At 44.4% G+C, this 71,614-nt stretch overlaps 3 protein-coding genes and 1 pseudogene across 5 annotated transcripts in view; 2 read left to right on the top strand and 2 right to left on the bottom strand.

Annotated features, from left to right (window-relative positions):
- Window positions 1-7,729, top strand: part of cdc42ep2 (CDC42 effector protein (Rho GTPase binding) 2) — a 14,341-nt gene extending 6,612 nt beyond the window's left edge. For both annotated transcript variants that reach the window (XM_029769785.1, XM_029769784.1), the window contains exon 2: window positions 5,459-7,729. In XM_029769785.1, the coding sequence (XP_029625645.1) occupies window positions 5,805-6,551 (747 nt within the window). In that variant the 5' untranslated portion in view covers window positions 5,459-5,804 and the 3' untranslated portion in view covers window positions 6,552-7,729. The remainder of the gene's footprint in view (window positions 1-5,458) is intronic.
- A 9,424-nt stretch (window positions 7,730-17,153) lies between these two features.
- LOC115204316 (zinc finger protein ubi-d4) lies at window positions 17,154-28,664 on the top strand. 2 transcript variants are annotated; one of them, XM_029769782.1, is made up of 12 exons: window positions 17,154-17,217; window positions 18,879-19,039; window positions 19,871-19,978; window positions 20,119-20,300; window positions 20,416-20,508; window positions 20,727-20,811; window positions 25,190-25,231; window positions 26,497-26,634; window positions 26,716-26,847; window positions 27,083-27,195; window positions 27,318-27,399; window positions 27,830-28,664. In XM_029769782.1, the coding sequence occupies exons 1-12, from the start codon at window positions 17,186-17,188 to the stop codon at window positions 27,910-27,912; spliced, it is 1,251 nt and encodes a 416-aa protein (XP_029625642.1). In that variant the 5' UTR covers window positions 17,154-17,185; the 3' UTR covers window positions 27,913-28,664. The 2 variants fall into 2 exon arrangements, with proteins under 2 accessions (XP_029625642.1, XP_029625643.1); XM_029769783.1 differs by lacking the exon at window positions 25,190-25,231.
- A 3,458-nt stretch (window positions 28,665-32,122) lies between these two features.
- Window positions 32,123-32,785, bottom strand: LOC115202624 (muscarinic acetylcholine receptor M1-like; annotated as a pseudogene).
- Window positions 32,786-45,005: 12,220 nt separating this feature from the next.
- On the bottom strand, window positions 45,006-62,767 carry LOC115204315 (sodium/potassium/calcium exchanger 3). Its single transcript, XM_029769781.1, has 17 exons — window positions 62,205-62,767; window positions 58,400-58,516; window positions 51,781-51,857; window positions 51,460-51,534; window positions 51,140-51,224; window positions 50,708-50,811; window positions 50,426-50,500; window positions 50,215-50,240; window positions 49,756-49,809; window positions 49,507-49,649; window positions 49,160-49,326; window positions 48,821-49,064; window positions 47,737-47,903; window positions 47,488-47,602; window positions 46,773-46,885; window positions 46,626-46,691; window positions 45,006-45,255 (listed from the first exon to the last, which is right to left on the bottom strand). The coding sequence occupies exons 1-17, from the start codon at window positions 62,311-62,313 to the stop codon at window positions 45,145-45,147; spliced, it is 1,848 nt and encodes a 615-aa protein (XP_029625641.1). The 5' UTR covers window positions 62,314-62,767; the 3' UTR covers window positions 45,006-45,144.
- Window positions 62,768-71,614: the final 8,847 nt, after the last annotated feature.

The raw sequence follows: 71,614 nt of genomic DNA, 5'->3' as shown, positions 1-71,614 counted from the left end.
CATCATCATTGAGAATGACCTGTTCCCTTCTGCTCATCTGAATGTACTCTTCATTTGTCCTGTATTTGTTGACGAAGTATGTGTTGATAGAAACTTGTCCTCTTCTTGGGACAGAGGTGGATTTGGGGTAGTGCGCTACAATCCTCAAATTCATTAGTTGATATGTTTATGCAAATTATACTGTTCTATTATTGTTGCCCAAACATCCCACATTCACAACCCTTTCCTACCCTAGCTGAGCATTCCCAAATGATCCTTAATAGGTAAGGATTTTTGAAAGAATTGTCTGTCTGGTTCTGTTTGTATCATGAGAAAGGAATCTATAATACCATCCAAAAAACGTTCAGCTCCAGATTCCTAATCACTTTCAGGTGTGGCTTGTGAGAGATGTTTTTTTTCTACCACCTGACTTCTTTCAAGCAGACCATAATTCTCCAGCCCTGCAGCAGTGAAATTCTTTCAAACTCTGAATGACATGATCATCCCTTCAGCCGTTGAGGCCTGTTGTCTCTCACTGGCCTCCTGTGACAGAGTCATTTGAATGGTGACACTGCGAGCATTGTTCAAAAAAGCACTCGGTTGCAGTCAACAGTATGTTCTGGGTGAACAATGTCCTCCTTAGACCTCTGAGAGTTCTCTTTGTGTGAGTTCTGTCAATGGCAGCCTGGGACAAACATGATGTGACAGTATGTCCCATACAATATCTAACAAATGAACAAGCTTTTCAAGGGCTTCACCAAGCATTGTTCTATCTCAGCTGTGGCAGTTAAGAGCTGGTTTACAAAGCCTGGTCATTTCATGGATTCAGCTCTCGTCTTGCTTGTTGGAAACGTTGACACACAAGAAGCTGTACAAATATAAAAAGGGCATGTCAAAACAGACCCTTCAAAATCCTATCTTTATTTTTCCAGTGTATTCTTTTTTTTTACCTCCTTGAAATTGTGTTGAAAGTGCTTCAGTGAGGTTCTCAGTTCAATCTTATTCTGCCTGTGTTTTCCCCACTTTTTGTGAGAACTGGAACTGAATGACTAAAAATAGGAAAATACCATGCATGATAAAATGTCTGGAAACAAAGAGCTATGTGGCGGCTGGTGAGGAAGAGTTATAGGAGGACGCACTCATTGTAATGTCTGGAATGGAAACCCCGCGTTTGTCTGCATTGTATTTATTCCACTGTGGCTCTTTGCTGTGGCTCTTTGCTGTGGCTCTTTGCTGTGGCTCTTTGCTGTGGCTCCTTGCTGTGGCTCTTTGCTGTGGCTCCTTGATGTGGCACCTCTATGGTCAAGCTCTGGTTGCTTTCGGAGAAAAGCAGGGCATGTCACAAGACTGTCTCCACAACATTGGCTCCTTCATCACCTTGGATAAGGGGAGCAGTGGTTTCACACACAACTCAGATGGCCAATGTGTCTGAAGTAACGGCTCAGGTAAGATGTCCCTCAGCTTTGGCTCTTGGCTGGGCTGTGCCAGTGGCTGTATCTGCGGCTGGGGTTTATAATGTCAACCCTGGTGGTCACCTTGGCCTCCGAGACGGTTGCACTTGAGTAGTCGTCTGTCTTTGTTTCTGAACCGGTGCAAAAAAAAAGCCTAATTAATATCATGTGACCACAACCAGTCTTTAATCCCACAGGTCTGCCAATATCTTGGCTGCTTTATGTTGACAAAGCACTGAAGCATTCTTTCAAATGTGCCTGACAGGCCTTGGAAACTGCTTACTACAGTATGTGCAAGAGAAGTGCTCACTCTGAGTGTTTGAGTGAGCAGGCCTATGTGAAAGGGAGTGTGTTTTATTGTATTAAACATACATGATATTTAAACACAGTATGTGTATAAGTCTTTTCGAACCCATTGTTACCAGGATTGAATACTATTGACCTTTGATTAGAGTGATCATTAACTCTGACAAATACATTTTATGGAGGCAAAGGAATTTCATTAGTCTGGTCAGCAGATGTATAGCTTTTCCATACGAACAAGACAAGGGATCTGCGACAAGGCTAGAATCTCATTACAATGTTGTTTTGTCCAAACCTTTTCAGTGAAGTATCCTAATGCATTATTAAATTCTAATCATCCTGATGGGTCTCCTACCCTGCTCGTTTGAATGAAACAGATAGATTGTGTGCTTTAGACCATTGCAAAGTATTCACGTACACAGTCTGGGTCCCCAATGGCATGTCTGAGAGAGACTCCTTCACTGTGGCCAAACAGAATGCAGCTAGAGATGAGGCACTTCTCTCTCTGTCTGTCATTATCTCCACAGACCAGTGATTCAGTTGGCACTGCTACCTTCTGTCTATCGCAAAGTAATAAAGGCTTTTTAAATGTTATATTATTAGCTACAGTTGAAGTCGGAAGTTTACATACACCTTAGCCAAATACATTTAAACTCAGTTTTTCACAATTCCTGACATTTAATCCTAGTAAAAATTCCCTGTCTTAGGTCAGTTAGGATCACTACTTTATTTTAAGAATGTGAAATGTGAGAATAATAGTAGAGAGAATGATTTATTTCAGCTTTTAATTCTTTCATCACATTCCCAGTGGGTCAGAAGTTTACATACACTCAATTAGTATTTGGTAGCATTGCCTTTAAATTGTTTAACTTGGGTCAAACGTTTCGGGTAGCCTTCCACAAGCTTCCCACAATAAGTTGGGTGAATTTTGGCCCATTCCTCCTGACGGAGCTGGTGTAACTGAGGCAGGTTTGTAGGCCTCCTTGATCGCACACACTTTTTCAGTTCTGCCCACACATTTTCTATAGGATTGAGGTTAGGGATTTGTGATGGCCACTCCAATACCTTGACTTTGTTGTCCTTAAGCCATTTTGGCACAACTTTGGAAGTATGCTTGGGGTCATTGTCCATTTGGAAGACCCATTTGCGACCAAGCTTTAACTTCCTGACTGATGTCTTGAGATGTTGCTTCAATATGTCCACATAATTGTCCTTCCTCATGATGCCATCTACTTTGTGAAGTGCACCAGTCCCTCCTGCAGAAAAGCACCCCCACAACATGATGCTGCCACGGTTGGGATGGTGTTCTTCGGCTTGCAAGTCTCCCCATTTTTCCTCCAAACATAACAATGGTCATTATGGTCAAACAGTTCTATTTTTGTTTCATCAGACCAGAGGACATTTCTCCAAAAAGTACAATCTTTGTCCCCATGTGCAGTTGCAAACCATAGTCTGACTTTTTTCTGGCAGTTTTGGAGCAGTGGCTTCTTCCTTGCTGAGCTGCCTTTCAGGTTATGTCGATATAGGACTCGTTTTACTGTGGATATAGATACTTTTGTACCTGTTTCCTCCAGCATCTTCACAAGGTACTTTGTTGTTGTTCTGGGATTGATTTGCACTTTACACATCAAAGTCCGTTCATCTCTAGGAGACAGAACGCGCCTCCTTCCTGAGTGGTATGACGGCTGCGTGGTCCCATGGTGTTTATACTTGCGTACTATTGTTTGTACAGATGAACGTGGTACCTTCAGGCGTTCGGAAATTGCTCCCATGTCACGGCTGTCGAAAGGAGTAGATCAAAGTGCAGCGTGGTTGTAGTTCCACATTTTATTTAATCCGTGCAATTTTGCAATACACATAACTGAATAGACAAAACAACAAACCGTGACGCAGAGAGAAACAAACACTACACAAAATATAATAACCCACAAAACCCAGGAAGAAAAACCCCTACATAAATATGATCTCCAATTAGAGACAACGAGGACCAGCTGCCTCCAATTGGAGATCAACCCCAAAAAACATAGAAATAGAAAAACTAGAACTTAAACATAGAAATACAAAACATTGAAAAACACAAAACACCCCCTGTCACGCCCTGACCTACTCTACCATTGAAAATAACCTCTTACTATGGTCAGGATGTGACATCCCAAGGATGAACCAGACTTTTGGAGGTCTATAATATTTCTTCTGAGGTCTTGGCTGATTTCTTTTGATTTTCCCATGATGTCAAGCAAAGAGGCACTGAGTTTGAAGGTAGGCCTTGAAATACATTTACAGGTACACCTCCAATTGACTCAAATTGTGTCAATTAGCCTATCAGAAGCTTCTAAAGCCATGACATAATTTTCTGGAATTTTCCAAGCTGTTTAAAGGAACAGTCAACTTAGTGTATGTAAACTTCTGACCCACTGGAATTGTGATACAGTGAATTATAAGTGAAATAATCTGTCTGTAAACAATTGTTGGACAAATTACTTGTGTCATGCACAAAGTAGATGTCCTAACCGACTTACCCAAAACTATAGTTTGTTAATAATACATTTGTGGAGTGGTTGAAAAACTAGTGTTAATGACTCCAACATAAGTGTATGTAAACTTCCGACTTCAACTGTATGTACTGTGTTTTAACAATGTGCAAATGGTTTAAGTACAAAGGGAAAATAAACTCACTCTCGTTCTCTCTGTTAGTTAACAATGTGTGTCTGTGCTATCTGTCACCACCCAGAATGCACTATGTTCTGGTTCAGCAGAGCTTCAATCAAATGGGTTCGACCAGTTTCTCTCGCTCTACAGCCCTGACATCATGTGACATCATATTGTTACTTCTGGTACCCTTTGGGGGCTTTTATTCAGTAGTACCATTGTTTACTTGACATACACGTTGAGGTCAGGTATTGTGTTTCGTATGCTGGTCGAAGGGAGATGCTGTTTTGTTTTTGTTATTGAGTGATCTATGTGCACAGTAGCTGATTTAAAGTAAATATTCTGTGAGTGCCTGAGTCTCAAGCTCCTCCTGTGCACTCAGTGGTGCTACTGTAAAGCTATCCCTATCTCATAGCTGTAACCTAAGAAGCATGAGTTAATGTCAAGTCATGCCCTCTCTCTCATACCCAGGTTTTCCTGCTCTGCTTGGCCAAGGCCCTCACTGAGCAGCAGCAGCATTTTACTCTATCTCCTTCAGAACTACTGTCTGTCTGCCAGCCTGACACACACACCTGCCTCACTAAAGCTCCCTAAATAGGTTTAAACCAGGCTAACCTCTCTCTCGTCCACAAGGCATGCTACTGAAAGTGTCCTCTCTTATTTACACCTTCACACTCACATATCGCCCTATCACTCCTCAGCAGTGGATCCTGATTCATTCATTCTGGCATTCACCATATAAGAACCTTTTCCCATGCTGCATTGCCAACAACAATAGACTGAGTGATTATTTCATGTCCTGTTGTTGATATGATATGATGGAAATATTTATTGAATTACTTTCTTTCATCTCAACTCTATCAAACTAGACCTAAGGGGTCTCTGGGTTCTTATGTGTCACGGTTGTTTTTTTACACTTGAGTGTTTATTTTCCTTACAAATGAAGTTTCTGAACATCAGAAGTCATGTAATATCATGAGAGTATTGCTCCTCCATGTTTATATAGCATGAATTTTAGAGCAACATTTCTATGGTAGTTTTATATTCTAATGGCTTTCTTCTGCTTGTTTCCGCAGTGGGAGGTGATTGACACCGTAGACACAGTGAGCGGACCTCTCTAAAAAACCTCTCCAACAGTCGTCGTGCCAACCTCACTTCTTACTCACTGTGAAGCGCTGTTACAAGAGAGTGATGTGGACTTTATTTGGGACTATTCATCAGTAAAGCTGGCTGCAGAAGTAGCAGTCCTCCCTGAGCACCAGGCCTGACTGTTAATAGCTCAGCTCAGCCAGCCAGCCTGGTTCCCTCTCCTTCTTCCTGTGTCTGATTCAGAGAGAAGCTCTGCCCAGCCTCCTCTCCCCCCCACCACCCCCCACGTTGTTGCAGGAGTTGAGTCTCTGCTGCCCAGGGAGGGCTCCAGACATGTCCACCAAGGCGCCCATATACCTGAAGCGGCGGAGCAGGAAGGGTAAGAAAGAAAAGCTGCGGGACATCCTCTCCTCGGACATGATCAGTCCTCCACTTGGGGACTTCCGCCACACCATCCACATCGGCAGCGGCGGGGGGGAGGACGACCTATTTGGGGACCTGTCCTTCCTGGAGGGGAAGTTCCACCTGCTCCCTGGGCAGCAGGGCGATAGCCTATCCCAGCGCTCTTCCATGTACGCAGAGCCCTTCCAGTTCAGCCGTACTGCCAGCATCAGCGGACACACAGCCTCCTCAGAGAGCTCCCCCCTTCTGAAGAACGCCCTCTCTCTGCCTGTCATTGGAGGGTTGCAGGCCATCACTCTGCCCGTCACCTCTGCACCCCCCACTGTTCCCCACCCACCTCAGAATGCAGCCCCCCCACCCAAACCTCCCCGACTGCACCTGGATGACAAGATCCTGATGTCCCATCACCCAGGCCTGGACTCCCCCAGCAGGACTTCCCAGTTCTGCCCACCCTCTCCCAGGTTTTCATCAGACGAGGATGTGTGTATCCAGGACCCCTATCTGGATGACCGGGTTCAGGAGCGTCCCTACTTGTCCAACGCAGGCTCCCTGCTCTCCCTGCACCTGGACCTGGGCCCCTCCATCCTGGATGACGTGCTGCAGATCATGGACCGTCAGCGCCTCAACGGCCTCAACGGAACCTGTCTGCAGGGAGGACGGCAAGAGCTCTACACCTGACCATGAGAAGTCCTCCTCCCTCGGTCCTCTGTCCCTTTACTGTCTTTCGTAGTGTAACACAGGAGGTTCTGACCTCAACCAGGCCTCGCTTGATCACAAGGCTGGGTTTGTACAGTAGTTTGCTCATATTAAGTGCTTTTTTTCTGGAACATAACATCAGTTTCTGTTAGTGTTTTAATTGATATTGAATATCTTTCTACACTTTTCCATATTTGAATTACTTAATGTAGGAAGTGTTGTCTAATGAGGTGACATGAGCCAAAAGCTGACTGTTAAATCTCCTCTGCCCTTCCTCCAAAGAGGACATGAAGAGACTGGGGAAAGAATACACTGCTGATCAGGAACTGAGGTCAGCATATATCTATCTGTTTGGGCTAATATGTCAGTGGGAAGGGTATGGTAAAACCTGAAGGTCGGTGTTAGATCATTTTTTTACTGCACCTGAGCTGTAGACTACTGTACGTACTCCGAAGATCACAGTTTGCTGCGTGTGTCATACAGATTTATCCAGCTTATGAAGCTATTCTGGAACAGACATTCTATTCAGACTCTACTTGGTTGGGGATATTGTTCTCAAAGACACACACTTACGGAAAGATGAACTGTACGACAGGGATGACGTAATCTCTGCAAGGACAGAGAGCCAGAGTGGGAGAGGAGGTCACCTCCCTGAGTCTCTGTCTCAGTTTTCAGATTGTGTTCATTTTTACTGCAAGATTGTGAAAGCTGTAACTTTGTATCAGGAGAGACACTGAGTGTTGGAGAGTGCAGTTCCATATCTGTCGTCCTTTCAGCAGATCTACAGAGCAAAGCTCTCTGTTTTTACTGGCTCTCAGGCTCTGGTCATTGAGATGTTGGACACGCTTGGAGTACTGTTACGTTTTGATTCACAACCTGAGACTGCTCATAAAGAGATTTATCTCACCGCTGTAGCCATCCAAGTTCTTGTGTTGCTCCAACTATCTCTGTACCAACACAGAAAAGTTCACAATCAGACTATTACCAATGTTATTTGGAATTGTAGTTACAAGATACTTCAGTGTTTGCAGTACAATACAGCGTAGAGTTGCTGGAACACCAATTGCTGCATGGGGTATATATTTTTCTATTTCAGTATTTCATCAATAACAATGTAGCAATCAACTGGATAATGATAAAGGTTAATGATTCTTCACAAACCCAATAAGAAATGCTTTATGATTTACACCCAGAGGTGCACTGATTCACTTCAACATTGTACAAATGATTTCAAAAGTGAAATGATAGATAATATACTTTAGAACATATGTTGGTTCTTTGATAACGGTGGACCAATGATGTGCAGGTCTGCCTTAAGAATGCCACAAAACGCTGGATACCCGTTAACCCATTTCTAATGTACCCAACAGGGGTTCTATACATTACATGTCCTACTGTAGGCTAACATACACTACATTTATGCATAACGCTAAACAATATCATTATAGTATTATATTTGATTAATCTCATATTAGATCAAATGTCTTGATACTTTCACACACATACTAAAGCACTTAAACCTGTCGGCATTGTAACTGCATATAACTACATTAATTACAGCTTTTAAACTGCTCTGTAATTTCTGTTTACTTTTGGATATCAACTCATCAGATCAAAATATAATATTCTCACTCATACATATCCACCCTGTCACAGGCGGCCAGTGGCACCTTAATTGAGGAGGATGGGCTCATTTAAAAAAAAAATGTTTACCTTTGTTTAACTAGGCAAGTCAGTTAAGAACAAATTGTTATTTACAATCATGGCCAAACCCTCCCCTAACCCAGACAATGCTGGGCCAATTGTGTGCCACCCTATGGGACTCCCGATCATGGCCTGTTGTGATACAGCCTGGGATCAAACCAGGGTCTGTAGTGACGCCTCTAGCACTGAGATGCAGTGCCTTAGACCGCTGCGCCACTCAGGAGTAAATCATAGTAATGGCTGGAACGGAATAAATGGAATGGTATCGAACACATCAAATAAATGGTTTCCACGTGTTTGATACAATTCTATTCATTCCGTTCCAGCCATTATTATGAGCCATCCTCCACTCAGCAGCCTCCTGTGCACCCTGTGCATGCTCAAGTGATTACTAAATTAGATGGAAAAGAACTTGGGCTCAATAACTGACATGTTGAGAAGAGGACTGTATTAATAGACATGTTGCAGAGAGAGAGAGAGAGAGAGAGAGAGAGAGAGAGGGTGTGATTAGATGTACTGCTGTGCAGTCTGTTAGGACTCTGAGAGAGAGAGAGAAAGGATATGGTAAGATGTGCTGCAGTGCAGTCTGTCCGAACTCAGAGAGAGAGAGGATGTGCTGCAGTGCAGTCTGGTCTGCTGACCGTGGCCAGGCCAGAATGGTGTTACGTAAGCCTGTGTCTGTTTACTCTGGAGCTCTGCTGACAGTCAGATCTGCAGCCAGCCCCTCAGTGAGAGGGGAGCTGTACGGTACAGTACGTCAGGCTCCCCTGCAGCGTTTGGGACAGCACCTGTTGACAGACTGACATCAACACTACTAACCTTCACTGGCTCCTCCAACTGCTATAAATTCCGATTTTTACAATCTAGCCAGTCATATGCTGCACCTAATGACTATGGTAACATACTTTGGTGTTACTTTTTAAGTTGTGATATGCATGGTATGCCTCCTACAACAACTGGACTCAAGTTATTTCGGCATGTTTCCTATTGTATCTAGCTACTAGTTTAGACCTCCAAGTAAGTGCTGGTTGTTTCAGAAAGTGGTTGCAGCATACGGAGCCAAAACCCTTTGTCGTCCTGACTCCGTTTATCATAGTCGCTATGGCACTGGCTTCTGATAATACCTGAATCGCCAGATATGAGGCTCCACTCCCCTACATATTTATTTGGACAGTGAAGCTAAAACTTTTAATTTGGTTCTATACTCCACCATTTTGCATTTAAGATCAAATGTTTTATATGAGGCGATGGAACAAAATGCCACCTTTTTTATTTTAGTTTTTTTTTTCATATACCAATTGCTATGTTTTTTACCGTTTAGAAATGAAAGAACTTTATGTATGTAGTCCCCCCATTTTGAAGATATCATACGTATTTGGACAAATTCACTAAGTGTATTAAAGTAGTCAAAAGTACAACTCTACTCTGTAACTTTCTCACTCATCATTATTCACGATTCATTCATGATTATCCGTAATCATGGTAGCTTCCAAATTAATGTGCAAGTGCTCAGAAACATATTCTATTTTATTTACAATAAAAGTGACTCCAAAAATACATTATTTACAATTCATTTCAATTGGGCACAACATAATCTAAAACAAACTGCAAATGCATACAACAAGTTTGCAGAGTCACAAGCTTGATGTAGTCATTGCGTGCTAGAAATATGGGACCAAATACTAAAATTCCCACTGGGCACAGACGTCAGTTCAACATCTAGTTTTGAGTTATATTTGGTTGAAATGTCAACCAATGTGAAATCAACAAGACATTTCACCATGTCATTTGATTCAATGTTATCACATTGAATTTTTGGGGTTGAAATGACATGGAAACAAAATTGATTTAGCCAGCTTTTGCCCAGTGGGTTTTGACTAAGTTAATTTGTCAAAATATGCTGAACAAAAATATAAATGCAACATGCAACAATTTCAAAGATTTTACTGAGTTACAGTTTATATAAGGAAATTAGTCAATTTAAATGCATTAATTAGGCCCTAATCTATGGATTTCACATAACTGGGCAGGGGGCAGCCATGGGTGGGCCTGGGAAGGCATAGAATTATTTTTTCCCCTACAAAAGGGCTTTATTACAGACATAAATACTCCTCAGTTTCATCAGGTGTCCGGGTGCCTGGTCTCAGACGATCCCACAGATGAAGAAGGCGGATGTGGAGGTCCTGGGCTGGCGTGGTTACACGTGGTCTGCGGTTGTGAGGCCGGTTGGACGTACTGCCAAATCCTCTAAAATGACATTGGAGGCGGCTTATGGTAGAGAAATGAACATGAATTTCTCTGGCAGCAGCTCTGGTGGATATTCCTGCAGTAATCTGTGGCATTGTTTTGTGTGAGAAAACTGCACATTTTAGTGGCCTTTTATTCAAATCAATTGTTATTTGTCACATGCGCCGAATACAACCTTACAGTGAAACGCTTACTTACAAGCCCTTAACCAACAATGCTTTTAAGAAAAAATAAGTGTTAAGAAATTATTTACAACAAAAAAACTGAAGGAAACAATAAATATATACAAAAAAGAAAAGAAAAATTATTAAATTAATTAAAGAGCAACAATAAAATAAAAGTAACAAGGCTATATACAGGGGGTACCGGTACAGAGTCAATGTGCGGGGGCATAGGTTAGTCAAGGTAATTTAGTTAATATGTACATATATGTAGAGGTAAAGTGACTATGCATAGATAATAAACAGAGAGTAGCAGAAATGTAAAAATGTGTATGGCCTTTTTAAGACCTTCCTCTGACACCGCCTGGTAAAGAGGTCCTGGATGGCAGGAAGCTTGGGCCCAGTGATTGTCGGTGATCAGTACATCTAATCACACTGTTGTGTCGTCAGCCAACTTAATGATGGTGTTGGAGTCATGCTTGGCCATGCAGTCATGGGTGAACTGAGAGTTCTGGAGGGGACTGAGCACACACCCCTGAGGGGGCCCCGTTTTGAGGATCAGCGTGGCAGATGTGTTGTTACCTACCCTTACCACCTGTGGGTGGCCCGTCAGGAAGTCCAGGATTCAGTTTCAGAGGGAGGTCCCAGGGTCTTTAGCTTAGTGGTGAGCTTTGAGGGCACTATGGTGTTGAATGCTAAGCTGTAGTCAGTGAATAGCATTCTCACCTAGGTGTTCCTTTTGTCCAGGTGGGAAAGGACAGTGTGGAGTGCAATAGAGATTGTGTCATCTGTGGATCTGTTGGGGTGGTATGCAAATTGCAGTGGGTCCAGTGATAATGGACCCACTGCAATTTGTGATAATGGTGTTAATGTGACCTATGACCAGCCTTTCAAAGCACTTCATGACTACAGAAGTGAGTGCTATGGGTCTGTAGTAATTTAGGCAGGTTACCTTGGTGTTTTTGGGCACTCGGACTATGGTGGTCTGCTTGAAACATATTGGTATTACAGACTCGGTCAGGGACAGGTTGAAAATGTCAGTGAAAACACTTGCCAGTTGGTCTGCGCAGGCTTGGCGTACACATCCTGGTAATCCATCTGGCCCTGTGGCCTTGTGAATGTTGACCTGTTTAAAGGTCTTCCTCACATCAGCTACGGAGAGGGTGATCACACAACCGTCCGGAACACCTGGTGCTCTCATGCATGATTCAGTGTTGCTTGCCTCAAAGCGCACATAGAAGTAATTTAGCTGGTCTTGTAGGCTCGTGTCACTGGGTAACTAACGGCTGTGCTTCCCTTTGTAGTCCGTAATAGATTGCAACCCCTGCCACATCCGACGAGTGTCGGAGAACGTGTAGTATTTGTATTTATTATGGATCCCCATTAGCTGCTGCCAAAGCAGCAGCTACTCTTCCTGGGGTCCAGCAGAATTAAGGCAGTTTATACAATATTAAAACATTACAATACATTCACAGATTTCACAACACACTGTGTGCCCTCAGGCCCCTACTCCATCACTACCATATATCTACAGTACTAAATCCATGTGTATGTATAGTGCGTATGTTATCGTGTGTGTGTGCATGTGCGTGTGAGTGTGTGTCTGTGCGAATGTTTGTGTTGCTTCACAGTCCCCGCTGTTCCATAAGGTGTTTATTAATCTGTTTTTTTAAATCTAATTTTACTGCTTGCGTCAGTTACTTGATGTGGAATAGAGTTCCATGTAGTCATGGCTCTATGTAGTACTGTGTGCCTCCCATAGTCTGTTCTGTACTTGGGGACTGTGAAGAGAAGCTTGGGCCTCTTGTGGCATGTCTTGTTGGGTATGCATGGGTGTCTGAGCTGTGTGCCAGTAGTTTAGACAGACAGCTCGGTGCATTCAACATGTCAATGCCTCTCATAAATAAAGTAGTGATGAAGTCAATCTCTCCTCCCCTTTTAGCCAGGAGAGATTGACATGCATATTATTAATATTAGCTCTCTGTGTACCGTCCTTTTTTGTGGCACCTGACCACACAACTGTAGGACCTGCTTTGTTGATAGTGTTGTTAAGAAGGCAGAGCATCGCTTTATTATAGACAGACTTCTCCCCATCTTAGCTACTACTGCATCAATATGTTTTGATCATGACAGTTTAGAATCTCGTGTTACTCCAAGCAATTTAGTCATCTCAACGTGCTCAATTTCCACATTATTTATTACAAGATTTAGTTGAGGTTTAGAGTTTAGTGAGTGTTTTGTTCCAAATACAATGCTTTAAGTTTTAAGAAATATTTAGGGCTAACTTATTCCTTGCCACCCACTCTGAAACTAACTGCAGCTCTTTGTTGAGAGTTGCAGTCATTTCAGTCGCTGTAGTAGCTGACGTGTATAGTGTTGAGTTATCCGCATACATAGAAACTCTGGCTTTATTCAAAGTCAGTGGCATGTCGTCAGTAAAAATTTAAAAAAGCAAGGGGCCTAAACAGCTACCCTGGGGAATTCTTGATTATAACTGGATTATATTTGATAGGCTTCCATTAAAGAACACCCTCGGTGTTCTGTTAAACAAGTAACTCTTTATCCACATTATAGCAGGGGGTGTAATGCCATAACACATACATTTTTCCAGCAGCATACTATGCTCAGTAATGTCAAAAGCTGCACTGAAGTCTAACAAGACAGCCCCCACAATCATTTTATCATCAATTTCTCTCAGCCAATCATCAGTCATTTGTGTAAGTGCTGTGCTTGTTGAGTGTCCTTCCTTATAAGCATGCTGAAATTCTGTTGTAAATTTGTTTACTGTAAAATAGCATTGTATCTGGTCAAACACAATTTTTTCCAGAAGTTTACTAAGGGTTGGTAACAGGCTGATTGGTCGGCTATTTGAACCAGTAAAGGGGGCTTTACTATTCTTGGGTAGCGGAATGACTTTAGCTTCCCTCCAGGCCTGAGGGCACACTCTCTAGTAGGCTTAAATTAAAGACGTGGCAAATAGGAGTGGCAATATCGTCTGCTATTATCCCACAGTAATTTTCCATCTAGATTGTTAGACCCTGGTGGCTTGTCATTGTTGATAGACAACTCATTTTTTCACCTCTTCCACACTGACTTTACGGAATTCAAAAGTACAATTCTTGTCTTTCATAATTTGGTCCGATATACTTGGATGTGTAGTGTCAGCGTTTGTTGCTGGAATGTCATCCCTATCTTGCCAGAAGGATTCAATCTGTCCTGTATTGACGCTTTGCCTGTTTGATGGTTCTTCGGATGGCATAGCGGGATTTCTTATAAGGGTTAGAGTCCCACTCCTTGAAAGTGGCAGCTCTACCCTTTAGCTTAGTCCAAATGTTACCTGTAATCCATGGCTTCTGGTTGGGGTATGTATGTACGTTCACTGTGGGGACAACGTCATCGATGTACTTATTGATGAAGCCAGTGACTGATGTACTCCTCAATGCCATCGGAAGAATCCCGGAACATATTCCAGTCTGTGATACAGTAGCAAAACAGTCCTGTAGCTTAGCATCTGCATCATCTGACCACTTCCGTATTGAGAAAGTCATTGGTACTTCCTGCTTTAGTTTTTACTTGTAAGCAGGAATCAGGAGGATAGAGTTATGGTCAGATTTGCCAAATGGAGAGCTTTGTACGCATCTCTGTGTGTGGAGTAAAGGTGGCCTAGAGTTTTTTCCCCCTCTGGTTGCACATGTAACATGCTGGTAGAAATGAGGTAAAACAGATTTAAGTTTTCCTGCATTAAAGTCCCCGGGCAAAAGGAGCGCTGCCTCTGGATGAGCATTTTCTTGTTTGCTTAATGCCTTATACAGCTCGTAGAGTGCGGTCTTAGTGCCAGCATCGGCTTGTGGTGATAAATAGATAGCTTCGAAAAATATAAATGAAAACTCTCTTTGTAAATAGTGTGGTCTACAGCTTATCATGAGATACTCTACCTCAGGCGAGCAAAACCTCGAGACTTCCTTAATATTAGATTTCATGCACCAGGTGTTATTGACAAATAGACACAGACCGCCACCCCTTATCTCACAGGAGGCAGCTGTTCTATCTTGTCGATGCACGGAAAACCCAGCCAGCTGTATATTATCCATGTCGTCGTTCAGCCACGACTCGGTGAAACATAAGATATTAGAGTTTTTAATGTCCCGTTGGTAGGATAGTCTTTATCGGAGCTCATTCAGTTTATTATCCAGTGATTGCATGTTGGCTAATAGGACTGATGGTAGAGGCGTGTTACTCACTCACCGTCGGATTCTCCAGACCTACAACCGCTATATCTCCGTCTCTTCTTCATGCGAATGACAAGGATTTGGGCCTTGTCCGGTGTCTGAAGTAAATCCTTTGCGTCCGACTCGTTAAAGAAAAAAAATCTTCATCCAGTACGAGGTGAGTAATCACTGTTCTGATAACCAGATGCTATTTTCTGTCGTACTAGACGGTGCCAGAAACATTATGTACAAAATAAGTTACAAATAATGCAAAAAAACACACACAATAGCACAATTGGTTAGGAGCCCGTAAAACGGAAGCCATCTCCCCCAGCTCTATTATTATCTTCCCAGCACAAGGTGCACTTGTGTAATGATCATGCTGTTTAATCAGCTTCTTCAAATGCCACACCTGTCAGGTGGATGGATTATCTTGGTAAAGGAGAAATGTTCACTAACAGGGATGTAAACAAATTTCTGCACAAAATCTGAATGAAATAAGCTTTTTGTGCATATGGAACATTTCTGGGATCTTTTATTTCAGCTCATGAAACATGGGACCAACACTTTACATGTTGCGTTAATATTTTTGTTCAGTGTACTAATGACACCTTCAAATGAGGGGACTAGATGCATAAAGTGCTTTCATTTCTAAACGGTAACACCGATATGTATGAAAATACCTTCAAATTAAAAGGTGCAATTCTGTTCTGTCGCCTCATTTGAAACATTTGCTCTCAAATCCAAAATGCTTGAGTATAGAGCCAAATTAAAGATTTGAGCTTCACTGTCCAAATAAATAGGCAGTTTAATATTTACCAAACTTCAAGGTTTTCTAGATATCTCTATTACATCATAACCTTTGCTGATCTTTATGTATGATTATGACTCTTATCGTGCTGCTATCAATTGGCATATTTTACATGTTTGGACAAATTGTTTACTTGCATCACACAATTACAAGCTGTAAATGATTATGAATAAATGCAATGTTATGGATAGAAGAAGAAAGACATCCTTGTTTAGTTTTTCTCTGTGTGTGTGCGCGCGCTCACATTCTCTTGTTTGCCATGGTCCCTCCAGTTTTTGAATAGCCCTGGGAATGGCTCCAACTTGCTTTGTTAACACAGGGCCCTTGACACACACAGCCCTGAGAGCAGGGGTGGTCTGGAAACACCACTGAGAGGGGCCCTGCAGGGGAAGGCTCTCAGAGGGGATGTCGACAGGCGGGTGAAAAAGCCGGGCGGATGAGGAGAGGGAGAGACCAAATATATTTTTTATCCTTTTTTCTCTTAATTATTGTATCTCTGATCAGAGCAAATAGTTGAAGCAAACAAGTTAAAAACATCACTTCTTTCGGTTTCAACTGTGTTTTCAATTTGATTTGCTGTTGAGATTTTGTTCTGCCTCTTTGAGCTTTAGAGTCTTCAAGGAACTTCAGAGATAGCAAGATCCCACTGGGCACACACTGGTTGAAGATTTCCTAGGTGACCTCCAGAATTTATTTATGTTGATTATGGGACCACCCAGTCTATTCCTCTCTTATTTAATCATACTCAAAACCTCACGCTGTAAGTGGAACGTGTCCCCGCTGGCCTGGATAAATTATGTAACTCCTAATCTAAAACACTAATGACATTCGAAGGAGACCCCTTGTGAGTTTCACAATCAAATAAGTGTGTTGTGCTTCACTGTCTCCCTCATTGGCTGGGAACACCAGCTGTGTGTCTAGGTCTAAAAGCATGGCATGCACAGATGTAAGAGGGCATAGTCGGAATGGAAAGGCCTGCCTAGAGCAGAGTGACCAATGCCAGCCTCTTTCTCCCTGGTCTGAGTTTGGACCTCTGCTTGGGTGTAATAAGTAATATTGGGCCACTGACAGGGGATAGCATTCAGTGAGTTTGACAGTTTACATGTCAGAAAAGCTCCTTGAAATCCATGCCCAGAATGATTCCTTCCTTCCATGTGTTTACATCTCCATCTGCTGGACATTTTTGTATATCACTAAAAGTAGTACATTTAATCAGTTTTAATAGCAACACTGAAGTCTAAATGACATGTCATACATGTATCATATTTTCCAATAAAATAATGAAAACATGATTTAATCATATTTACTGAAATTGCATAGCTGGCTAATGTACTCTGCCCTAAACTATGAGTGATTGTTAGCTTTTTTTGTGAACTCAATTTGATACATGATTGCAACACTATAACATTGGCCTTCTAAAAAATCCTCAGTGGTTTCCTCCTGATGTCTTGCGCAGGCGCAACTTTCACGGAAAAGCAAACCAAGATGGCGGCTGTTGTTGAAAATGTTGTAAAACTGTAAGTAGCTATGTTCTTACCCCATAGCTAGTTAAAGTATGCACATGTGTTTTACGTTTAAATGTAAAGGTCGGTGGTAACAAACATTTAAATGGTATAGCAAATTGTCTAAGATGTTTGGTAAAGGAACCGAATAACTCAGTTTCAAACTGTGTCAGTACACATAGCTTAACTGACCTGATATGTCAAGTGTTTTTGTATGAAGACTAGTTAATGAACACATTGAAAATAACCAAGTGTCATCATTATATAACCAAACGTTGTGCACTAGTTAGCAAATGTACACGAGGAACTGCATATCTGCAACTCCATCCATAATCCTAATTCCACGCGAGTTTGAAAACACCCACGGTGAGAGAGATGGGATGGTGACATGTTAGTTTACAATCATTAACGTTAGCTGGCAACTTGGTTATTAAGTTTAGTTAGCTGTTTTTTTTTTTTTAGCTTTCCAACAGAAAATCCATGTCACCACAATGCATTCGTCACTATAACGAACGTCCTTGAGGCATTGTTAAAACTAGCTTTTGCCAAAAGATGAGTAATATGAATCAGATGTTCTTCAAGACAAATTCTACCAAAAAAGAAATAAATAAATTACTGTCATGCAATGCAACAAATGTTTCAAACTCGTGAACTGCGGTGTGTTAATCACGGAAACCATTTACCGTTTAAGAACCAAATGGAAGCAAACAGCGGGGAGGGACCTACCAGAATTTGTCCAATAGAAATCTCGTTTTCGTTGTAAAATATTTTAGTTCTGAGTAAACCGTTTCGCAACAACACCTGTAATTTTTTATTTAACCATTATTTAACTAGGCAAGTCAGTTAACAAATTCTTATTTACAATGACGGTCTAGTGGGTTAACTGCCTTGTTCAGGGGCAGAACAACAGATTTTTATCTTGTCAGCTCTGGGATTTGATCAAGCAACCTTTCGGTTACTGGCCCAATGTTCTAACCACTAGGCTACCTGCTTCCCCAAATAATACAAGTAATACACCCCTGTTGTCTCTATCATAGACCTCTTTCCATACCCACTTTCCTGAAATCTTTTGTATCCATTTGCCTAAAATGGATTTAAGATTGTCTTAGTGCTACGACGCTTTGAAGACAGATTTATGTAAGTAAAAATAGGTTTCACTCAAGCTGATTCGTGTTGAAAAGCTGAGCCAGCAGAGGCTGCTACTCCCAACCAGGCAGACAGCGGTTGCCAAGCCAACAAAAGAGCAACTGCTGACATTCTCAGCAGTGACTGAGTTCAGGGACACGATGATGTAGTCTGCTTGCCTGCCTCTCCGAGGTGCCAGCTTAAACAGGACCAAAAGGTTTTTAGCTGTGGCTGTGATAGATAAAGGCTTTGAAGTTTGAACAATTTTAAGCCTCTTTTACAGCACGCTAGAGCAGTAGAATTCAAACAACATGATTTGTCTTAGAGGTGGTAGGACACATACCATACCAACCTCTTATGGTAGAGATACATTCCAGGTACTGTCAGTTGTTGAACTGATGCATGAAGGTTTATTTATTTAGATCCTTTTGCAGAACCAGCAGTTACTCTTCCTGGGGTCCACAAAAATGTATCATTCTTATAACAGTATACACAGGCAGTGTGCTTCCTGGTGCTAACATGTCCCTGTTCCTCTCGGTGTGTGGGTGAAGGCTGGGAGAGCAGTGCTACAGAGATGCCATGGAGCAGTGCCATAACTACAACGCCCGGCTATGTGCCGAGAGGAGTGTCCGAATGCCCTTCCTGGACTCTCAGACTGGAGTGGCGCAGAGCAACTGTTACATTTGGATGGAGAAGAGACACAGGGCACCAGGTAAATACATTACACATCTACACAAATTGAAGTCACATACAGTATTTCAACTACTGAGTTCACACCCTGGAGTAGTAGGCTATATGAGTGTTTCCCAACTCCGGTCCTCCAGTACCCCCAACAGTACACGTAATCGTTACTGGAGGATTGGAGTTGTTAAACACTTGGCAGTATCATTCATCAACTTCTCATGATCTGGAGATGAAAACAAAAGAGATCACTGTAGTTCAAGCACTCGGGAGAAATTGTGTTCACCTATTTAAGCTGAAACTTTAAACAAAGTATTTTTTATATAAAGTCACTTTTTCTAATTTCTAATTTTCCTATTTTTTGTAACATTTTATATTTTTATTAAAATTAAATTAAATTTCAAATTGGTAATTACAGTCCCATTGCAGCAACTATCGTACGGACTCAGGTGAGGTAAAGGTTGAGAGCAATGCGTCCTCTGAAACACGACCCCGCCAAGCCACACTGGTCAAACTGTAAACCAACGGCACCAATGTGTTGGAGGAAACACCATACAGCTCTAGCCACAAGGAGTCGCTAGAGCACGATGGGACAAGAACATCCCAGCCAGCCAAACCCTCCCCTAACCCGGACGACGCTGGGCCAATTGTGCGCCGGCTCATGGGTCTCCCGGTCGCGGCCGGCTGCAACACAGCCCGGGATCGAACCCGGATCTGTAGTGACGCCTCAAGCACTGAGATGCAGTGCCTTAGACCGCTTTGCCACTCGAGAGGCCATAAAGTAGAAGTTAATAATGTCTGTTTTATAGGTCCACATAAATGTCTAGGTACGTTAGTGTGCATCTTATCTGTCCTCTCTCAGGAGTGGCCCCAGGACAGCTGTACACCTACCCATCCCGCAGGTGGAGGAAGAAACGACGAGCCCTCCCCCCAGAGGATCCCCGGCTGGTCTTCCCCCCTCTAAAGTCAGGTACGTCCTAATCATGGGCTACTGGTCAACTCAATAACACTATAACTGTGTTGACATGTTTGTGTGCCCCTCTGTGCCAGAGTTTTCTGTTGGTTCTTCACTCCTTTGTAAAGGTTGTTTGTGGTTCTCCCTGTCTGTAGAACTGGACTTGGGTTTTAAGAAGGATGCCCTGTCATCATCTGATGGCAGCAGTCTGGAAGCCCTGCTGAAGGGGGAACCCCTGGACAAACGGGGTCCTCCGGAGCTCCAAGGGCCAGAAGAGGAGTCCAGTCTGGCAGACAACACTTGTGGGGGAGTCACCCCTGCAGCACGCGTCAGAAAGGTAACTTAGCCTGCTGTGGTTGGAGGGATCGTGTGATACCTAGCATGGTTTACAGTTTATTACTCCTCCAATGACATTAGATACTACAGCAACATGCATTATTCTGTCTATACAGAGAGTCCTGGAGCCAGATGACTTCCTGGATGACTTGGAGGATGAGGACTATGAGGAGGACACCCCCAAAAGAAGAGGCAAAGGAAAGGGAAAGGTGAGTGAAGCTATTCTAAACCAATAATTGTTGTTAATGTTACATTTTGCATTACATTTAGCATAGTCATTTAGCAGACGCTCTTATCCAGAGCCACTTACAGTTAGAGACTCACTTTACTCAATGTTACAGGCATGTGATCTGAAATGGTGGATGTGTCCAGTGTGACACCATGTCTGTACCTATGATATTGAGTATGATGGTGTGTTTGTCCTTAGGGTCGTGGAGTGAGCAGTGCCAAGAAGAAGCTGGATGCTGCGGCGGCTGCAATGGAGGACAAGGACAAGCCTTACTCCTGTGACAGTGAGTCCCAGCAGGGCCTTGGAGGAGAACAGTGGGAGTGCAGATGGCTTTGGAGAACAGTGGGAGTGCAGATTAGAGGTCGACCAATTATGATTTTTCAACGCCGATACCGATAATTGGAGGACCAAAAAAAAACAATACCGATTAATTGGCCGATTTTATTATTTTTTAATAATGACAATTACAACAACACTGAACGAACACTTATTTTAACTTAATATAATACATCAATAAAATCAATTTAGCCTCAAATAAAATGAAACATGTTCAATTTGGTTTAAATGATGGAAAAACAAAGTGTTGGAGAAAAAAGTAAAAGTGCAATATGTGCCATGTAAGAAAGCTAACGTTTAAGTTCCTTGCTCAGAACATGAGAACATATACTGCTCAAAAAAATAAAGGGAACACTTAAACAACGCAATAACTCCAAGTCAATCACACTTCTGTGAAATCAAACTGTCCACTTAGGAAGCAACACTGATTGACAATAAATTTCACATGCTGTTGTGCAAATGGAATAGACAACAGGTGGAAATTATAGGCAATTAGCAAGACACCCCCAATAAAGGAGTGGTTCTGCAGGTGGGGACCACAGACCACTTCTCAGTTCCTATGCTTCCTGGCTGATGTTTTGGTCACTTTTGAATGCTGGCGGTGCTTTCACTCTAGTGGTAGCATGAGACGGAGTCTACAACCCACACAAGTGGCTCAGGTAGTGCAGCTCATCCAGGATGGCACATCAATGCGAGCTGTGGCAAGAAGGTTTGCTGTGTCTGTCAGCGTATTGTCCAGAGCATGGAGGCACTACCAGGAGACAGGCCAGTACATCAGGAGACGTGGAGGAGGCCGTAGGAGGGCAACAACCCAGCAGCAGGACCGCTACCTCTGCCTTTGTGCAAGGAGGAGCACTGCCAGAGCCCTGCAAAATGACCTCCAGCAGGCCACAAATGTGCATGTGTCTGCTCAAATGGTCAGAAACAGACTCCATGAGGGTGGTATGAGGGCCCGACGTCCACAGGTGGGGGTTGTGCTTACAGCCCAACACCGTGCAGGACGTTTGGCATTTGCCAGAGAACACCAAGATTGGCAAATTCGCCACTGGCACCCTGTGCTCTTCACAGATGAAAGCAGGTTCACACTGAGCACATGTGACAGTCTGGAGACGCCGTGGAGAACGTTCTGCTGCCTGCAACATCCTCCAGCATGACCGGTTTGGCGGTGTGTCAGTCATGGTGTGGGGTGGCATTTCTTTGGGGGGCCGCACAGCCCTCCATGTGCTCGCCAGAGGTAGCCTGGCTGCCATTAGGTACCGAGATGAGATCCTCAGACCCCTTGTGAGACCATATGCTGGTGCGGTTGGCCCTGGGTTCCTCCTAATGCAAGACAATGCTAGACCTCATGTGGCTGGAGTGTGTCAGCAGTTCCTGCAAGAGGAAGGCATTGATGCTATGGACTGGCCCGCCCGTTCCCCAGACCTGAATCCAATTGAGCACATCTGGGACATCATGTCTCGCTCCATCCACCAACGCCACGTTGCACCACAGACTGTCCAGGAGTTGGCGGATGCTTTAGTCCAGGTCTGGGAGGAGATCCCTCAGGAGACCATCCGCCACCTCATCAGGAGCATGCCCAGGCGTTGTAGGGAGGTCATACAGGCACGTGAAGGCCACACACACTACTGAGCCTCATTTTGACTTGTTTTAAGGACATTACATCAAAGTTGGATCAGCCTGTAGTGTGGTTTTCCACTTTAATTTTGAGTGTGACTCCAAATCCAGACCTCCATGGGTTGATAAATTGGATTTCCATTGATTATTTTTGTGTGATTTTGTTGTCAGCACATTCAACTATGAAAAGATAAAAGTATTTAATAAGATTATTTCATTCAGATCTAGGATGTGTTATTTTAGTGTTCCCTTTATTTTTTTGAGCAGTGTATGAAAGCTGGTGGTTCCTTTTAACATGAGTCTTCAATATTCCCAGGTAAGAAGTTTTAGGTTGTAGTTATTATAGGACTATTTCTCTCTATACGATTTGTATTTCATATACCTTTGACTATTGGATGTTCTTATAGGCACTTTAGTATTGCCAGTGTAACAGTATAGCTTCCGTCCCTCTCCTCGCTCCTACCTGGGCTCGAACCAGGAACACATCGACAACAGCCACCCTCGAAGCAGCGTTACCCATGCAGAGCAAGGGCAACAACTACTCCAAGTCTCAGAGCGAGTGACGTTTGAAGCGCTATTAGCGCGCACCCGGCTAACTAGCTAGCCATTTCACATCGGTTACACCAGCCTAATCTTGGGAGTTGATAGGCTTGAAGTCATAAACAGCGCAATGCTTGAAGCATAGCGAAGAGCTGCTGGCAAAACGCACGAAAGTGCTGTTTGAATGAATGCTTACGAGCCTGCTGCTGCCTACCACCGCTCAGTCAGACTGCTCTATCAAATCATAGACTTAATTAGAACATAATAACACACAGAAATACGAGCCTTTGGTCATTAATATGGTCGAATCCGGAAACTATCATATCGAAAACAAAAATGTTTTCCTTTCAGTGAAATACGGAACCGTTCCGTATTTTATCTAACGGGTGGCATCCCTAAGTCTAAATATTCCTGTTACATTGCACAACCTTCAATGTTATGTCATAATTACGTAAAATTCTGGCAAATTAGTTCGCAACGAGCCAGGCGGCCCAAACTGTTGCATATACCCTGACTCTGCGTCCAATGAACGCAAAATGACACAATTTCACCTGATTAATATTGCCTGCTAACCTGGATTTCTTTTAGCTAAATATGCATATTTGAAAAATATATACTTCGGTGTATTGATTTTAAGAAAAGCATTGATGTTTATGGTTAGGTACAGTCGTGCAACGATTGTGCTTTTTTGCAAATTAGCTTTTGTTTAATCATCCCCGTTTGGCGAAGTCGGCTGTCTTTGTTAGGAAGAAATAGTCTTCACAGTTCGCAACGAGCCAGGCGGCCCAAACTGCTGCATATACCCTGACTCTGTTTGCAAGAGAAGTGACACATTTTCCCTAGTTAAAAGAAATTCATGTTAGCAGGCAATATTAATTAAATATGCAGGTTTAAAAATATATACTTGTGTATTGATTTTAAGAAAGGCATTGATGTTTATGTTTGGAGCAACGTGTACCTAAGCGGTTATATGCAATGCAGGACAGGCTAGATAAACTAGTAATATCATCAACCATGTGTAGTTAACTAGTGATTATGATTGATTGTTTTTTATAAGATAAGTTTAATGCTAGCTAGCAACTTACCTTGGCTTCTTACTGCATTCGCGTAACAGGCAGGCTCCTCGTGGAGTGCAATGTAAAGCAGGTGGTTAGAGCGTTGGACTAGTTAACCGTAAGTTTGCAAGATTGAATCCCTGAGCTGACAAGGTAAAAATCTGTCGTTCTGCCTCTGAACAAGGCAGTTAACCCACCGTTCCTAGGCCGTCATTGAAAATAAGAATGTGTTCTTAACTGACTTGCCTAGTTAAATAAAGGCAACAACAACAAAAAATCGGCGTCCAAAAATACAGATTTCCGATTGTTATGACAACTTGAAATCGGCCCTAATTAATCGGCCATTCCGATTAATCGGCCGACCTCTAGTGCAGATGGCTTTGGAGGTGATCAGTGGGAGTGCAGATGGCTTTGGCGGAGATCAGTGGGAGTGCAGGTGGGCTTTGGAGGAGATCAGTGGGAGTGGAGATGGGCTTTGGAGGAGATCAGTGGGAGTGCAGGTGGGCTTTGGAGGAGATCAGTGGGAGTGCAGGTGGGCTTTGGAGGAGATCAGTGGGAGTGCAGGTGGGCTTTGGAGGAGATCAGTGGGAGTGCAGGTGGGCTTTGGAGGAGATCAGTGGGAGTGCAGGTGGGCTTTGGAGATCAGTGGGAGTGCAGGTGGGCTTTGGAGGAGATCAGTGGGAGTGCAGGTGGGCTTTGGAGGAGATCAGTGGGAGTGCAGGTGGGCTTTGGAGGAGATCAGTGGGAGTGCAGGTGGGCTTTGGAGGAGATCAGTGGGAGTGCAGGTGGGCTTTGGAGGAGATCAGTGGGAGTGCAGGTGGGCTTTGGAGGAGGGCCTACTCTCTTTACTCCCTAGGAACTCTCTTGTTGGGAAGCGGACAGTCGGTTGTTTTTCACTCCTGAAATTGTCTTCCCTTGCAGATGAAACTCGGGGTGTTGTTGATGTCTTTCTGATTGTCAGTTTGTGAGCGTACTTCTCTGAGTCTCTTTCTCTCTATGCTGTCAGTCTTTGAGCGAACTTCTCTGAGTCTCTCTCTCTCTATGCTGTCAGTCTTTGAGCGTACTTCTCTGAGCCTCTCTCTCCTTTTTCTCTCTTTTCTCTCTTCTCTCTTTCAGACACTTTCAAACAAAAGCATATTTCACAACCTTCTGGACGAGGTATATTTCTCTCATTCTTTTTCCTCTGCGTCTAGTCTGCTTACTGCCTGTTTGTCTTTCTCTCGGTGTGTGTTAGCTAACATGTAGAATGCTTTGAGGTTAGTGTTGCTGCCTCCCCCTCGTCCACTGAATAAGGTCTCATTTTCAAGGTATAATTCAATTGACTCAGAGTATAAGTAACTTGATATGCTTGAGGGTGGATTGTGAATGTGTAGTGTGGAGATGCCTTCTCTGTGCATGAGTTCCACCTCACGGTTTAAGAAGCAGTGTACTTTTGTATTATTTTATCCTAAATGACATTTAGGCTACTCAAAGGTAGTTGTATTCAGGAACATCTTGGCTTAGTTGGGAGAGCATGTCACTTGCAACGCCAGGGTTGTGGGTTCGATTCCCGGGAACACCCATATGTAAAATGAATGAACTCATGACTGTGTTGCTTTGGTTAAAGCATCTGCTAAATGGCATATATCACATATTGCACACACTACAGCCAATCAACTGTAGTCTGTGTTTTCTTTCATGTTATCTGTCTCTTAACTGAATGTCTCATTTGCATTTCTTTGCTCCATTTCTTTTTTTCTTAACTCGTCTTGTCCTCCTCACCTGTTTCTTTAGAGTGAAATAGTGCCTCTGCTTTTGTGTTGAACCAGCTTGATGTCTGGGCTGGCTGTGTGGATCCTGATGTGAGTGGTCATAGGGGGAGAGATTGTTGAGGAATGCCTAACCTGGGTTCTGCACCATGGACCATGCTGCACAATGGCCTGGAACTGGCGGTCTGACTCACATAGAGACAGGCGGCCTGAGGTTCAAATCAAATGTTATTTGTCACATGCTTTGTAAACAACCAGTGTAGACTGACAGTGAAATGCTTACTTACGGGTGCTTCCCAACAATGCAGAGGGGGAAAAAAGAGAACTGGGGTTGGAGATTGTGTTGCAACTGGGGCTAGGGTTGGAACTGGAGGGGGTGTAATGGGGGCTGGGAGCTGACCCAGTCAGTAATCTTGTCCCTCTAGGTATCAGATGAAGAAATAAGAGAGGGTGATTGAGTGGATGGATGGATGTCTGGGTGAGCATGTCATTGCTCTAGACCAGGCACGTGGACACTAATGCATCAATATGATTTTCCTCATCAGTAAATAATGATCAGATCGAGGCGATATTTTTCAGTGGAGAAAAATGTACTTCGTTCTAGTATGAATGCTACTTAATGGTTTACGTATGTTTCGTTTTAACAAGTGTTGTGTTTGGGGGTTTCTCTGGCAGTCTGTGGGAAGCGTTACAAGAACCGTCCGGGCCTGAGCTACCACTACGCCCACTCCCACCTGGCTGAGGAGGAGGGCGGGGACAAGGAGGAGCCTGAGGTCCACACCCCCACCCCGCCCCAGCCTGAGGAGCCCAAGAGTAAGTGACCATTTGAATGCATTTGAAACCTTTGAATGCAGACCCATACTTATCATTTAATTCTGTGTTTCTCCCTTACAGCACCCAAGAAAGGTCCAGATGGTTTAGCGATACCCAATAACTACTGTGACTTCTGCCTGGGAGACTCAGCCCTCAACCAGAAGACGGGCCAGTCAGAGGAGCTGCAGTCCTGCTCAGACTGTGGACGTTCAGGTAACCCTTCCAACCCAGGCCTTTACCCTGAGAGACATGGCTAACCTAGGCCTTTGAGACCATTTGTGTATATTTGTATGAGCATGCAAATTAATGCATGTGTGAGTGGTAGACTTTACTTTAGGATGGTGTTGAGTGTGTTCAGAGTCAGATGCATGATGGTGTAGTTACAAAGACCAGTAGTAGTATGATGGCGGCAGACAGTTTGTTCACCCATTCTCTGTGTCCAACCCAGGCCACCCGTCCTGCCTGCAGTTCACCCCTGTGATGATGGCTGCAGTGAAGACCTACCGCTGGCAGTGCATCGAGTGCAAGTGCTGCAACATCTGTGGCACCTCAGAGAACGACGTGAGTTCACCTGCAGGCTTCATACTTATTACTGTGGGACAAATGAAGTATACTGTATATTTAAAATGAAGTGGTGCGCTGAAAAATGGTGTTGAATAATGAGCCTGTTGTCTTTTGTCCAGGACCAGCTTCTCTTCTGTGATGACTGTGATAGAGGCTATCACATGTACTGTCTCAGTCCTGCTATGGCTGAACCTCCAGAAGGTGAGAGCAGGATAATGGATCTATCTGTTCATGATATACCACTGGGGACCATTTGCCTGTCTAATAGGGGATATTTGAGTCAAAGTTTTTGATGATGACTGTTGTGGTTTTATCTCCGTAGGGAGAGAGATTTATCTGAGTACATTTGGCAGAGTAGAATGTCCAAGTCGAGCTCTCAGGTGGCGTAGCCAGACAACGATAGCATGGCCGGGTGTTTTACTGATGAATCACCGCTTTCAGCAGTTAACTAGCCTTGAAATCTTGAAATGCTTAGTCAATGCAAGGTATTACAGCACAAAATAGCCTGTACCTTTAAACCCAGTGACTTCAACTGGGCTAATGACCAGATGTGGATCCATGGAAGACAGGATATTTATAGCAAGTCTGTGTGAGTCACTCACCACTCTGTTTCCTTGTGTCCTCTTAACAGGGAGCTGGAGCTGCCATCTGTGTCTGGACCTGTTGAAAGACAAGGCATCAATATACCAGACACCTAATGCCCCTCCATCGTGATGGACCCCCACCCTCTCACAGGTTCTCCATCACTGGTCAGCAGAGAGGAGTGGGTGGGACAGATGAATTGTGAAAAGGGAAGCATACCTCACCAACCCCCCTTCTGAAACAGGCCCTCGGGGAAGCATACCGTACCAACCCCCCTTCTGAAATAGGCCTCGGGGAAGCATACCTTACCAGCCCCTTGCTGAAAAAGGCCTCGGTTTGGAAGGGAAACACCTTACCAAGCCCGTGTTGAAACAGGTCTTGGTTTGGTTCTTATATGGCTGTTACACAGTTCCAAGCTCAAGTGACCCATAGGCTTTTGTTTTCAACTATTTGTCAATATATCAAACTCAATGTATCAATATCCTGAACTTGACAATACATGAAGTTTGTTTGAGTGGCTTAAACCACAAACAGCTTTTGCCAGCCAAAATACCTGAACACACAGTCTCACATACAGTTCATGCACACGACTGCTCAGATCCTACTTTTATTCGGCAAAATATCAGTTTTGCATGTAAAGGAGAGAAATAGTTTGAGTCAATTAGCATGCCAATGCTTGTTCATAATAAGAACATGTTCAAAGGTTTTGTATATTTATATATTTGTATAGAATATAAAGGTGGGAATTATTTAAAAGCTGCCCTCTGTTCAGCCATTACATTCCACTCCTTGACGTTCATGTCATTTGCAAAAGACTGTAGTGGAATGCTAGCTAAAAAGAGTGACAAGGAGTGGAATGCTAGCTAAAAAGACTGGAGTGACAAGGAGTGGAATGCTAGCTAAAAAGACTGGAGTGACAAGGAGTGGAATGCTAGCTAAAAAGACTGGAGTGACAAGGAGTGGAATGCTAGCTAAAAAGACTGGAGTGACAAGGAGTGGAATGCTAGCTAAAAAGACTGGAGTGACAAGGAGTGGAATGCTAGCTAAAAAGACTGGAGTGACAAGGAGTGGAATGCTAGCTAAAAAGACTGGAGTGACAAGGAGTGGAATGCTAGCTAAAAATACTGGTAGTCAGACTACCTGATGTGGAGACAACATTGAGAGTTAGGAAGCATTGGGTGTTAAGAGGGCCTTACTATTACATCAATCTCTCTATATCTCAAAGCAAGAAAGAGGACTATGGCGTAATTTTTCTTTTTAAGGAATTCAAGATTGGGTGTTTGATGCTGTTGAGGAAAGGGAGTCAGAATGGATGCTGGTTGGTGTGGTGGGTGATTGAGTGAATTTTAGTGTATCCTATGTCCACAACCAGCCTTTTACCAAAAATAGTTACCTAATCCATTGGTAGACAACACTGGTCCTGGAGAGCAGTTTGACATTTTACTGCTAGCAACGTAAGCATTTTGCTGCACCTGCTATAACATCTGCCAAACTGTGTATGCAACCAATAAACGTTGATTTGCAGCAGTCCTAATCTGGACCTCTTTTTGACTCCTTGTTGTTATGTGTTGGGAGATCATTTAAAAACAGACAACTACCAAGCACAGGACTTTGTGTTTACCTGCCCATATCAGCTCTGAAGTCTCATCCCACCCTGCTCCACTGTCTCATGTCTCAGACTGTCATGGTCTATGATTCCCTTCATTTATAGCCAGAGGAGGGCAGTAAGGAGCCATTGAAGAGCTACTGGGACTGTGGGGAGATGGGATGATGTGGAGCCATCAGAGGGTCTAGTCAGAAAGTGGTGTGTTACACCAGTCTGCAGTTTGTGGTATCTGCACTTCCTATACTGTAGTGTTGTCCTTGGAGGCAACATTATTTTACTTTTTCATGTATAGGTCTATACAGTGCATTCAGAAGTATTCAGATACATTTGTCATTATGGGGTATTGTGTGTGTAGATTGATGAGGGGGGTAAAAACAATTTAATCCGTTTTAGAATAAGGCTGTAACGTAACAAAATGTGGAAAAAGTCAAGGCGTCTGAATACTTTCTGAATGCACTGTAAATACACTGAGTGTACAAAACATTAAGAACACCATCTTAATATTGAGTTACACCCCCACCCCCCTCTTTGCCCTCAGAACAGCCTCGATTCGTCGGGGCATGGGCTCTACAAGGTGTCAAGCATTCCACAGGGATGCTGGCCCATGTTGACTCCATTGCTTCCCACAGTTGTGTCAAGTTGGCTGGATATTTTTTGGGTGGAGGACTATTCTTGATACACGTGGGAAACTGTTGAGCGTGAAAAACGCAGCAGCGTTGCAGTTGTTGACACACTCGAACCGTTGATCCTGGTACCTACTACCATACCCTGTTCAAAGGCACTTCAATCTTTTCTCTCACCGATTTACCCTCTGAATGGCGCACACACCATCCATGTCTCAAGGCTTAAAAATCCTTCTTTAATCTGTCCTCCCCTTCATCCAAATTATTCTCGTCTCATGAAAAGGGAACACCTGTTTTTTTCCTTGGATTTACTCTGCTTTTCCCCCAAAGCCAGGTGCAATGCTCTCCACCGGTTTGGCTATGGTTACAATTAGCTACAATTACTTTACCTCAAACTAGTGAAAGTATTTTTTCAAAACCATTGGATTCATTCTCAGACATGGTCAAAAGGAGAAACAGTAGACATTGCGTTCTCTACAGACAGTTAACCAAGTGCATGATAATGTGTGCCCTAAACACGGGTGCTCGTGGTCTACTGAGATTTGGATTGATCAAGGTGTAAGGAAGTTGTGTAATATCATTTAGCTATACTATCATGTTATATTAATAGCCAACTAACAAATACTAAAGCATTAAACAAGTATTTCTCATTTCATTTGTTTAGCTGTTTGTTTAGAGGCAGTTGCCATTTGGAATATTACGGTTTTGGTTCATTTATAAAAAAAAAAGTAAAATATTCATCAATGATATTTACTTAGTTGATGTAAAACAGTTTTGGGACTTTATTTGGATTGTAATTGAACGTTTCCTTTAGGGTACAAGGTTTTGTCTTTTTTTCAGGAAAATAAAAGATTTGCCGCTGACTATATTTGGAGCCATGTCCTATTTTCTCTATTACAGCAGTTGCCATTCAGGATTGCTGAAGCACTGTTGTATCAGTGATGGAGCTTTGTGTCTGTGAAACCAAAACATTGGAAATGAATTCTCTGCCTTATATTGCAAAGTACAAGGCCTGGTCTTGGTGATCATATGTAACATTAAGGCACATGGACCAATTCATAACCCTGCTGTTTCAATAAACACCATGTCATAAACACAAGCCATTTCCTCAGGCCGTGGATGGACCAATTTACCCATAGAGAGGAACTGAGGGGGAGGGTAGGAGGGATTGAAGATAGTCCAGGGCAAAAACAGACTACATGATTACCATATATGTAGGCAATGTAATGTTCTTAAGATAGATACTACTTTTAGGCAGTACCCTATGTAGGTTTTCTGCCATTGCCTGTTCTAGATGTCAATGCACATCACATTTACCAAGTCGGTTTATTTAGGGTTTTTTAACAGTCAAAAAAGCGATTCTACAAAAGCATCGCCTTGCTTGCATGGTGTCTTTTACTAGGGCAGATCTGACTCTTCCTAAGCCAGCAGGTAAAGTCTAGATTTGAAAAAGTTCAGGCAGTGCTGCTGATCTTGTGTGTCCCGAAGGAGGCATGATTGCTGTGATAAGCCCTTCGCCAGTTCTTCTGTCCGGGGCCGCACAGCAGCAGTGTCTTGAAGGTGACAGAAGTGCTCGTTGCAAAGGGCGTAGCAGACTGGGTTGATGGTGCTGTTGATGTATCAGAACCAATAGCCCAGCTGACACAGCTTCTCAGGCACACAGTAGGAGATGGACACCAGCACCATAGTGTTGTAGGGTGTCCAGGTCAGGATGAAGGCCAGAAGGACAGCACTCAGGGTCCTAGCTGCCGCCTTCTTCCAGATGGTCATGTTCCTCTTGGCTTTGGTCTGCTTGCGGTGTCTGGAGTCTGAAGATATGGAGCCTCTCAGGGAGGACTGCCTGCCCTGTGGTCCAGCTGCACTGTCCCTTGCCCTAGACGTTAGGGGTTTGTGGGTCCCTCCAGTGTCCCTGCTCTGGACGTCTCTTAGTGAGATCATGGTTTTAGGGCTTGTATTAGTGCTTGCCCCTTGCTGCTTTTGAACTGGTTCTTCCTCTGAGGAAGAGACAGTAGGTTCTTCCTCATCTACATTACAGGTGCTGTCTCTGCAGCCCTCCCTCTAGCTACCCCTGGTGTTGCTATTCTCCTCTCCCTGCTCTGCTTAGGCTCCTCTCTCACAGGGAAGCAGCCCTGAGACCCCTCACTGCTCTGTTCCCTGCTAGCAGACACCTCTCTGGACCTGCTCGCACTGCTCTTGGTGCTGCTGGAGTAAACAGCCCTTCAGATCCATGGGAGGCCCCTCCACTGCTCCCAGACCCCAGCAGCCCCTCCAGATCCTGGGCTTGCTTCTCAATCTCACAGTAGGTCTTCCAGTACAGGATGCCCATGATGGTGACAGGAAGCTAGAAGGCAGCGATGGCCATACCGAATGTGAGAGCAAGCTCGGTCAGGAACGGGATAGAGCAGTCACCCTTGTCCTGCGAGGACCTGCCCACCACTTGGGGCCAGAACAGGATGGCTGGCCCTCACAGGATGAAGGACGCTGCCCAGGCCGGCTGCCCGGCCATGTAGCTGAGAGGTCTGATGACGGAGTAGAAGCGGTCGAAGCTGATGACCAGCAGGTTCATGACAGAGCCACATAGTCCACAGCCAGCCAGACGTAACTGGCCCAGGCCCCAGTGTCCCATGATGATGTACACAGCATAGAGTTTCATAGAAACCATCCCCAGGATCAGCAGGAAATAGTTGCTGACGGTGCGTAGTTTACTGTTGACCTGGAAGGAGATCATAATAGTGACCAAAGAGAGAGGTCCTGTGATGAGTACAATCACTACCATCTCTCATATCTCATGGCCCCCCGATAGATCTGCTGTCACATTGGTGATCTCACTAGTCTGGGAGAGACAGGAGTGGTTCATCCTTCACAAAGCGATGCTGAGTGAAGTGATGGAGCAAAAGTCATTTTTCTTCATGACAGGGAATCGCTGATGAGGACAACTGGCCTGAAGCTATCATCTCAGGGCCAACTGCAGAACAAGAGAATAGGTGTGAGCTGGAACACGTTTCCAACAACCATGACTTTTATACACGTTTTCTCATGAATTTAGATAATTTGTTTTAAAACTGGCTGGTTGGTATAATTACAGAAATGTCATTGTAGTAAATCCCATGATCATTTCTCAAGCAAGGACAGTTCTGTGAAACTCATTAAATATACTGCTCAAAAAAATAAAGGGAACACTTAAACAACACAATGTAACTCCAAGTCAATCACACTTCTGTGAAATCAAACTGTCCACTTAGGAAGCAACACTGATTGACAATAAATTTCACATGGTGTTGTGCAAATGGAATAGACAACAGGTGGAAATTATAGGCAATAAGCAAGACACCCCCAATAAAGGAGTGGTTCTGCAGGTGGAGACCACAGACCACTTCTCAGTTCCTATGCTTCCTGGCTGATGTTTTGGTCACTTTTGAATGCTGGCGGTGCTTTCACTCTAGTGGTAGCATGAGACGGAGTCTACAACCCACACAAGTGGCTCAGGTAGTGCAGCTCATCCAGGATGGCACATCAATGCGAGCTGTGGCAAGAAGGTTTGCTGTGTCTGTCAGCGTAGTGTCCAGAGCATGGAGGCGCTACCAGGAGACAGGCCAGTACATCAGGAGACGTGGAGGAGGCCGTAGGAGGGCAACAACCCAGCAGCAGGACCGCTACCTCCGCCTTTGTGCAAGGAGGAGCACTGCCAGAGCCCTGCAAAATGACCTCCAGCAGGCCACAAATGTGCATGTGTCTGCTCAAACGGTCAGAAACAGACTCCATGAGGGTGGTATGAGGGCCCGAAGTTCACAGGTGGGGGTTGTGCTTACAGCCCAACACCGTGCAGGACGTTTGGCATTTGCCAGAGAACACCAAGATTGGCAAATTCGCCACTGGCGCCCTGTGCTCTTCACAGATGAAAGCAGGTTCACACTGAGCATGTGACAGACGTGACAGAGTCTGGAGACGCCGTGGAGAACGTTCTGCTGCCTGCAACATCCTCCAGCATGACCGGTTTGGCGGTGGCTCAGTCATGGTGTGGGGTGGCATTTCTTTGGGGGGCCGCACAGCCCTCCATGTGCTCGCCAGAGGTAGCCTGACTGCCATTAGGTACCGAGATGAGATCCTCAGACCCCTTGTGAGACCATATGCTGGTGCGGTTGGCCCTGGGTTCCTTCTAATGTAAGACAATGCTAGACCTCATGTGGCTGGAGTGTGTCAGCAGTTCCTGCAAGAGGAAGGCATTGATGCTATGGACTGGCCCGCCCGTTCCCCAGACCTGAATCCAATTGAGCACATCTGGGACATCATGTCTCGCTCCATCCACCAACGCCACGTTGCACCACAGACTGTTCAGGAGTTGGCGGATGCTTTAGTCCAGGTCTGGGAGGAGATCCCTCAGGAGACCATCCGCCACCTCATCAGGAGCATGCCCAGGCGTTGTAGGGAGGTCATACAGGCACGTGGAGGCCACACACTACTGAGCCTCATTTTGACTTGTTTTAAGGACATTACATCAAAGTTGGATCAGCCTGTAGTGTGGTTTTCCACTTTAATTTTGAGTGTGACTCCAAATCCAGACCTCCATGGGTTGATAAATTGGATTTCCATTGATAATTTTTTGTGTGATTTTGTTGTCAGCACATTCAACTATGTAAAGAAAAAAGTATTTAATAAGATTATTTCATTCATTCAGATCTAGGATGTGTTGTTTAAGTGTTCCCTTTATTTTTTTGAGCAGTGTATATAAACCCTTCAGTTTACACACCATGTTTGAAGTCCTGCCTTTCTGTTGACTCTGACTAGGTAACATGTTGTTACTAAGATACATTTTATTTTTCATAACTGTTAGTGTTTGATGAGTTTACTGCTGTATGCTAACAAGAGCATATGATTTAAAGGGAGAGAAATGTGTGTCAATAATGTTCGAGAATTAGTTTACATGCAGAATTTAAATAAGCAGTACTGGTATATGGTGGTAAATGGCAATTGTGATAATTGTGAATACTTTGGGATATGAACTTAGTTGTAGTTCTTGTAGGACTACTGATACTGAACGGTAAACTCCATAGTGAGAAATCTACCGCTCAATTACACGCTCTAATAATGTATCCCTTTATGCAAAAATAAACCTTGAAAATAAACTATTTATGGTCACTATTACTGCCACAATTACATTTACATTTACATTTAAGTCATTTAGCAGACGCTCTTATCCAGAGCGACTTACAAATTGGTGCATTCACCTTATCATATCCAGTGGAACAACCACTTTACAATAGTGCATCTAAATCTTTTAGGGGGGGGGGGTTAGAAGGATTACTTTATCCTATCCCAGGTATTCCTTAAAGAGGTGGGGTTTCAGGTGTCTCCAGAAGGTGGTGATTGACTCCGCTGTCCTGGCGTCGTGAGGGAGCTTGTTCCACCATTGGGGTGCCAGAGCAGCGAACAGTTTTGACTGGGCTGAGCGGGAACTGTGCTTCCTCAGAGGTATGGAGGCGAGCAGGCCAGAGGTGGATGAACGCAGTGCCCTTGTTTGGGTGTAGGGCCTGATCAGAGCCTGAAGGTACGGAGGTGCCGTTCCCCTCACAGCTCCGTAGGCAAGCACCATGGACTTGTAGCGGATGCGAGCTTCAACTGGAAGCCAGTGGAGAGAGCGGAGGAGCGGGGTGACGTGAGAGAACTTGGGAAGGTTGAACACCAGACGGGCTGCGGCGTTCTGGATGAGTTGTAGGGGTTTAATGGCACAGGCAGGGAGCCCAGCCAACAGCGAGTTGCAGTAATCCAGACGGGAGATGACAAGTGCCAGGACTAGGACCTGCGCCGCTTCCTGTGTGAGGCAGGGTCGTACTCTGCGAATGTTGTAGAGCATGAACCTACAGGATCGGGTCACCGCCTTGATGTTAGTGGAGAACGACAGGGTGTTGTCCAGGGTCACGCCAAGGTTCTTAGCACTCTGGGAGGAGGACACAAGGGAGTTGTCAACCGTGATGGTGAGATCATGGAACGGGCAGTCCTTCCCCGGGAGGAAGAGCGGCTCCGTCTTGCCGAGGTTCAGCTTGAGGTGGTGATCCGTCATCCACACTGATATGTCTGCCAGACATGCAGAGATGCGATTCGCCACCTGGTTATCAGAAGGGGGAAAGGAGAAGATTAATTGTGTGTCGTCTGCGTAGCAATGATAGGAGAGACCATGTGAGGATATGACAGAGCCAAGTGACTTGGTGTATAGTGAGAATAGGAGAGGGCCTAGAACAGAGCCCTGGGGGACACCAGTGGTGAGAGCACGTGGTGCGGAGACAGATTCTCGCCACGCCACCTGGTAGGAGCGACCTGTCAGGTAGGACGCAATCCAAGCGTGGGCCGCGCCGGAGATGCCCAGCTCGGAGAGGGTGGAGAGGAGGATCTGATGGTTCACAGTATCAAAGGCAGCAGATAGGTCTAGAAGGATGAGAGCAGAGGAGAGAGAGTTAGCTTTAGCAGTGCAGAGAGCCTCCGTGACACAGAGAAGAGCAGTCTGAGTTGAATGCCCAGTCTTGAAACCTGACTGATTAGGATCAAGAAGGTCATTCTGAGAGAGATAGCAGGAGAGCTGGCCAAGGATGGCACGTTCAAGAGTTTTGGAGAGAAAAGAAAGAAGGGATACTGGTCTGTAGTTGTTGACATCGGAGGGATCGAGTGTAGGTTTTTTCAGAAGGGGTGCAACTCTCGCTCTCTTGAAGACGGAAGGGACGTAGCCAGCGGTCAAGGATGAGTTGATGAGCGAGGTGAGGTAGGGGAGGTAGGGGAGAAGGTCTCCGGAAATGGTCTGGAGAAGAGAGGAGGGGATAGGGTCAAGTGGGCAGGTTGTTGGGCGGCCGGCCGTCACGAGACGCGAGATTTCATCTGGAGAGAGAGGGGAGAAAGAGGTCAAAGCACAGGGTAGGGCAGTGTGAGCAGGACCAGCGGTGTCGTTTGACTTAGCAAACGAGGATCGGATGTCATCAACCTTCTTTTCAAAATGGTTGACGAAGTCATCCGCAGAGAGGGAGGAGGGGGGGAGGGTGAGGAGGATTCAGGAGGGAGGAGAAGGTAGCAAAGAGCTTCCTAGGGTTAGAGGCAGATGCTTGGAATTTAGAGTGGTAGAAAGTGGCTTTAGCAGCAGAGACAGAAGAGCAAAATGTAGAGAGGAGGACGTGAAAGGATGCCAGGTCCGCAGGGAGGCGAGTTTTCCTCCATTTCCGCTCGGCTGCCTGGAGCCCTGTTCTGTGAGCTCGCAGTGAGTCGTCGAGCCACGGCGCAGGAGGGGAGGACCGAGCCGGCCTGGAGGATAGGGGACAGAGAAAATCAAAGGATGCAGAAAGGGAGGAGAGGAGGGTTGAGGAGGCAGAATCAGGAGATAGGTTGGAGAAGGTTTGAGCAGAGGGAAGAGATGATTGGATGGAAGAGGAGAGAGTAGTGGGAGAGAAAGAGCGAAGGTTGGGACGGCGCAATACCATCCGAGTAGGGGCAGAGTGAGAAGTGTTGGATGAGAGCGAGAGGGAAAAGGATACAAGGTAGTGGTCGGAGACTTGGAGGGGAGTTGCAATGAGATTAGTGGAAGAACAGCATCTAGAGATGAGGTCAAGATGAGGTCAAGCGTATTGCCTGCCTTGTGAGTAGGGGGGAAGGTGAGAGGGTGAGGTCAAAAGAGGAGAGGAGTGGAAAGAAGGAGGCAGAGAGGAATGAGTCAAAGGTAGACGTGGGGAGGTTAAAGTCACCCAGAACTGTGAGAGGTGAGCCATCCTCAGGAAAGGAACTTATCGAGGCGTCAAGCTCATTGATGAACTCTCCAAGGGAACCTGGAGGGCGATAAATGATAAGGATGTTAAGCTTGAAAGGGCTGGTAACTGTGACAGCATGGAATTCAAATGAGGAGATAGACAGATGGGTCAGGGGAGAAAGAGAGAATGTCCACTTGGGAGAGATGAGGATTCCAGTGCCACCACCCCGCTGGCTCGATGCTCTAGGGGTATGCGAGAACATTTGGGCAGACGAGGAGAGAGCAGTAGGAGTAGCAGTGTTATCTGTGGTAATCCATGTTTCCGTCAGCGCCAGGAAGTCTAGGGACTGGAGGGTAGCATAGGCTGAGATGAACTCAGCCTTGTTGGCCGCAGACCGGCAGTTTCAGAGGCTGCCGGAGACCTGGAACTCCACGTGGGTCGTGCGCGCTGGGACCACCAGGTTAGAGTGGCAGCGGCCACGCGGTGTGAGGCGTTTGTATGGCCTGTGCAGAGGGGAGAGAACAGGGATAGACAGACACATAGTTGACAAGCTACAGAAGAGGCTACGCTAATGCAAAGGAGATTGGAATGACAAGTGGACTACACGTCTCGAATGTTCAGAAAGTTAAGCTTACGTTGCGAAAATCTTATTGACTAAAATGACGAAAATGCTAGCTAACTAACACGACACTACACTAATCAAGTCGTTCCGTTGTAATGTAATAGTTTCTACAGTGCTGCTAGTCGGTAGAGGTTGGCTATTATACAAAAGCAACTTTGTAGCTAGCTAACATAACATAACACTAATCAAGACGTTCCTTTGTAATGTATTTAGTTTCTACAATGCTGCTCGTCGGTAATAGTTGGCTGGGTATGGAACAATGGCGTCGCGGGGGACGGAAATAGCTGGCTAGCTAACCTAGCTAACCTCGATAATTACTAAACTACACAATTATCAAGCTATGACAAAGACAACTATATAGCTAGCTAGCTAACACTGCACTAGTCAAATCGTTCCGTTGTAATGTATTAGTATCTACAGCGCTGCTAGTCGGTAACGGTTGGCTAGCTAGCAAACCCACTAGCTAGCAGTGGGTTTGATGACTAGGTGTGTTGACTAAGTCTGGAGTCTGGACAAGGCGTCGCGGCTGGCTAGCTAACCTCGATAATTACTCTAAACTACACAATTATCTTAGATACAAAGACAGCAAAGACAACTATGTAGCTAGCTAACTAACACTACACTAATCAAGTCGTTCCGTTGTAATGTAATAGTTTCTACAGTGCTGCTAGTCGGTAGAGGTTGGCTAGCTAGCAGTGTTGACTAGCTAGCAGCTAGCAGCTAGCAGTGTTGACTACGTTAGGAGGACGAAAAAATAGCTAGCCTCGATAATTACTCTAATTACTCTAAACTACACAATTATCTTTGATAGCTAAGAAAAATTGCTCAGATCAAACAAACCAAACCGTTGTAATGTAAAGAAGTGTAATATTACCTGTGGAGCGAAGCGAAGTGCGACTGCTCGCTCCGGACCGGACAATAATTAATTCAATTTACGACTGCTTTAAACAAGTGTTTATATTATGCATCAACCAGTGGAGGCTGCTGAGGGGAGGACGGCTCATAATAATGGCTGGAACAGAGCAAATGGAATGGCATCAAACACATGGAAACCATGTGTTTAATGTATTTCATACCCTTCCACTTATTTCGCTCCAGGCATTACAATGAGTCCATCCTCCCCAATTAAGGTGCCACCAACCTCCTGTGGCATCAACACTTACACTTGTATTGGATGGTGTCCATATACCCATATTAAGACAAAAGTTTAATGCGATGGTCGATCCCTTGTGGTTGAAGTCGTAAAGGTACAGTATTAAAAAGGAGTTACTAGTCATGGGCCATCCATTGACAGAAACTTTACCGCCGGTGTCTATTTTGGTCAACCTTGCTGTTTGTGTGTGTAGATTTTATTATGCATATGAATTATTGCTCCTCAAATGGCTTGGTCCTAAGGTGAGGCATGGTGTGTTCTTAGAAGATAAAGTGAGGCATGGTGTGTTCTTAGAAGATAAAGTGAGGCATGGTGTGTTCTTAGAAGGTAAGGTGAGGCATGGTGTGTTCTTGGAAGATAAGGTGAGGCATGATGTGTTCTTAGAAGATAAGGTGAACCATGGTGTGTTCTTAGAAGATAAGGTGAGGCATGGTGTGTTCTTGGAAGATAAGGTGAGGCATGATGCGTTCTTAGAAGATAAAGTGAGGCATGGTGTGTTCTTAGAAGATAAGGTGAAGCATGGTGTGTTCTTGGAAGATAAGGTGAGGCATGATGTTTTCTTACAAGTTAAGGTGAAGCATGGTGTGTTCTTAGAAGATAAAGTGAGTCATGGTGTGTTCTTAGAAGATAAGGTGAAGCATGGTGTGTTCTTAGAAGATAAGGTGAGGCATGGTGTGTTCTTGGAAGATAAGGTGAGGCATGATGTGTTCTTAGAAGATAAAGTGAGGCATGGTGTGTTCTTGGAAGATAAGGTGAGGCATGGTGTGTTCTTAGAAGATAAGGTGAGGCATGGTGTGTTCTTAGAAGATAAAGTGAGGCATGGTGTGTTCTTAGAAGATAAGGTGAGGCATGGTGTGTTAGAAGATAAGCTGAGGCATGGTGTGTTCTTAGAAGATAAGGTGAGGCATGATGTGTTCTTAGAAGATAAGGTTAAGCATGGTGTGTTCTTAGAAGATAAGGTTAAGCATGGTGTGTTCTTAGAAGATAAAGTGAGGCATGTTGTGTTCTTAGAAGATAAGGTGAGGCATGGTGTGTTCTTAGAAGATAAGGTGAGGCATGGTGTGTTAGAAGATAAAACATGAAGAGTACAGAAGAAACAGATGTATCGAGAGGTTCCTGACACAACATGTGTAGCCTACATAATGTGTTAGGCAGGCTACTATGCAAACTCAAGCAGCTGACATCCAGCTACCACCTCACAAATAATTTCCTTCAACTTACTTCCTGTACTCCAGTAAATGAGCACATTTAGATAAACACTTCTCAATGTTTACAGATGTCAATAAAGCGTTTATTAAAGTGCATGGCAAAGTAATCACCCTGGAAATCTTGATTGGGCTCATACACATGATGATAAATAAGAGCACGATATCTAGAATATATTATTATATTTAATATGGTTGGGTTAAACTGTAGGTCTACATAGTTCTGTTCTCACTAATTCACACGCACGCACACACGCACGCACACACACACACACACACACACACACACACACACACACACACACACACACACACACACACACACACACACACAGTCTTTCCACCAGTCTGCATGTCTGTATTTCAGAATTTCAAATCTGAACCCTAGATCATCTTTCAATTAATATTTTATCTGTACTTGTTTTCTGCCGTGTGATTTGCAACACAATATTCATACAGTTGTATATTGTTGTGAGCTCAGAGTGCTGGCGCAGTGGGAAAGGATTGGCTGTTATATTTAACATCCCCAACTAGGGCTGGTCCAATGACAAGGATGAAATGACTTTTACAACCCTTTCATCTGCTGTGTTTGGTGCCTGACAGCACCAGGAACAATGTATCACATTGGATGATGCCATATCACACTGGATATGTTGTGAAAATGATCTGTTGTTATATCTGGGAAAACTTAATTACCTTGTTATTTTCAATTTACCAGCCTCTCATCTGTGGATCTAAATGATGATAAGGAAATGGGGGTTTCAGTCCCCAATATGTTTGTTCATCATTAGGACTGCGATGGGAAACGTGTGTGCGTACGTACTTGCAGCATGTGTGCATGTACTGTATATGAGTGGATGGCAGTGTGTGCAGCATATGGTAAGCAGAGATGGGTTTCTGTCTGCATGGCTCCCTCTGGACTCTTATCAGAAGGATGTATTTGCTTTGAGAGACTAACAGGCTAGTAACAGCTTACTGCAGCTCCTCAGGGGTTAATGAGTAAACGACAGGTCTGGAATCAGTGAAAGGTAGAGCTAAACACTGGGACTGTTTCCCCTGTTGTCTTCCCACTGGGCACACCCTGGTTGAATCAACGTTCCTTCCACGTCATTTCAATGAAATTATGTCGAACCAACGTGGAATAGACATTGAATTGCCGTCTGTGCCCAGTGGGCCCCACAAATCACTTCTCAGAGCTTAACAGTTGTATGTACAGTAACTTAAGGACTTAAGGAAAGAGACATGGATTGTTATTGCACAGATTTTATTTATTGCACTCAACAACATACAAAAGTTCTCAATGATCAGAGATCATGTCTAAAGTAACGAATCTCAGTGCTGGAATATCTGGCGGCTCCGACCTAACAGAATAAAACACTGAGGAACAACACACTTCAAACACAGATCTTCCATGTGAGAACTAAATCAGGGTTTTATTTGGTGCTCTGACCTGAACTGCTAACAGAGGCAGGATTTATGACTGGTTGGTTGGTAGTGGGGACTCCTTGGTGGTCTTCCTATCTCAGTAGGTACTTAATAAAGGACTACACTGGACATACGACAGGTGACTAAACCTGGGATACTTAGCAGCACCAGCAACCAGCCTGTACAACTCAACAGTCTCTACTCCTCTACTCCTTATTTGAAATGTAAAAAATGTTGAGTGGCTGAAATCAAAGAGCAGAACTATACCGAACAAAAATATAAACGCAACATGTTAAGTGTTGGTCTCATGTTTCATGAGCTAAAATAAAAGATCCCAGAAATGTTCCATACACACAAAAAGCGTATTTCTCTCAAATTTTGTAAACAAATTTGATGACATCCCTATTAGTGAGCATTTCTGCTTTGCGAAGATAATCCATCCACCTAACAGGTGTGGCATATCAAGAAGCTGATTAAACAGCACGATCATTACACATGTGCACCTTGTGCTGGCGACAATAAAAGGCCACTCTAAAATGTGCAGTTTTGTCACACAACACAATGCCACAGATGTCTCAAGTTTTGAGGGAGCGTGCAATTGGCATGCTGACTGCAGGAATGTCCACCAGAGCTGTTGCCAGAGAATTGAATGTTCATTTCTCTACCATAAGCCACCTCTAACGTCGCTTTAGAGAATTTGGCAGTACATCCAACCGGCCTCACAACCGCAGAGCACGTGTAACCCTGCCAACCCAGGATCTCCACATCCGGCTTCTTCACCTGTAGGATCGTCTGAGACCAGCCACCCAGACAACTGATGAAACTGAGGAGTACTCCTGTCTGTAATAAATCCCTTTTGTGGGGAAAAGCATATACTGATTGGCTGGGTCTGGCTCCCCAGTAGGTGGGCCAGACTGCCAAGTGGTTGGGCCTATGCCCCCCAGGACCACACATGGCTGTGCCCCTGCCCAGTCATGTGAAATCCATTGATTAAGGCCTAATGAATTTATTTCCATTTCCTTATATAAACTGTAACTCAGTACATTCTTTGAAATTGTTGCATGTTGCATTTATGTTTTCGTTCAGTGCAATAGTTCGATCACATAAAGAATGTATTCTGCAGTCCTTTCATTTGGCAAAAAGTTTGAGTCATTTGATCTGATCTGAAATCTAAATGATTTCAGGAAATCATATCCACCCTGTAAATAAATACCTATACGTTTTTGAGAATACACTATTTTGCAGAGCAAACCATTAAGTATTGTAATCACAAGCAGTTGACAAAAGAAATATATAAAATCTCTTGGAAATAATAAATAAAGATTCTAAATCAAGGCGGTTCAGTGCTAAAAAGGATCTTAGCTGGCTTAAATAGAATAGTGGCTTAGAAAGTGATACAATTCAATATAACCTTATTCTCCTTTCATCAGATATAGGTGGACTGTGCTGATCTGAAGTGTCAGTCTTATTTAGTATCACTTTCCAAAGTGACAAAAATATACTTCATTTTTCAGTTACAGTATATGATATTCTCACAAATATCATGGGAAGAATATGTTATTTAGTGCTTATATCAAAAACACCACAAATCTAGTCTGTCTGACATTAATTTTTTGTAAAACTATGTAAAATATTTAGTAAACATTTAGAAACAGTAAAAAGTATGGTCTTGTAGACCTAATAATCATTGTACAGTAATACAAACAATGATCGTCCCTAAACGTAGTGAACTATTACCACAGACCCGTACGCATGATATCAAAGGTTGTGACACTCATAGAAACATGTCGTCAATAGTAATAACACTTCCGAAAATGCTAAAATCGTAGATTTCACGTTAGCCTATTATCTACTTAGTTTGTAACAGTACATGTTCAAAAGCTGTGAGGCAAAAAATGATTAATGAATCCTCTTTGGAGGAACTCGGTCAGTCACTTTACAAATTCTAGTCACATAATCTGCATCTCTTACGAATACTTCTTCTATGATAAGTCTATGACACGTTAACAACGTTAATTTTTCTTATTGCTTCGTTCATAGTACCTTACTGACAGTTCTATGCTCCACTGTACCCCAGCACTGCTACACATTTGCACAAATGTACACACTGTATCACCACACAACAAGGTCATGTCAGCTAGGGCATACATTGAAAACAAACACGGGCGTTCCAAACGTAAGGTCAAGAAACGAGGATTAGTCTACTGTATTATTTTTCCATTGGTCACTGCTGAACATTAGGTGTTGCTAAGTATGAAAACAACAAACTTCAGAAGAAAAAGGTTTGTGCTATAGAAAAGACTGCTGTGTGTGTGTGCGTGTGTGTGCGCGTGTGTGTGTATGTGAGTAGGTTCTTCTATCCTTGAGGGGACCTTAAAATCCCCAAGAGTCACCACAAGTGAAACAAGGAAAGTTGTCCCTCATGGGGACATTTCCCACCTCCCCACGAGGACAAAGGTTATTTTAAGTTTAGGATTTAGGTTTAGGGTTACCATTAAGGTTAGAATTAGGGTAAGGGGTTAGTGGTTTATGGTTAGGAGTTAGGGAAAATAGTGTTTTGAATGGAAATGCATTTTAGGTCCCCACAAGGATAGAAGAACACAACGTGTGTGTGTGTGTGTGTGTGTGTGTGTGTGTGTGTGTGTGTGTGTGTGTGTGTGTGTGTGTGTGTGTGTGTGTGTGTGTGTGTGTGTGTGAGACTATCCGGAAGTCCTCACAAGGATAGTTAAACAAGGAAAATTCTCCCTTGTGGACAAAGGCTATTTAGGGTTAGGGCAAGGGTTAGGGAAAATTTTAGGTCCCCACAAGGATAGTAAAACGTGTATTTGTGTACAATGTCACCCAAGGATATCCTGTTTGTGGTACATCACATGTTAACTGTAGCACGATGTAGCTGAGGCTGTTTTTTTTTGGCTTTAGGACAGAGTATCTCAGGGAGACAGAGGACTCCAGGACGTGGCAGCTGACAGGAAGGCAAATCAGGGTTGACCTTCGACCCCAGCGTCAGCCTCACATCTGCCCAAAGAAGATGGAGCAGAGCAGGAAGATGGCATAGAGTAATATCAGCCCCAGGCCCAGACGGCGGTCCAGCTTCCAGTGGTTCAGATGGACACTCATGACCTGGGAGGTAAGAAGGGAAGAGGGGGAGGTGAAGAGAGAACAGGGGATGGGCAGATGGAGAGGGGTTTAATGGAAATGGGAAAGAAAAGTTGCATGAGGTAAAGAAAGGAATAGCTTGGCTATGACTGGGTGATTGCGTAATAGATGGAGCCACACAATGAACTTGTCTAGCACCGGTATGGTGATACTGATGGTTTGTTTCAATAGCAGGTTAGGAGAACTAATGTGGCAGGTTAGGATAACTAACATGGCAGGTTAGAACTAACGTGGCAGGTTAGGAGAACAAACGTGGCAGGTTAGGATAACTAACATGGCAGGTTAGAACTAACGTGGCAGGTTAGGAGAACAAACGTGGCAGGTTAGGATAACTAACATGGCAGGTTAGAACTAACATGGCAGGTTAGGAGAACAAACGTGGCAGGTTAGGATAACTAATGTGACAGGTTAGGAGAACTAACTTGGGAGGTTAGGAGAACAAACGTGGCAGGTTAGGATAACTAACATGGCAGGTTAGAACTAACGTGCCAGGTTAGGAAAACAAACGTGGCAGGTTAGGATAACAAATGTGACAGGTTAGGAGAACTAACTTGGGAGGTTAGGAGAACAAGCGTGGCAGGTTAGGAGAACTAATGTGACAGGTTAGGAGAACTAACTTGGGAGGTTAGGAGAACAAGCGTGGCAGGTTAGGAGAACTAATGTGACAGGTTAGGAGAACTAACTTGGGAGGTTAGGAGAACAAGCGTGGCAGGTTAGGAGAACTAATGTGACAGGTTAGGAGAACTAACTTGGGAGGTTAGGAGAACAAACGTGGCAGGTTAGGAGAACTAACGTGACAGGTTAGGAGAACTAACTTGGGAGGTTAGGAGAACTAACGTGACAGGTTAGGAGAACTAACTTGGGAGGTTAGGAGAACAAACGTGGCAGGTTAGGAGAACTAACGTGGCAGGTTAGGAGATGGAGGTATAGGTAAGGAAAAGGGTTTTAGTTAGGTTTAGCTAAAATGCTACAGTTGTCAACAACTTTAATCCCCGACAACTAGTTGGAGCTGTGGTAGCCACAATGGTACAAACCATCAGTATCATAAGACCGGAACCACAACCTGCTCCAGAAAGACTGTACTATACTCTGTCTTGTCTGCCGCCATCCTGCTTGTGGTCCATAACAAATATCTTGTAAAAACCTTAAATACCAGTAAAACTATGATCGTACTGTGTTTGTGGTGTGTAAGAAAAGACTTGTAAAAAGTGAAACACCAATAGAAGTGTGATACGTGTGTGGCATGGCCTGGTATGTGGTTAAATGATGCTCAGAACCAGATGTCTAGTGAAACAGTAACTGATGGTGGCACAAACGCATGCACACACACTTACTGTGAGGAAGACAGAGGCCAGCAGCAGGACGACAGAATACACCAGGCCCTTGTTATTGATGTAGACCTGTGAGGAAGAGGAGGATGAGAGGTTTCTGATGTCGATGATTGTTAAATGTCCATAGAGAGAGAGTTTTAATGAACCCACCAATGATCCGTTGTCCACCACCAGAGTGCGCAGAGCCCAGGGGAAACCCAGCCCCAACAGGATGTCAAAGATATTACTGCCAATGGAGTTAGACACCGCCATGTCCCCCATGCCTGAGGAGAGAGGGAATAAAGTCAAACTAAAGTAGTTAGACACCGCCATGTCCCCCATACCTGAGGAGAGAGGGAGAGTAAAGTCAAACTAAAGGAGTTAGACACCGCCATGTCCCCCATGCCTGAGGAGAGAGGGAGTAAAGTCAAACTAAAGGAGTTAGACACCGCCATGTCCCCCATGCCTGAGGAGAGAGGGAGTAAAGTCAAACTAAAGGAGTTAGACACCGCCATATCCCCCATGCCTGAGGAGAGAGGGAGTAAAGTCAAACTAAAGGAGTTAGACACCGCCATGTCCCCCATACCTGAGGAGAGAGGGAGTAAAGTCAAACTAAAGGAGTTAGACACCGCCATGTCCCCCATGCCTGAGGAGAGAGGGAGTAAAGTCAAACTAAAGGAGTTAGACACCGCCATGTCCCCCATGCCTGAGGAGAGAGGGAGTAAAGTCAAACTAAAGGAGTTAGACACCGCCATGTCCCCCATACCTGAGGAGGGAGGGAGAGTAAAGTCAAACTAAAGCAGTCTACACTACACCACCAGGACGTCAAGAGGCTGGTCAGGAGTCTGAAGATGAGAGGAAGTTGAAAAGAGAGGTTGACGGGTACCTTGCCGAGCTACAATGAGGCTGGCCATGCAGTCTGGCACGCTGGTGCCCGCTGCCAGGAAGGTGATGCCCATGATGTAGTCTGGGATGTCTAGTGTGTAGCTGATGATTGTGACCTGGTGGGCACACACAGCTAGATCAGAGACAGAGACACCACACACACTCACCCTCTCAATATTATCCTACAACTCCTGGAAAACGTCAAGGAGAAGTTCCAATATGGCCTTACGGCTCTGCTGTGGGTCCTTACCATCCACACCATGAGGTAGGAGAAGATGGCTATCCACAGGGTGGAGGCCACGAAGGTGACCATGAACCAGCGGTGCCAGCGTGGGTACACACAGTTAGGCACAGTGCAGTACAGCAGCAGGCCCAGGGGCCACGAGATCAGCCACTTGACCCGCGCACAGCAACCCCCTGCCATACACACATGAACAACAATATACTGTCGGTCACAGACCAGAACATACCAGAGCTGACACCCACTTTGTTTTCCTCTAATGCAATTTCAGCGAACGTCAGGGAAATTGTCTGTAGCCCTTTACACCCGTAACCGTATACGGGTTGAAAATGGCATATTTGGGCACTAATAAGCGCTAAAATTGGAAAGCAGTGGCTGTACAGTAACTTGTTATACATGACGTCAGAGGTCTGGCTCTGCACTTCACAGCTCTGAATGGGTTTTGACTGACAGCTGTTCTGAACTTGAGCACCGCACACGACAAGAAGTTGCTCCCATCCCTCCCGCTAATTGGGCAACTTTTACACATTTTTTTGTTGTCTGAGTGAGGGAAATGCTGTATATTAAGATGACGCAATGTATTTTGAAAGATGAGGCGTTGAGGATTACAATAAATACCGCTTTGACGGCAGAAAAGCAATCCAAACACCTGTGAGTCCAAATGTGTACTTCACATTTTCAAATCCTAAAACTCATGTCATATACCGTGTCAACGTTTATGATCACTATGTTTGATGTAGAGTTACAAGATTACACGGCTTACACGGCGTCATACCCGTGGTTTTTCTGAACACTATTGTGAACAACCGTAATTATGTTTTGGTGGGGATGCAAGGTTGTGTTCCAAATTCAACTACTACAAGTGTGCTTGTTCTAGTTTCTCAACGGCACAGCTAGGAGAGCTAAAAAAAGCACCTTATAGTCATAAAAGTGCATTGAAATCGCGTTGGAACTGTGCACACTTTGGAGAGGCGAGTGGCCACTTAGAGATACTTCAAACCCTTGTAATTGGTTTTGTCTTATGTTGCAACTACCCCACATTTTATAATGTTACTGAATGTATCCAGAGTATTTTCAGATTTTGTTATATCACCTGGCCAATGCAGAGGCCTGAATGGCCCATCATCATCCTCCTCCTCTTCCTCAGTGTGACAGCCCTCCGCTCCTGGCTTCTCCCCCCCTGCATCTCCTACCCTGGCCTCGTCAGGGGTCTGCTTCTCCACACTGCCCCCATTCTCCAGACCTCCAGAGCCCAACCCTTTCAGAGGGGTGCCCCCTGCCGTTGGGCTGGCCTCCCCGTCCAGCTGGCTGTTGGGACTCCTGATCAACCTCTGTCTCTGTGTGGGAAAGAGAGAGAGTGAGAACGAGTGAGAGTGCACATTAGTTCTCCATAGTGGCTAATGTTGATGTTCCTCCAGTCTGAGTCCAGTACCTCACTGATGAGCACACGGCCTGCCATGGTGAGCCTGGTGCGAGGGGAGAAGTGGGGGCTGATCATTATGCGCAGGCCGGCCTCGGAGAAGGACAGCTGGTGGGGGTTGAGGATCAGGAGCTCGTCCACCATCACCACCGGAGGAGACTCCTGACCCTGTGGTTGTCCTGCAGGGTGAGGGAGGGATGGGAAGAGGGGTAAACACTTTACCTAAAGCCAACAGGCAGGTATAATGCATTATGATGCGGTTATAATGCACTGTGAGACTTGTAATGAGCACAACAAATCAGCCACAGCTTCTAACACTCAGACAGGGAGAGCTGTAAGGAGCTCCAATCCATACAGACCTTTCCTGAGCAGCACCATGTTGGTATTACAGGTGAGTCCGTCCTCTGCCATCTCCTCGTCTCTGAGTCCCTCACTGACAAGGCAGCACTGACCCGGGCCCCCAAACCGACGTTGCACACATCCCCTGATCTGGGAGTTGAACCTGAAACCACAAAACAGCTGTCATATGAGAAACACAGCACAAGCAGACACTAGTTACATGCTCTGTGGGTTGAGGACTCTTGTGAAAGGTGTTTCAGCATACTCACTTCATGATAAGAATGTAAACTCCATACATGGTCATTAGGAGCACGGCCTCCCACCTACAATCAGAGGAATACACAGTTCAACTACCACCTAAAACCAGTAAACAGTTCAATCAGAGAAATACACAGTTCAACTACCACCTAAAACCAGTAAACAGCTCAATCAGAGAAATACACAGTTCAACTACCACCTAAAACCAGTAAACAGTTCAATCAGAGAAATACACAGTTCAACTACCACCTAAAACCAGTAAACAGTTCAATCAGAGAAATACACAGTTCAACTACCACCTAAAACCAGTAAACAGCTCAATCAGAGAAATACACAGTTCAACTACCACCTAAAACCAGTAAACTGTTCAACTACCACCTAAAACCTGCAAACTACTATTTTACTGTACTTTTACAATTCTGACGTGTAACATTGAGACTTTTGGCAGCATTAATCATGATAAAACTCACCAGACAACTTTTGCATCGTATATAACCTACAAAGAGAAAGTTAACACATTAAAATAGTCACAGCTGCATTTCATGCCATCATTTCACTATGAACAGGCAGATTATACAGCACCGTAATTGTAGAGCACAAGTAAGCTACTGTATACTGGTCTCTAAATGCATTTGATTGTGTGGTCTTAATTTCCCCTCCTCCCTCCCTTGTCTGCCTCACCAGGATGAGAGCCAGCACAGAGAAGATGTAGTAGGTGGAGTCCCTGAACAGAGACCACCATGTCAGAACCACCGTCTGCAGAGGGGGAGGAGCCACACAGAGAGATTCCACTAACAGACAACCAACACACAGCTCAATCAAGGTGAAGTCCTCAGGTTCACTCAGCCAGTGCATGTGTAGCATCATTTCTAAAATACGTTTCCATGTATTCATAAGCTCTTCAGCCATAGCTAGCTACACTGTTACGACCATAAAGGTGTGTAGTCTTTGACAGGTCTGTACCTGGCCCGCAAAGATGCCACAAACACCAATGATGACCAGGATGTTGAAGACGGCTGAGCCCACGATGGTGCCGACCCCCACGTCTCCTTTAGTGATGAACACACCTGAGATGGAAAGAGAGGTGTGGGAGGGGCTGTAGTGACAATTACATTTTAGTGGATGAAACCAACGGTTATCCCAATGTGTTCTATAGGTTGACGTGAATGAAAGACTATTCATATTGACTCTGCTGACATCATATGGATATTTGTAGCATTACATGATACACAACCATGTTCATTTGGATGGATTGAAGATCCATGGCAAGATGGTGAAAGTTATGGGCCATTTTAATCAGTCAGTGTTGGGCATAATGTATAGTGTTCATTGACACAATATTGGCCACTGATATCAGGAAATATAAGGTGAAATACAGAGTGATTAAGAACTGACCAATGAGAGAGGTGAAGAGCTCTGGTGCTGAGCTTCCTGCAGCCATGAAGGTTGCCCCAGCCACATCCTCACTGAGCTGCAGGTTCTGACAGGGACAGAGACAAGGGGGACATTCTCACACAATCATAATACATGATCAAGAAGCACTATGTCTTTGTAGAAATACATGATAACAGAAATCCTCTTCAGCCTGTCTTGCACAAAGTTTAGATTTTAAATGTGTCAACTAAAAGTAGTAATAATGTAGTGATAAAAGGCAGCACATGGTGCCTCCTTCTTCCTGTATCCTGTACGTTAATTGGTGTTGTTGGTTTTCTCACCTCTGATATTTTCTCCAGGGAAGGGACAAAGTAGTCATCACAGACAATAGCAAGAGCGTAGAACATGTAGATAGCCTAAAAGGTACAGCGAGAGATGAAAATAGAGATACAATCCGTCAGGATGTGATAAGGAAGAGTTTAAGTTATTCAGTTCATTTAGGCAGGTGTACTTCACTGTGATTGGCAGATAAATGATATTATGAAGCATCTGAACAGATGGTATTGCACTGTGTGGCTGCAAAGTATCATGGTATCATGGTTGTTGTTGTGAGGTGTGTTAAACAGGTGTGTTTTCTGCGTTGTGTGTTATGGGACACTCACACACAGCACATGTAACAGCACTGCTCCTGCTTTCAGCTCCTCCTTGGTGAAGATATCTTCTGGAAACTCATGGACGGCTCGGGGAGAGAGATAACAGTACAACACAGTTAGACACAGATCCTACCTCTCTCTGTCGAGAGAGAGAGAGAATGGAGGTGGAAAAGGATAGTCAACAACAACAGCAGAGGGGGAAGGAAATCAGAGTCTTGCGCTAATCTGACTAAATGGATGTCATGCCGCTCAAGACCAAAAGCAGAACAGTCATCAAACTGGCACATTGGTTTGTAATAACATTGCTCTCCTGTCCCTATATCATCATCCTTCTTATCGTAAAGGACAGATACAAGCACCGTAATAGCACAGCAGGCCTTCTGGAAGAATGGATGACAATTTCACCAAATTGCTTTCCAGGTCCAATCCTTTCTGAAGGAATACAATGCTATATCAAATTAAATTGTATTTGTCACATGTGCCGAATACAACAGTTTTAGACTTTACTGTGAAATGCTTACTTACAAGCCCTTAACCAACAATGTAGTTTTAAGAAAATATAGTTAAGAAAATATTTACTAAATAAAGTAAAGTAAAAAATCCAAAAAGTAACACAATAAAATAACAATAATGAGGCTATATACAGGGGGTACCGGTACCGAGTCAATGTGCGGGGGTACAGGTTAGTCGTAGGGGTAAATTGACTATGCATAGATAATAAACAGCGAGTAGCAGCAGTGTAAAAACAAAGTCTATGACTTGGGTAACTGGAGTCTTTGACAGTATATAGCTGAAGGAGGCACCTTGAGGGTTTGTTCCTCCACGGTCCGAAAGGAATTGCTGCAGCTAAGCGTCAGGATCTCGCTCAGACTCCAAGAAATCATACTTATCCGCCTGACACACAGCAGCCTAATAACTGATCTATGGAATTGCTCCCTCCAAGCAGCCAGACACCTGTACAGGCTAGCAGATGCTGCCCCCCTGGGCCGTGTAGAGAGAGAGGAGCAGAGGAGCAGAGGAGCAGAGGAGCAGAGCTCTGAGGAGGAGGTGTGTGGAACAGCTGGTTTCTGCTCCTCCAGTCCTCAGGTGTATGTGAGAGTGTTAGTGAAAGCTTCCCCTTGGTTCCCCCCAGCGTGACGAGCAGAGGAGAGGAGGCTGCAGCCTGGAGAGCACAGGGCACTGCTGCTAAATCAGTACTCAGACGTAGGGGAAAATGAACTTTAACAACTGGGGAGCCCAAACCTATTAATAGACCTGCTGCTCTGAGGCAGGCAGCCCTGGGAAGCCTATAGAGCCAGTCCCACAATGCACGCTGTCTGACGCATGCTGCACAACTCATTCTACACCAAACACACTTCCTATAATATACATGCTACACATCACATGATGTATGACACACACTACCAAACATAGGCTTCATGACATATACTACACAGTATGCCCACTACATGCCATCAGCTGTGCTGTAAGTCTATGACAGCATGCCATTCTGAAGCTTCTCCCTGTAGATTAGGAGAGCACACCTCTCATGTGATCAAGGCTATTCGATTTTGATCCTTGAATCTGTAGTGTGAAGCAGAGAGGAGAGGGTACCAGACTAGAGGTCTGTAGGATGACAGTGTGCTTCTATACAATGTCCTTCTATACTGTGTGTGTATGTGTACAGCATATGGTTATCTAATGTTTCCAGTGTTTAATTGCTATATTGTAATTATTTCGCCACCATGGCCTATTTATTACCTTAACTCCCTTATCTTTCCTCATTTGCACTCACTGTATATAAACTTTTTTTTCCTACTGTATTATTGACTGTATGTTTTGTTTATTCCATGTGTAACTCTGTGTTGTTGTACGTGTCAAATTGCTATGCTTTATCTTGGCCAGGTCGCAGTTGCAAATGAGAACTTGTTCTCAACTAGCCCACCTGGTTAAATAAAGGTGAAATAAAAAATTTTATTAAAAAAATAATGTACATCTAATGATGTAATCAACATTCTGAATCTGAATCTGAGCCTCTCTCTGCCTCTGCTCGGCTTGTACTTCCACCTCCCAGAGAACTGTGGGGAAAGGAGCTTATTTTCCTTTCTGGCCAGCTGTTGCACTGGGGCAGGACCTGTTCACTAAACCATCCCAGCTTAGCATGTCAACTGTCTGTCAGATTATCATAAGAAAGAGTGAGGCAGCATCTCACTAAAGAACGTGGGTACACATCTGCATCTTATCAGTGTGAGGACATCTGTGCTGTAGTTGCTGTATTATTATCATTTTCTGTTTTCCTTATCCTATAGCTGTGTTTTGGAAAGCGGGCCAGATCTGGATCCTGCCCCAGGTCCCCAGGACATCTAGCCCCAATACACAAGGCCCCAGTTGAACGTGTCTATGTAAATGCCGTGCTGAAACACGCGGCTCAGATGAACGTTTTGATGGGTTGCTTCGGTGAAAGCAGTTGCCATGGAGACCCTCTCCCTGGGGACTGTGGTTTCTTGACGGGCGGCAGTGGGAAGCCAATGACGGCTGCGCGAATGGTGAGAAAGGGGGAGGGAGGGGAATGTGTGTTTACCATGGAATTGGCTTATGAAATATGAAAAAAAGAGAAATGACAGGCAGCTCTGGAGAGAAATTTCTAAAAATATGTATTTTTCCTTGCCAACCCTCAGGAGAGGTCTGAGAGAGCGAAAGCATACGAGACAGTGTTGGCTAGGAATTGTATTTGTGAGGATGCTCATCCTCTGTTCCATTTACTAGGCTTTTGTCACGGGACTGCTGATTGACTAGACCAGCCGTAAGATGATTTACTATATCTGAGCTTGGCTTCCAATACTGGACATAGGACATAATCACCTCTCATAAAATATACAGCCTGGGGGGCGGGGCGAGGGCGGGGCGTGGAGCTGCAGCAGCTTTCACGTGTTTCTTCTCTGGCATCACAGGCTCCGCTCTGCACCACGCACCCTCTCATTACATCTACTAGTGTTACATCTCTGTGTGCCTGGTCTCCTATAGATCTCACAGGGTGATGTTTATTGTCATTAATCTTACCCTTGAGGCAGAACTGAGAGATTTCTGCAAAATTGGCTATATTAGAAGAAATTCATGAAGACAAAAAATGAGTTTATTAGTCTTAATTTAAAGTTAGGGTTAGGCATTAGGGTTGGCAGTGTGGTTAGGGTTAGGTTTAAATCGGATTTTGTGACTTAGTGGCTATGACAGCTAGTGACCCCTCTGCAGAGCTGCCTCAAGAGCAAGATTCATGACAATAAATGCAAACCTGCATAGATCTCTCTCTGAGACACTAGATCTTATCTTTATTCACACTGTGAATGGGCTTGATCTTATTTCATTTCATTGATGATCCAATCAAGTAACTAGAGAAGGGTTCAAAATGGACATGTGATGTAATCTGTGTGTGTTCCTGCGTGTGTGCGAACCCATAAGTATGCTTGAGTGTGTGTTTAATGCCATATCATTCCGGATTAAAAGTGAACCCCCAACTAAATTAAACCGCTAAAGCTGTGAGATGATCTCCACTTGAGTCACTCTGCCGCAAGGGACTTAAGAGTGTGACCGAATGGCAGGCAGAGGGAAGGAAAGAAAGAGATGTTATTGATTGAAAAAGCTGCAGGGTATATTGGAGTCAAGCTAAGGTATTGAGTGAAACACAGAGTAAAGTAGTCTCACGCACCAACAGAAACAGCACCACTACATAGACTGAAACCACTACAACAACCTTTTTTTAACCCCTTTTTCGTGGTATCCAATTGGTAGTTACAGTCTTGTCCCATCGCTGCAACTCACATACAGACTCAGGAGAGGCAAAGGTGCCAATCTGCACTGCTTATTGACACATTGCTCAATTAACCCGGAAGCCAGCCGCACCAATGTGTTGGAGGAAACACCGTACAACTGGTGACTGTGGCAGCTTGCAGGCGCCTGGCCCGCCACAAGGAGTCGCTAGAGCACGATGGGAAATTCCAGCCGGCCAAACCCTCCCCTAACCCGGACGACACTGGGCCAATTGTGTGCCGCCTCATGTGTCTCCAGGTCACGGCCGGCTGTAACACAGCCTGGGATCGAACCTGGGGCTGTAGTGATGCCTCAAGCACTGCGATGCAGTGCCTTAGACCACTGCACCACTTGGGAGGCTCTCACTACAACAACCTTGCATTTTTTATCCCGAATCAAAACATTTCTTTGATTTTATGACATAGTTACGAAAGGCCGACAAGAGCAAAAATAGTCAAAGCTAATCCAACCACACAAATCTCACCAAACCTCAATAACCCCTCCTTCATCGGACAAAACACTGGCTGAAATAATTTGAGAAATCCACCGGAGACCTACAGTGGGAGAACAATCAATAAGCTTTAGTCCCTCACAGGAGATTACTCCACCTTTTCATACACATCACATGCAACTATCCATCGTCTTAAAGCGTCAAGTCTCAATGTTATGTTGGTGGCCTGGGAAACAAAGGACACTACTGCAGTAAAACAATTAGAATGCCACCACTAATACCCTATCTGAAATGAAGACGGGTAGCTGTGAGCCACATTTTATGTTCAACCACACAGAGCTGTCGGTGAGTGATCTCCACCCTTAACCTAGGACCTTTAAGTCATCATCAGGAACCAATGTGAACTCAGAGAGAACAAGGATTCCAGAGAGACGGGACAGGAGCTAAGGATATTCTCCCCAATTTACAAAGACTTCAGAAAAAAACACAACTACTCCCATGTTTAATGGTTGCATTAGTGACCATTTGCTTTATTTGACAGCCATAATAAATTAGTCCCCTGACAAACTCAAGGTCTTTTGAAAGGAAATATCATTAGTGTATCTATCAGATTATCTTTTTCAGTTCTTTGCTGCAACCACTAAAATATCTCTGTGGAAAAAGAATCCTCAAACCGACTGGCTCTGTTGCTTGCCAAAAAAAATGAATGCATAAAAAACACGTGCCATCGTTATTTATTCGATCTGGATCATTGAAATGTTGCAGAGAGCACAATAAAAATGTAAAGGTCATTTCCGACTGAGCCGACATCTGCAGCATTTACCATGAATGCAGTCTCCGCTGATACGGGAGCATTGTCTGTATATGTCAATCACGCTGTAACGCTGAACTTCCACGATACGGATTGAATAGAGCCCTTATTAAAATGCATGGGCTTATCTTCTCCCCCCGGTCTATTTTTAGCTCGATCTGGTTGTTCATTCTGCCTCGGCACTTTGAATGCTTGAAAGACAGAATTATCTGGGTTTCAAAATGTAGCATTCAGTTGCTTAGCAACGCTGGCCTCAAAGGGTTGTCGACTGAAGGCAGACGCTGCCATCTCCGTCTTGTTACACAGCGGGGGGATGGAGAGAGAAAGAGAGAGAGCGATTGAGAGAGGGAGAAATAAAGTGAGATATAGCAATAGACGGGGAAACCGCGGGAGATAAGGGGTAGGGGGTACTGAAACTTCACTTCCGCTATCCCCAAGATAATATTCCTAGAGGTCTGTCTGAGCTGGCCATTTGGATTATGTAATCATTAGCAGTTAGAGTAAACAGAGAATAGGGAATTTACGTGAAGATAAAGATGAGTAGCCTGCCCTGTGCTCTGTAACCTAGGAGTAGTGCAGCTCTGAAAGACCTAATGTCATCTACCAGCCCACAGATCCATCAGCCTCTTGTTCTATGACCTGCATTTACCCTATGACCCATAAGGGAGTTGTGTCCTTGTCAAAGATACTAAGGGAGGTATGTTTGTAACAGAAAGACCACACATCAAGTGCTTGCTTTATTGGTGTTGCAGGTGCACATATTGCATTAATAGTTCTCTTCTGCCAAGTGGAAATCTAGAACGATTGTGGCAGGTGTCCTCAGGGAGAAAGTGGTATCTAATGCAGTTCATACATTTTCATATCGCAGACTGAAATCACTACATTGTGCATTGCTCAGTCCTGTTGTCCTGCTGCAGAGATCTCCCTAGCTGTCTTCTACCCCATGTCCTCCACTGTGTTTACTTACTGTTTATATATTTCCTTGATTCTTCCATTGTACAAGTCTGGCATGGCGCTCTAACCCCTCCAGACAGAACCTTTCCTCTGGCCTGGCAGCCAAGTTTGAGACGCACAGTTTACAGAGCACAGATTCCTGACAACCACTGCACTGCTGCCTCAGCCCACATTACCTTTTCAGTTAACCCGCAGGGGAGAGCCAAGGTTCACCAGCATACACACAGCATACCCTCACTAACCGCCTTCCCAAAACACACACACACACATTAACACACTAAGTCACATCTACACAGCTTAGACACTCCTGGAGCCCTCAAGTGTTCCACACAGTTTGGGAAATAAATATTTAGTCAACAGACAGTTTGTGCATCGATGTGTCTTCAGGACTTGTAGGTCTCCTATGGAATCTGTGCATAATCAGCTAATGCTAAGGAGACTATTGAGTACAGAGATACTATACAGTTTGAATGGTCCCTGTCAGCTGTTATTCTCTGAGGAGACAATCATATAAAGCTGTGTGCCAGAGGACATGGTAGGGAACATACACTTTTGTCTAGAATGGGGATCAGGGTCCTTCATTGGAGGTTGAGGTGAGAGAGAGGTTTGGGGCTGTGAGGCTGACTCACCTGGTCTAGGAAGGTCCAGTGTCTGGTTGTCTTCTGTCCACTCCTCCTGCATCAGCCTGCGTCTAGAACGAACTGGAACACCCCCCTCTTCTGGCTGAGACCCGGACGACTCCGGCTCTGTTGAAATGTTAGTCAACTGATTTGTAATTTGAGTATTTTATTGCACTGAGACTCATCAAAAGACCAGTCCAAAGTCAAAACACTATCTTATTGGACACAACATTGAAAGGCTTTGTGTTTTAGTGCAGATGTGACAGATAATAAAAATGCAGGCTGGAGGAAGCAACCGGAGAGAGTCAGCAGAGGAGATCATGTCATCTTTTATGAGCACACTCATAAGCCATTCATCATGTCAGCACTGCAATCTCCTCACGGAGTAAATCCCTGTTCTGTATCTCTCTGTTGATAGCCTATCTCTTTATTTGGACTTCAGCTATTAACCACTATATATGGAAGGACAGCATCAACAGTGAGGACCTCCACTGATGTACTGTATCTGTGTCATTGTCACCTGAAACACAGAGATAACTGCTGCCACTCACTGAGATCTATGTCCAGAGCCCGAGTAGACCAGAGCAGACCAGTGCAGACCAGAGCCCGAGTAGACCAGACCAGAGCAGATTAGAGCAGACCAGAGTCCAAGCCCGAGCAAACCAGAGCCCGAGCCCAAGCAGACCAGAGCCCGAGCAGAGCAGACCAGATCAGAGCCCAAGTAGACCAGACCAGAGCAGATTAGAGCAGACCAGAGTCCAAGCAGACCAGAGCCCGAGCCCAAGCAAGCCAGAGCCAGAGCAGACCAGAGCCAGAGCAGACCAGAGCCCGAGCAGAGCAGACCAGAGCCCGAGCAGACCAGAGCCCGAGCAGAGCAGACCAGAGCCCGAGCAGACCAGAGTAGAGCAAACCAGACCAGAGTAGAGCAGACCAGACCAGAGCAGATTAGAGCAGACCAGAGCCCGAGCAGAGCAGACCAGACCAGAGCCCGAGCAGACCAGAGTAGAGCAAACCAGATCAGAGTAGAGCAGACCAGACCAGAGCCAGCCAGCCAGGTGGGGGCCATTACCCTCTACTCCGGTTGTTTAAGCGATTGCTTGATCGCTCTCTGTGTCCAGTCTGTTTCATGATCACTCTCCGCTTTGTTTTACTCTACAGTCCAATCAACGTGTTGCACTAGGTCTGAGAGTGGGGATGCGGAGGCTTTCATGTGGAGCTGTCAAGAGGAACCTGGGTAATATGAAATTCAAATGGGCCTCTGTCACAGACGGTGCCGCCATTATCACACTCACACCACGACCACACATCTCAGAACACAGGGCTCCAACCCAGACCCAGACGAAGACTTTGGCCTGAGTCTCGTCTCTTTCTATAGAAGATGTGGGATTCACTCCTCGAGATCAGCTGTCTGGTGCATTGTAGGCATTGTTGTTGAGAATTTTCTTGCACAGTAGGAAATCTACACTTGTATTGTATTCAAGGTTTAAAAAGGCTTCAAAAGTTTATAATTTCCACTTTACAATTGCAGACTTTATTTGCCCTAAGGAAAACTGTATCAACCCCTACAAAAAATGTTAATTCATTATAATCCACATAACAGTTCACATTTCCTAGTTCTACAGGATGATTTTCCTGTTTTATCAAACTGGCTCAAATTAAGATCCTGCATCTGCATGGTCAAGCCTCGAACTAAGCTGGAACTGGCAATCAATGAAAAAGCCTTCAAGAACAATTGCTCTACTATAGCAACTAGTAGGCCTGCCACTAGAATGATGCTGTATGGTGAACATGGCAAATGAATACATTTATACAGCAATACACATCTTGCCATTTGCCATTAGAAAGATACATTAAATCATTTCTCATATTTTTTCTCAAGATTAGGCCTATTAATTAATATATGGGTTAAATGCATCAAATCAAATTTTATTTGTCACATGCGCCAAATACAACATGTGTAGACCTTACCGTGAAATGCTTACTTAAAAGCCCTTAACCAACAGTGATGGTAGTTATGAGATAGTGAAAGTTTAGTCGGGAAAACTGAAGAATATGACAGCTATTAAAGGAGAATATGAAAAACATCAGAACACTGGTTGTCAGAAGGTTTGTGTCATAGCTTAATCTATGAATCATTACATGAACTCATACTCTCTCAACCTGAAAATCACAGGACTGGCCCACACAATCTCACACACACACAATCTCACACACACACAATCTCACACACACACAATCTCACACACACACACACACACACACTCACACACACACACACACACACACACACACACACACACACACACACACACACACACACACACACACACACACACACCTCTTGATTAAATAATTTTACCTGACCATCTGTTGTTTCATAGCTGAGTATTTTAACCCATCCTCCAAGAGGAAACCAGGAGACCTAGAGCAGTAGAACCAGGTCTGTAGAGAATAGGGCCCCTATAGGCTAGATCCCTCAAACTCAACTCTGGACCCCGAAGCCAGTTCCACTGCATTTTTTTCATTGTTCCCCTCTAATCAGGGATTGAATTAGACCTGGAACACCAGATGTGTGCAATTCATCATCAGGAAGAACAGAAAACCAGCAGTCTCCGGACCTCGTAGTGTAAGAGTTGAGTACCCTTGGGCTAGATGTTGACCATGCACTGTTCATACAAAGGATATGAATAACTGCATGCCATCAATGTTCTCTTTAGTTCATACACTCATCCCTTTACACACAGTTTATATGCTTATCTATTTTCTCACTGCGGTGCAATTCCAATCATCCATCTTCATGTTACTTAATGCAATGCTTGATAGGGATATGTATTCTCTGGGTTCCCTTCAGAGTAATTGGTTAGACTCTAGGAGGTTCTGTGCAGGTGATTGCCTGAGATGAGAGGTTCTGTGAGGATACCAGGTTGGAGCAGGGGGGTGATGCCAGCAGCATACCACCCTGCATCCCACTGCTTGCCTCTGAAGCTAAGCAGGGTCAGTCCTGGATGGGAGACCAAATGCTGCTGGAAGTAGAGTTGGAGGGCCAGTAGGAGGCACTCTTTCCTTTGGTCAAACAGACAAGAAAAAGATCCCAGAGCGGTGATTGGGGACATCGCCTGGTGTAGGGTGTTGTTTATTGGATGTGATGTTAAATTGGTGTCCTGACTTCTGTGCTCACTAAAGATCCCATGGCACTTATCATCAGAGTAGTGATGTTAACCCTGGTGTCCTGGCTAAATTCCCAATCTGACCATCCTGGCCACCTAATCATCCCCAGCTTCCAACTGGCTCATTCATCCCCTGTAATTATTCACCAGGTCATTGCTGTAAATGAGAACGTGTTCTCAGTCAATTTACCTGGTAAAATAAGGGTTAACAAAAAAATTATGCTGAAGGTTCAATGTGACGCACACTCTAGGTGCAGAATATTGGGGGATGGGACAGGGGAGGGGATCATCCAATCTGTTGGTTCCAAATCTCTCTCTTTCATCCCATACAGGCTATTATCAACATGGTTACGTAATGATTATTTTGCGAGAAATTAAATAATCTTGCATATTTAGCCGATGGCAGTATTTAATTGTACATTTAATGAATGAAGAATGTGAATGAGCTGGCAGATCGATCATTTCCACCCGTAGGTATTATAATACAATCTGTGAAGATATGAAAATGTCCTAAAATGTTATCAACTTTAAAAGGAATAGTAAAAAATATGTGATGCTAAAAAACACCCCACATTTACAAGCAATAATATACGTTAATTTACATTATGCAAAATGTACCCATCATTATTCCTTGTGGAAAAACTCACCTGTCACGTGCGCGACCTGTGAGAGCCAAATGACCGCGAGAAGCCCAACTCCACAGCAGCAGAACCGCTGGAAGGGCCGCCGTCTCCCTGTCTGTACCGCCGCCTTCATTCCGAAGTCGGACCCTCACCAGTCAAAACATATCCGTTGCGGTTACGGTCAGGTCGGTTTCCACTTTTCACAGCTAAATTGCACTAGGCTACACTTTCCTCTGCAACTTGAATGTCAAGTTAGTTGATTGTGTAAACCAGTGCTAAATCGTCGCAGACTGTAGACTACTCAATTCGGATTACAATATTTTATTCTGCCAAGGCGCACCGTGACATCCATGCCTTGAGATCACACAAGATTACACAAGAGGAGGGGTGGATGCAGAAGCGATGACAGCACTTACAGCCTTCAGATCGGTAGACAGATTGAAACGTCGGCGACAGCAGAATCCGGTTCAAACACGAGAGTTTAGGCGCTGGGTAGCGGTACGGTCTTTCTGCCTTGACACTATTACCACTCTGGTTGTGAAGTCGTGTCGGTCGTCGTGTTGTGCGCTGTGTTCGTCTGCACCACTAGGCGGCGACATGCTCGGCGTCATTCAATGCAACAAAACAAAATCCTAACATTGTGCTGAGCAAATTTTCTAAGATAGCCTATATCCTCAAGCAGCCAGTGTGGCAATTTGTCATCTGAACATAGTGATAGAAATTCTTCATGAGCTATGAATTTACAAGAGACAATTTTAGGCCAAGGCTACTACTGTGCTACTGTAGTCAAACAACAAGAGTGATGTGTTTGGCAACGTGCAAAATTGGCCTGGTTTTAACATTTCACAGACATTATATCTGAAAAGGAGTGAGCCCCCCCACACACACACACACATTGCTACACATCACCTGAAACACACACTCTCTCTACTAATCTGACACACACAGACACACACACACCAGTGCATGCTGTCTATGTTTACAGAACATCGGTGAGTCAAACCTGCATTAAAATTAAGCCCTTGAGCTATGTGTGACACGTTTTGCTCTGGCCCCTAGTGAAGATTCTGCCTGCAGCACCAACCCCAAATAAAGACATAAGACCTGGTATTGTTGTCATCAGCCCTTCTCCAGGTGTCAGGCCAGGGAAGATAAAGAGCTTCACCGTGGCTGGTGTTTAGGAAAGCTTTCCAGAGGACAAAGTCCAGGGAAGTGTTTTTGTTATGTTGTCTTGGTGTGTTACTAATCACACTTTTGTGGAATGAGATTTGGAAAATGTATTTGCCTTTCTTTACTGTATGCACTCGAGAAGACATTGAACAGTCAAACAGGCCTTAGTTGTCTGTAGAGTTGACTCTGTGTGTATGTACATGCGTGTGGACATGCATGAGGAGGCAATATATAGTCAATTCCATTAAGTAAACACTTCCCTTCCTTTATTTAGTCCTACTGTCATTACACCACGATGTGACTTTAGTTTCACATGCAGTAAAACTGTTCAGACTGATGGTAAGGCTTTCCATATGAACATTTTCATTCCAAAACACTATATATACATTTTCTGAAATGTTGGTAAATTAGCTATTATTGTTTAAAGAACTTTTGAAAGAGATTGGTGTGTTTTTTCACTATCTAATCATAGCATGTTCAATGACAGACAAGTATTTGTTTAAATCTATCACTTGATGGTTTAATTTCAGAGACACAAAATGCTAGGTTTTACACAGTCAGATGTAACAAATAACTACTTTTTTTATAAATAAATGTACAAATGATACATTTGTGACATCAATATTTAAGACCATTTTTTTAAAAACATACAGTGATATGAGATCTGTAGAACATTTACAGTGTAGTCATTTAGCAGAGTCTCTTATCCAGAGACACTACAGTAGGGAGTCATTTAGCAGAGTCTCTTATCCAGAGACACTACAGTAGGGAGTCATTTAGCAGAGGCTCTTATCCAGAGACACTACAGTAGGGAGTCATTTAGCAGAGTCTCTTATCCAGAGACACTACAGTAGGGAGTCATTTAGCAGAGGCTCTTCTCCAGAGACACTACAGTAGGGAGTCATTTAGCAGAGTCTCTTATCCAGAGACACTACAGTAGGGAGTCATTTAGCAGAGGCTCTTATCCAGAGACACTACAGAAGGGAGTCATTTAGCAGAGGGTCTTATCCAGAGACACTACAGTAGGGAGTCATTTAGCAGAGGCTCTTATCCAGAGACACTACAGTAGGGAGTCATTTAGCAGAGTCTCTTATCCAGAGACACTACAGTAGGGAGTCATTTAGCAGAGGCTCTTATCCAGAGACACTACAGAAGGGAGTCATTTAGCAGAGGCTCTTATCCAGAGACACTACAGTAGGGAGTCATTTAGCAGAGGCTCTTATCCAGAGACACTACAGTAGGGAGTCATTTAGCAGAGTCTCTTATCCAGAGACACTACAGTAGGGAGTCATTTAACAGAGGCTCTTATCCAGAGACACTACAGTAGGGAGTCATTTAGCAGAGTCTCTTATCCAGAGACACTACAGAAGGGAGTCATTTAGCAGAGTCTCTTATCCAGAGACACTACAGAAGGGAGTCATTTAGCAGAGTCTCTTATCCAGAGACACTACAGTAGGGAGTCATTTAGCAGAGTCTCTTATCCAGAGACACTACAGTAGGGAGTCATTTAGCAGAGTCTCTTATCCAGAGACACTACAGTAGGGAGTCATTTAGCAGAGTCTCTTATCCAGAGACACTACAGAAGGGAGTCATTTAGCAGAGGCTCTTATCCAGAGACACTACAGTAGGGAGTCATTTAGTAGAGGCTCTTATCCAGAGACACTAGAGTAGGGAGTCATTTAGCAGAGTCTCTTATCCAGAGACACTACAGTAGGGAGTCATTTAGCAGAGTCTCTTATCCAGAGACACTACAGTAGGGAGTCATTTAGCAGAGGCTCTTATCCAGAGACACTACAGTAGGGAGTCATTTAGCAGAGGCTCTTATCCAGAGACACTACAGAAGAGAGTCATTTAGCAGAGGCTCTTATCCAGAGACACTACAGTAGGGAGTCATTTAGCAGAGGCTCTTATCAAGAGACACTACAGTAGGGAGTCATTTAGCAGAGTCTCTTATCCAGAGACACTACAGTAGGGAGTCATTTAGCAGAGGCTCTTCTCCAGAGACACTACAGTAGGGAGTCATTTAGCAGAGTCTCTTATCCAGAGACACTACAGTAGGGAGTCATTTAGCAGAGGCTCTTATCCAGAGACACTACAGAAGGGAGTCATTTAGCAGAGGGTCTTATCCAGAGACACTACAGTAGGGAGTCATTTAGCAGAGGCTCTTATCCAGAGACACTACAGTAGGGAGTCATTTAGCAGAGTCTCTTATCCAGAGACACTACAGTAGGGAGTCATTTAGCAGAGGCTCTTATCCAGAGACACTACAGAAGGGAGTCATTTAGCAGAGGCTCTTATCCAGAGACACTACAGTAGGGAGTCATTTAGCAGAGGCTCTTATCCAGAGACACTACAGTAGGGAGTCATTTAGCAGAGTCTCTTATCCAGAGACACTACAGTAGGGAGTCATTTAACAGAGGCTCTTATCCAGAGACACTACAGTACGGAGTCATTTAGCAGAGTCTCTTATCCAGAGACACTACAGAAGGGAGTCATTTAGCAGAGTCTCTTATCCAGAGACACTACAGAAGGGAGTCATTTAGCAGAGTCTCTTATCCAGAGACACTACAGTAGGGAGTCATTTAGCAGAGTCTCTTATCCAGAGACACTACAGTAGGGAGTCATTTAGCAGAGTCTCTTATCCAGAGACACTACAGTAGGGAGTCATTTAGCAGAGTCTCTTATCCAGAGACACTACAGAAGGGAGTCATTTAGCAGAGGCTCTTATCCAGAGACACTACAGTAGGGAGTCATTTAGTAGAGGCTCTTATCCAGAGACACTAGAGTAGGGAGTCATTTAGCAGAGTCTCTTATCCAGAGACACTACAGTAGGGAGTCATTTAGCAGAGTCTCTTATCCAGAGACACTACAGTAGGGAGTCATTTAGCAGAGGCTCTTATCCAGAGACACTACAGTAGGGAGTCATTTAACAGAGGCTCTTATCCAGAGACACTACAGTAGGGAGTCATTTAGCAGAGGCTCTTATCCAGAGATACTACAGTAGGGAGTCATTTAGCAGAGGCTCTTATCCAGAGACACTACAGAAGGGAGTCATTTAGCAGAGGCTCTTATCCAGAGACACTACAGTAGGGAGTCATTTAGCAGAGGCTCTTATCCAGAGACACTACAGTAGGGAGTCATTTAGCAGAGGCTCTTATCCAGAGACACTACAGTAGGGAGTCATTTAGCAGAGTCTCTTATCCAGAGACACTACAGTAGGGAGTCATTTAGCAGAGGCTCTTATCCAGAGACACTACAGTAGGGAGTCATTTAGCAGAGTCTCTTATCCAGAGACACTACAGTAGGGAGTCATTTAGCAGAGTCTCTTATCCAGAGACACTACAGTAGGGAGTCATTTAGCAGAGTCTCTTATCCAGAGACACTACAGTAGGGAGTCATTTAGCAGAGTCTCTTATCCAGAGACACTACAGAAGGGAGTCATTTAGCAGAGTCTCTTATCCAGAGACACTACAGTAGGGACTCATTTAGCAGAGGCTCTTATCCAGAGACACTAGAGTAGGGAGTCATTTAGCAGAGTCTCTTATCCAGAGACACTACAGTAGGGAGTCATTTAGCAGAGGCTCTTATCCAGAGACACTACAGAAGGGAGTCATTTAGCAGAGTCTCTTATCCAGAGACACTACAGTAGGGAGTCATTTAGCAGAGGCTCTTATCCAGAGACACTAGAGTAGGGAGTCATTTAGCAGAGTCTCTTATCCAGAGACACTACAGTAGGGAGTCATTTAGCAGAGTCTCTTATCCAGAGACACTACAGTAGGGAGTCATTTAGCAGAGGCTCTTATCCAGAGACACTACAGTAGGGAGTCATTTAACAGAGGCTCTTATCCAGAGACACTACAGTAGGGAGTCATTTAGCAGAGGCTCTTATCCAGAGATACTACAGTAGGGAGTCATTTAGCAGAGGCTCTTATCCAGAGACACTACAGAAGAGAGTCATTTAGCAGAGGCTCTTATCCAGAGACACTACAGTAGGGAGTCATTTAGCAGAGGCTCTTATCAAGAGACACTACAGTAGGGAGTCATTTAGCAGAGGCTCTTCTCCAGAGACACTACAGTAGGGAGTCATTTAGCAGAGTCTCTTATCCAGAGACACTACAGTAGGGAGTCATTTAGCAGAGGCTCTTATCCAGAGACACTACAGAAGGGAGTCATTTAGCAGAGGGTCTTATCCAGAGACACTACAGTAGGGAGTCATTTAGCAGAGGCTCTTATCCAGAGACACTACAGTAGGGAGTCATTTAGCAGAGTCTCTTATCCAGAGACACTACAGTAGGGAGTCATTTAGCAGAGGCTCTTATCCAGAGACACTACAGAAGGGAGTCATTTAGCAGAGGCTCTTATCCAGAGACACTACAGTAGGGAGTCATTTAGCAGAGGCTCTTATCCAGAGACACTACAGTAGGGAGTCATTTAGCAGAGTCTCTTATCCAGAGACACTACAGTAGGGAGTCATTTAACAGAGGCTCTTATCCAGAGACACTACAGTACGGAGTCATTTAGCAGAGTCTCTTATCCAGAGACACTACAGAAGGGAGTCATTTAGCAGAGTCTCTTATCCAGAGACACTACAGAAGGGAGTCATTTAGCAGAGTCTCTTATCCAGAGACACTACAGTAGGGAGTCATTTAGCAGAGTCTCTTATCCAGAGACACTACAGTAGGGAGTCATTTAGCAGAGTCTCTTATCCAGAGACACTACAGTAGGGAGTCATTTAGCAGAGTCTCTTATCCAGAGACACTACAGAAGGGAGTCATTTAGCAGAGGCTCTTATCCAGAGACACTACAGTAGGGAGTCATTTAGCAGAGGCTCTTATCCAGAGACACTAGAGTAGGGAGTCATTTAGCAGAGTCTCTTATCCAGAGACACTACAGTAGGGAGTCATTTAGCAGAGTCTCTTATCCAGAGACACTACAGTAGGGAGTCATTTAGCAGAGGCTCTTATCCAGAGACACTACAGTAGGGAGTCATTTAACAGAGGCTCTTATCCAGAGACACTACAGTAGGGAGTCATTTAGCAGAGGCTCTTATCCAGAGATACTACAGTAGGGAGTCATTTAGCAGAGGCTCTTATCCAGAGACACTACAGAAGGGAGTCATTTAGCAGAGGCTCTTATCCAGAGACACTACAGTAGGGAGTCATTTAGCAGAGGCTCTTATCCAGAGACACTACAGTAGGGAGTCATTTAGCAGAGTCTCTTATCCAGAGACACTACAGTAGGGAGTCATTTAGCAGAGGCTCTTATCCAGAGACACTACAGAAGGGAGTCATTTAGCAGAGGCTCTTATCCAGAGACACTACAGTAGGGAGTCATTTAGCAGAGGCTCTTATCCAGAGACACTACAGTAGGGAGTCATTTAGCAGAGTCTCTTATCCAGAGACACTACAGTAGGGAGTCATTTAACAGAGGCTCTTATCCAGAGACACTACAGTACGGAGTCATTTAGCAGAGTCTCTTATCCAGAGACACTACAGAAGGGAGTCATTTAGCAGAGTCTCTTATCCAGAGACACTACAGAAGGGAGTCATTTAGCAGAGTCTCTTATCCAGAGACACTACAGTAGGGAGTCATTTAGCAGAGTCTCTTATCCAGAGACACTACAGTAGGGAGTCATTTAGCAGAGTCTCTTATCCAGAGACACTACAGTAGGGAGTCATTTAGCAGAGTCTCTTATCCAGAGACACTACAGAAGGGAGTCATTTAGCAGAGGCTCTTATCCAGAGACACTACAGTAGGGAGTCATTTAGTAGAGGCTCTTATCCAGAGACACTAGAGTAGGGAGTCATTTAGCAGAGTCTCTTATCCAGAGACACTACAGTAGGGAGTCATTTAGCAGAGTCTCTTATCCAGAGACACTACAGTAGGGAGTCATTTAGCAGAGGCTCTTATCCAGAGACACTACAGTAGGGAGTCATTTAACAGAGGCTCTTATCCAGAGACACTACAGTACGGAGTCATTTAGCAGAGGCTCTTATCCAGAGACACTAGAGTAGGGAGTCATTTAGCAGAGTCTCTTATCCAGAGACACTACAGTAGGGAGTCATTTAGCAGAGTCTCTTATCCAGAGACACTACAGTAGGGAGTCATTTAGCAGAGGCTCTTATCCAGAGACACTACAGTAGGGAGTCATTTAACAGAGGCTCTTATCCAGAGACACTACAGTAGGGAGTCATTTAGCAGAGGCTCTTATCCAGAGATACTACAGTAGGGAGTCATTTAGCAGAGGCTCTTATCCAGAGACACTACAGAAGAGAGTCATTTAGCAGAGGCTCTTATCCAGAGACACTACAGTAGGGAGTCATTTAGCAGAGGCTCTTATCAAGAGACACTACAGTAGGGAGTCATTTAGCAGAGGCTCTTCTCCAGAGACACTACAGTAGGGAGTCATTTAGCAGAGTCTCTTATCCAGAGACACTACAGTAGGGAGTCATTTAGCAGAGGCTCTTATCCAGAGACACTACAGAAGGGAGTCATTTAGCAGAGGGTCTTATCCAGAGACACTACAGTAGGGAGTCATTTAGCAGAGGCTCTTATCCAGAGACACTACAGTAGGGAGTCATTTAGCAGAGTCTCTTATCCAGAGACACTACAGTAGGGAGTCATTTAGCAGAGGCTCTTATCCAGAGACACTACAGAAGGGAGTCATTTAGCAGAGGCTCTTATCCAGAGACACTACAGTAGGGAGTCATTTAGCAGAGGCTCTTATCCAGAGACACTACAGTAGGGAGTCATTTAGCAGAGTCTCTTATCCAGAGACACTACAGTAGGGAGTCATTTAACAGAGGCTCTTATCCAGAGACACTACAGTACGGAGTCATTTAGCAGAGTCTCTTATCCAGAGACACTACAGAAGGGAGTCATTTAGCAGAGTCTCTTATCCAGAGACACTACAGAAGGGAGTCATTTAGCAGAGTCTCTTATCCAGAGACACTACAGTAGGGAGTCATTTAGCAGAGTCTCTTATCCAGAGACACTACAGTAGGGAGTCATTTAGCAGAGTCTCTTATCCAGAGACACTACAGTAGGGAGTCATTTAGCAGAGTCTCTTATCCAGAGACACTACAGAAGGGAGTCATTTAGCAGAGGCTCTTATCCAGAGACACTACAGTAGGGAGTCATTTAGTAGAGGCTCTTATCCAGAGACACTAGAGTAGGGAGTCATTTAGCAGAGGCTCTTATCCAGAGACACTAGAGTAGGGAGTCATTTAGCAGAGTCTCTTATCCAGAGACACTACAGTAGGGAGTCATTTAGCAGAGTCTCTTATCCAGAGACACTACAGTAGGGAGTCATTTAGCAGAGGCTCTTATCCAGAGACACTACAGTAGGGAGTCATTTAACAGAGGCTCTTATCCAGAGACACTACAGTAGGGAGTCATTTAGCAGAGGCTCTTATCCAGAGACACTACAGTAGGGAGTCATTTAGCAGAGGCTCTTATCCAGAGACACTACAGAGGGAGTCATTTAGCAGAGGCTCTTATCCAGAGACACTACAGTAGGGAGTCATTTAGCAGAGGCTCTTATCCAGAGACACTACAGTAGGGAGTCATTTAGCAGAGTCTCTTATCCAGAGACACTACAGTAGGGAGTCATTTAGCAGAGGCTCTTATCCAGAGACACTACAGAAGGGAGTCATTTAGCAGAGGCTCTTATCCAGAGACACTACAGTAGGGAGTCATTTAGCAGAGGCTCTTATCCAGAGACACTACAGTAGGGAGTCATTTAGCAGAGTCTCTTATCCAGAGACACTACAGTAGGGAGTCATTTAACAGAGGCTCTTATCCAGAGACACTACAGAAGGGAGTCATTTAGCAGAGTCTCTTATCCAGAGACACTACAGAAGGGAGTCATTTAGCAGAGTCTCTTATCCAGAGACACTACAGAAGGGAGTCATTTAGCAGAGTCTCTTATCCAGAGACACTACAGTAGGGAGTCATTTAGCAGAGTCTCTTATCCAGAGACACTACAGTAGGGAGTCATTTAGCAGAGTCTCTTATCCAGAGACACTACAGTAGGGAGTCATTTAGCAGAGTCTCTTATCCAGAGACACTACAGAAGGGAGTCATTTAGCAGAGGCTCTTATCCAGAGACACTACAGTAGGGAGTCATTTAGTAGAGGCTCTTATCCAGAGACACTAGAGTAGGGAGTCATTTAGCAGAGTCTCTTATCCAGAGACACTACAGTAGGAGTCATTTAGCAGAGTCTCTTATCCAGAGACACTACAGTAGGGAGTCATTTAGCAGA

The sequence above is a fragment of the Salmo trutta genome, chromosome 12 (assembly GCF_901001165.1).
Source record: "Salmo trutta chromosome 12, fSalTru1.1, whole genome shotgun sequence".
Lineage (NCBI taxonomy): Eukaryota > Metazoa > Chordata > Actinopteri > Salmoniformes > Salmonidae > Salmo > Salmo trutta.
This window is presented reverse-complemented; position numbering and strand designations above follow the sequence as displayed.

Coding starts and splice junctions, on each gene's coding strand:
- LOC115204316 (XM_029769782.1), top strand. CDS start 17,186: ATGGCGGCTGTTGTTGAAAATGTTGTAAAACT. Junction 19,040..19,870: donor GAAGAGACACAGGGCACCAG/GTAAATACATTA, acceptor GTCCTCTCTCAG/GAGTGGCCCCAGGACAGCTG. Junction 20,812..25,189: donor CAAGCCTTACTCCTGTGACA/GTGAGTCCCAGC, acceptor TCTCTCTTTCAG/ACACTTTCAAACAAAAGCAT.
- LOC115204315 (XM_029769781.1), bottom strand. CDS start 62,313: ATGAAGGCGGCGGTACAGACAGGGAGACGGCGGCCCTTCCAGCGGTTC. Junction 58,517..62,204: donor ACAGGTCGCGCACGTGACAG/GTGAGTTTTTCC, acceptor ACATTTCAACAG/AGCCGGAGTCGTCCGGGTCT. Junction 47,603..47,736: donor CCTACCTCATGGTGTGGATG/GTAAGGACCCAC, acceptor TGTGCCCACCAG/GTCACAATCATCAGCTACAC.